At 37.8% G+C, this 72,089-nt stretch overlaps 1 pseudogene; it reads left to right on the forward strand.

Annotated features, from left to right (window-relative positions):
• Positions 1-757: 757 nt before the first annotated feature.
• On the forward strand, positions 758-38,560 carry LOC149205314 (tRNA(His) guanylyltransferase 1 pseudogene; annotated as a pseudogene).
• Positions 38,561-72,089: the final 33,529 nt, after the last annotated feature.

Consider the following 72,089-nt stretch of genomic DNA (forward strand, 5'->3'; position numbering starts at 1 on the left):
ACTCCCACACTACCCTCCCCCATTTTCTTTTAACATTATAAATCTTTAACTATAATGTCCATAATTGTCTCGTTGATTCTAGTGCATCTGCAAGTATTATGCATTTATCTATCGCCAAGAATATTAATGCCAAATGGGAAAATACCGATGTCCAAATAATACAACTGGATAGATCATTGGTCCAGGAAATTGGTGAGCTTAATAACGTTTCATCTATTTATCATCAGACAATATAGTCCACCAATGCTTTAATATTGTCCTTTGGACGTTCCTCAAGCCTATGGTATGCTTCTAAGTAGAGATTGGTCCAACAAACTACAAGGATACTTTTCCATAGACTGGACACATTTATGGCTTCCCTACAAAGGCATAAATAATTAGATTTGAGTAGAGAGAAAACCTTACATGAAACATATTGTGATAGCACTTGAGGGACACAATGATCCAATCATCTTTACACATGCCATTTTCATAAATTGTTTTCTAGAATTTGACCACGAATGTTATCAAGCGAAACCATTCCCTATACCATCCGATACACAATTCGGAGCTCCTTATTTGTATTCCAACTGGTGCTAATGAAACTTATAACATAGATGTACATACTACTAGTGTAGGAACTAACCTAGTAGTTGGTGACATTTGGACCTTATATTTTTATGGTTCTAAGACTTAGGATGGTTTCGGAGCTGGTTGTATCCTTATTATCCCTCAAAATAAAAGGTATATTTTATCATTCCAATTGGATTTCAAATGCATGAATAACAACTTTGAATATGAGGCACTCATTTTGGGGTTGAAGAAAGCCATAGACCTCAAGGTGGAAATACTTGAGGTAATTGGTGATTCAAATATTTTTACCCATTAGGTATGAAGTACCAATCATCTGTTTCACCTAATTTGAAAAAATACCAACAAGAGGTATGGTGTCTCATTTCATTCTTTAAAGAATTTCACATTAGGTCTATTCCTCAAATGCATAATGTTGTCACAGATACATTATCCAATGCAACTACTAGGATGTCACCATTAAAATATTGATTTTATATAAGAATTATTTATAAGCGTGCTCAAAAATGTAACTAACTTGCGTGTGTTAAATGATGAACAACAGATACTTCACTTCATGGATAATGTTGATGTTTTCAAAGATAAAACTATCAAAGAAGATGAACACGAAAAGGCCTTGCAGGAAGCAGTTAAGGGGAATACTATGCCTAAAGGTGTGGTATCTCTTGAGAAACTTTATGACCTACAAAACCATTTTAGAGGACCAATGAATAAAAAGACTCAAAGCTCAACACTATTGCACAAATAAGTCAATTTTAGAACAGAAGAAGATCCAAAATATGTGAACCTCGGTACAGGTTGTTCTCCATAAGAGTGGCAGGCTTATATCCATCTCTTCAAACTATATTGATACGTATTTTCATGGAATTCTGATGATTTAAAGACATATGATACACGCATGATCCAGTGTGTAATCCCTGTCAAAGATGGGGTGAAATCGTTTCAACATAAGCTAAGGAAATTTCATCCAATGCTTGAACCCTTGATTCAAACAGAATTGAGGAAATTGTTGGTTGTGTGAATCATCTTCAGAGTTTCATCATTCTACATGGGTTTCCAACCTAGTTCCTATCAGGAAAAAGTCTAGCAAGATACTCCTGTGTGTTTATTTTCGAAACCTTAACCAGGCCGCAAATAAAGATAATTACCCTATGCCATCTATGGAGTAGATATTCCAGACAATATCTGGGTTGGAAATGTTCTCACTACTGGATGGATTCTCCAGATATAATCAAGTGCTAGTAGTAGAACTAGATAGATTGAAGACCACCTTCAGGATGAAGTGGGGAACTTTTTCTTTCAAGCGCATTCCATTTGGACTCATTAACATTGGCACTACATTTCAATGGGCCATGGATATCTGGCTAGAGTGCGGTCATATACTTGGATGATGTAAAAATATTTTTCCAAGAAGAGATTTGATCATATTTGTCATCTAAAACAGATTTTTGAGCGATGTCACAAGTATGGAATTTCACTAAATCTGAAAAAGAGCATCTTTGGTGTGTCTGAAGGTAACCTCTTAGGACACATTATTGCTAAGAGTGGAATTAAGTTTGACATGGAAAGGGTCAAGACTATTGCTCAAATCCCTTTTCCTCGTGAACAAGAAAGCAATGCAATCCTTATTGGGAAAGATCAATTTTCTTCGAAAGTTCATCTTTGATTACACACATATTGTTAAACCATTACAAGAGATGATAAAGAAGGATGTTATATATAAATGGGATAAGAGGGAGAAAGATTCCTTTTCCTGAATCAAGCAAGCCATTGTCGATGCCCCATCCTTATAAAAATGATATTTTGGCAATATTTCTTGTTATACGCTTTTGCTTCCTACACATCTATTGTTGTTGTGTTAACACAAAACAAAAATCAAGGAAATGAGTGGCATGTATATTTCATGAGCATTGGTTTACAGGGATCAGAACTTAATTATCCCACCATTGATAAGAAAGCATACATAGTTTACAAGCTGGTTAAACATTTCAAGCCTTACCTCCTAAATGCTCACACTATTATCTGTGTGCCTCATCCATTAGTTAGAACGTTGTTTGTACAACAAGGATTGGGTGAGAGGTGGGAAAACTAGATAACGTGCTTGGAAGAATATGATCTTAAAGTCAAGCTAGTTCATACTATAAAAATTCATGGTCTCTGTTAGCTCATAGTAGAAGAAGTGAATTCACCATAAGAGGATTATTCTAGGTGGGAACAAGAGATCGAGATGTATAATATCAAGAAAGTTCCTCCTACAAGTACAACCAAGTCTTAGAATGCATACATACAGAATTAATCAGAGCACAACACCTTTCCTTCACATATATCAACTACACTGAAGAAGGAAATACACCTTAAAGCATTATCTTATGAGCATGGTGTGATTTTTTGGAAGCACCACAATGGTTTCCTACTTAGATGTTTAGATCCTTCAGAATTAGAAAGGGTGTTAAGAGATTTTCATGATGGACTAGAAAGTAGAAACTTTGCAGGAAATACCATAGCTCATAAGGTGATGAGTTTTGGTTATTATTGGACCACATTATTTAAGGATGCTTACGCCTACACCCGAAAATGCCTAGTTTTTCAAAGGTATGTTTGGCATGATTAGAGGTCAGTCCCCCATTACTACCCATAGCAGTTGAGGAATCATTTCAACAATGGGGATTGGATGTTATTGGTGAAATATTTCCTCATTCATCAAATCAACACTAATACATCTTAACTGCAATTGATTATTTCACCCGGTGGGTCGAAGAAGTTCTGCTAAGGAAAGTCAATGATCAGGAAGTCATCTAGTTTCTCAAACAAAACATCATAACCGGGTTCGACATTCCTACACCACTTGTCTTTGACAATTCAACATATTTTTCCTCATTAAAGTTTTATGAGTTTACATTAGAAAATGATATTGTTTTAAAGTATGCATCAAAATACTACCCTCAGGGGAATGGTTTGGTCGAGTCTACAAACAAGAATATGATTTGTATTATCAAGAAAATTGTTTTTTCTGAACAAAATAACTGGCATAACGCTTTGGTGAATGCATTATGGGCTTATGATGTCACTACCAAACCCTCTCTGAAGACCTCTCCCTAATTCCTTGTATATGGAAAATAAATTATCGTCCCTTCGAACATATATCTTCCGGCCTTGCAAATTTCTCAAGATCTCAAGGCAAAACATGTCTCCTTGTTCAAAGTAGGATGTATACTCTTCATAAGCTTGAGGAAGAAAGAACCAAATAAAAAGAAAAGTTTTCCATACACCAGAACAAAATCAAGCATTGGTTTGATAAGAAGTTCACAAGAAACAAAGATTTCAATGTGGGAGACCTATTATTAAAGTGGGACAATGCCCACGAAGAGAAAGGAAAGAACATAAAATTTCAATCTTTATGGATTGGAACTTACACCATCGTTGAAAATTTTTGCCACCATTCTTGTACATTGAAATCATTAGATGGGAGGATTGATCTTGTTCCTATCAATGGTTGAGATATTAAGCATTACTTCCAGTAGCAGGTCTGGGTTGCATTCCTACCTCTGTATAGTTTTATTTTATTGTCTTGTGGTGTTTTTCCCCATCGTGTCAGTGTACATAAAAAACTTGTGTGAGAGTGTTTTCATGGAACAAAAGAAAAATGTGGCAGAAATGAAAAGGGATTGTGATAACTACAATGCTTGGTTATTTGTTAAGTCTCCTTCTTTGTTCGGTATGGGTATTTTAAGTCAAGTAATCTCTGGATTGAAAATATGAGTCATGTAAAACAAAAAACCTTTAATGGACCTATGATTCCCATACCTTTGGTTCTGTATTCTTAACTTGGAATTTCACTTAATGTTGCGTTCATGTGTCAACTTGACTGAGTAGAGAAATGAAAGGATAAAATCTTAAAACGACCATATCAATTTCAGACATTATATGAATCCCTTTAAACAAGGGAAAACCTCTCTTGCAAGTAAATAAGATGGGATCCCTCTTGCACCTTCAAATAAATAAGTTCCTATGCACATTCTCTTAGTAACTCAATAAATAGGTGAAGAAGAGAAAGGCTTCATGCACAAAGAGGTGAAGCAAGCAACTTCGTCAGGATATTAAACATGGTTGCTGGAAGAAAAACAATGCTTGTGATTCCTTGAGGTGACTCTGTCGGGATATTGTATATCCTTGCTGGCAGTGGAGCAACACCGGGGAATTTTCTTAACATCTGATTATCAGAAGCTCGGTACACTATTATAATTTCCCAATCAAAATAGTTAAGTCTGACCAATCTATGAATGTGTTTAAGCCAAGAAAATAGGAGAATCTGTTTGGTAAACTAGGATAAGTGGTGTAGCTAGGTTTATCCTTATGATGATTCAATACTTCTTGAAAGGATATACTTTGTGCTAAAATCTATACCTCGAAAGAGAAGTTGATGTTTGTCTAGTATGTTGCCAAGTGTTGTTGTTGTTACAACGCCCTCCAAAAGTTTTATTTTATTTGAATTTTGGAGCATACCTTCCATCATGTGAAGTGTCACTTTTGGTCATCAAGTGTCATTTTATGTTTTTACACATGTTTCAAGTGACCATATCCCTTCCTAATTTTCTTTGGATCATTACAAGTAACTATAGCGCATTTTCTAGGCACAAAACGACACTTATGTATTGCAACTACTCATGCTTTGCTTGTTACACTTGGATAATATTTGTGAAAGATATTTTTGATGTATATTTCTTAGTATTGGGTCCTATTAGAGTTTTATTGATGAATTGAGATGAATAGCACTTGATCTTGCTCCTAACTCATTTTGTTTTTCATGTTTTACCCTTTCATACTTAGTCTTTGTTTTTACCTTGAAACCTACTCTTTGGGCTAGGAGAAGCACATTGCGCACTTACAAAGCCTAGTTTGATTGTGCACTTATAGAGCCTAGTTTGACACCCTTGTTAGTTGGGTTTGTTCCTTATGCCACCCTAAGTCTTCCCTCTCTCTCCTGCACATAACACAACTCTAGCCAGTAAGACCCCTCTCCTTACTGCTTACTCTTCCTCCCTGCACCAGCCCCGCCCCTTGTTGCCCAGTGTTATGCACTGCCCACTTCCAGTGGGAATTTATTCTCCTCCTTGTTCCTTATAAATACACCCTACACCCTCTTTGTGATCCTATAATTCCTCCCTAGTGCATGGCGTAGTCCTAGTGAATAGTCCCTACAACCTTGCCTCTTGGAACTGTGCCATGTGCTCACCTTGCATTCTCCTCTTCCAGAGTTGCACATGGTGTATTCTCAGTGAGAATTACCTACCTCATTGTCTCCTACAACTATGATATGCACCCATAAGGCCCCTCTCTCTATCCCTTGCACATTTTTTATCCACAATCAGTGCATTGCATAAATCATCATAGAGTAGGATATTTCCAGGCTAATGTTTTCTTGACAAGAGTTATCTATACTTGCATGTGTTCTAAGTAAAGCATTGAAATGATCTTTGAGGAGATGTTTCAAGAGAATTTTTCCAAGGAGACATTTTGAAAACAGAGGCACAAAGACACCATGTTGTGAAAATTGAAGTAATGGTGGATTTTGGCGGTCAAAGTGACTCATGAAGACTCCATAATCTCTCTAGGCCCTTTGCAGGGTAGAAGGAAACTACAATGCAATATTTGCTACAAGTATTAAAGACATAATGGAAGGATCATCACTTCTCAAAGAAATTCATGTTACAGGTCACTAGGTTCCACGTCATTAGTATCAATGACTTGTCTTTTTGTCATCACACGGTGATGTGGAAAAAGATGATGTAGTATTGTAAATGTAAATATGTGATGTAGTATTGTAAATGTAAATATGTGTAAGTCCAAGAGTCACACATGGACAAGAGAGTCATTAGTAAAAGTACAAAGGTATTGTGTAAGTCCAAAGATCATACCATAAGTCCAAGAGTCATGAGGGTAGTTCAAGGGCCATTTTTATGTGGAATTTAAAACTGCGGATAGAAGTATCTTCCCTAGACCTAGTGGACTAGTTTAGAACAACATAAAGAAAAGAATATAAAGTTCCCCTTAGATAAATTGGAGAATGGAAAGAAGCTTACCTAGAATCCATCACAAGCTCTTGTCTCCTGTCGGCTTGTAATCTCCAATTGTAGCTCTGAAATTGGAACATGCTGCATACAATCAACACAAGCCAAATTTCTATGACATCTATGTAGCATTATCCAATTACTTTCAATGGATAAAAAAAACATTGAAATATATGAATGTAAACATAAAATCACACATATAGGAAAACAATATATTCTTTGTACTAATATGAATAGGAGATAGTTCACAACCAATAATAGTAATTGATCTTGTAGAGATCTCCCCAAGTTGACTAGTCCTACCTTCTCATAAAGTACACCTTAATTTCAACTTAATGCATGAAAATTATAACTCTGTTAGGTCAAAAGAAACATCATGAGGGTATGATTAATCTCCAAAAGCCAACCCTGGCTTTGTAGATGGTTGTAAATTTATAGGAGAGTATGGTAGTTTAGGAATTCTTATCCATTTACCAATCTATGCTTGAGATCCACTCTTGATGCGAGGATGTGCTCAAGGGATAAGAGATGAAATATTCAAGGTAGGATTAGATAGGATTCAAAGTTCTTATCTAAGGTAAATGGTCGAAAAAACTCTTGGAAGCTTCTAGAAGAGGAAGCTTCATGATTCTTTTTAATTTTCCTGACTTTCTAAAATCAACATAGCCCCAACAAGGGACAACCCATTGTTGATCAAAGTTGGTGCAAAATTGAGAAACCTGCCACTAAACATAGGTCCCGAAAGGGCTAGGGTGCAATGGACCTTAAAAACACTGATTTGAGGTAGTCAGACCCATAAACTTAGGGCTTTGGGAGAGTCATTCTTAGGTCTTTATGTAGGGATGATGACAAGGCATTAATGGATGTTGATTGATCCAATTTGCAAGCCTATTGACCATATGCGACAAAATGGCCTATAAAATATTCCCCCTAAAGCACAAAGTCAGAAATAGTGGTTGATGACTAAAGTACTTTACCTTGTGACAAGTTCAAATCAATAACAACTGGTCGGATCATCATCTGTTACAATAGATATAATGACATATATTTTGAGGGAGGTATACACATGCTAAACACATAAGCTAACATTACATGTACAATGATCAAGAAGTTGTGTCCACTGATGATAAAGTGTGGATCCATGATTGGATCATTGTATGATCATATCCATCATGCTTTTTAATCTTGCATTAATCCTGAAATTGCAACCGTGATGGATGGAACTAAATCTGGGGTCTTTTATCTCATTCACTCAATCGTCCAATGTATGAGTCTAACCATGTGAATAAAGGAGTTGAAGTCAAATATGGTAGAAACCATATAATTAGCGGCCAATGATGTAAGTTTTTAATAGACATGTGAGAAACCACCGATCACGTTAATGGATCTCAAGGTAAAGTAGTACAATCCATATTGTATGAATGAATGAGTTGAATTCGAACACCAATCTTTCAATCGAAGGATAATGATGAAAACTTGTTTCCAAGAGTGAGGAAACTTGCCATTGATGTATACAAGTCCCAAGGTACTAAGGGAAGAGTTTCTAAGTCAACTTCTTGGATAATGAGATGATGTCGATAGGAAGTGACCCGTCACAGGAGGGTCGTAATGTATCCTCCATCAATGACATGAAATAGGTATCATGATTTGAGACAAAATGATGTTGATGTAAAACTAGTTCAGGAATGGAAGACATGGACTGAAGGCTTAAGAGTATTGTAGCAGATATCAATTGAATGGCTTCTCTTGAACACATCAGAGACGTTGAATGGAGTTGGAAACACTGACCCAAAACCAAAAATGGAGGCTTTGATATGGTGTGATGAAACGAAAGAAAGGCATATTTCCCCACCAAATAGCCATGGAGATGAAGTGGAAGAGTGTCGTGTTGAAGAGCAACTTGCTGCCATAATAGGTGGATTATCCCATTTTCCAAATTTCTCCAACCATTTCTAGTCTGTAACTCTTTATTTTTTAACAATCTTAAGGAGAATAACATATGCTTGATCTATAAGTTCATCCTTCATATGAATCCCTCTGAGCATCTTTAACGCACCCTCATGAGTGGTTCGATCCTGTCATGTCCAACGATTCCATCATTGTTTGGTGCTTTTACGAGTCCAGCAAAGGTGAAACTTGGCATCTTTTTCATGTTTAGAGAGTTTGAAAAAAAAGGCAAAAAAAAAACTCCAAAGGTTCCTTTTCATAATTAGTCTCTTGAGTCCGAAAAGGCAGAAAATGATACTCAAGATAACCTCTTAGCCATGTTCAACTAAGGTATTAATTTTTCGTAACTATTTTATCTCAGTCTAGAAAAGGGTTAAACTTATACTAAGTAGACGTTTTTTAATTTACTTTTGCAAGTTTGAAAAGACAAATTCTCAACAATTTTTTTATATTTTGGGAGTTTGAAAGGAGCTAAAAGAGGACTCCTGGAGGAATGAGTGGTATCAAAGGTAGCAACTGGTTCCAGTCATGAAGGAACTTCTTAAAACATGTAGAGGTCAAGAGGCTAGCTAATAATACCACTCATTGTTAATTTTTGCAACTAGGGTCAAATTCCACATTGGACAACTCAGATGATCAAGATTATATGTCCATTAAATTTCTCTTTTTGAGAGGACCAAAATCAACCTAAAGATCACCTAATTTGGTTAAACAGAGGTTACGATTTGGATTATTTTATTCATGCATACATTAATGGGCTGGCCCTAAGCACATGAGTAACAACTTGGGTCAATATTAACCTCAAGTTAACCATCGGGAAAACCTATAAAAGGAAGCGACCTCAAGTTCATTTGATCACATCATCATAATCTTTCTATTCTTCTATTTTGTTTTGTCTCACACAGGTTCATCGACAGAAGTTCACATTGGGTCTAACATTACAGGTAAAAGGCTTGCTCTGGGTTAGGGTTTTTTGGATCTCAGTCGCTGGCATAGATTTGAAGTTTTTTGTCCTCAGTCGTAGGTATAGAGTAGGCCAAAGAGTGACTTTGGCTCTTTGGTCGCTCGAAAATAGTTTAGGGAGAGAGACTCTAGGTTCAAAGCCAGATCGAAAGGATCTGGTCCCCAATCTCTTGCATTAGGTAGACTTGAGAGTGCCCTTGCCATCACAATCGCTCACACAGCTCATCAAGGGTGCGATTTTAGCTCTTTAGTCGCTCACGCAACTCGATAAGGGTGCAGCTTTGGGTCTTTGTTTTCCGGTGCTAGATCCACACGCGTAGAAACCTCCTGAGTGCGACTCTACAGTTATAGTCGCTCACACATTTTATTCGTGAGAGAGACCGAGAAGCTTCAGTCACTCGCAGATAGTGTAGATGAGAGCGACCTGGTTCAGATATAAGGTTTTTACATCTTGACATCAGCTGGCTTCAGTGATATGGTAGTTCTGGATTCCTATGCTATTATAATAGATCTGTAGATATGGTTCATTGTTATCCACTGCAAATCATATGTATTAAGCTCATTATACTCTTTGTTGAAATATTTTTATGATGATCTACTAAAGAAGAAGATTTGAAAGGGTTTCCCCCTAGTGGGGTTTTTCCCTAGTCTTGTACTAATATGTTGTCTCTTATGGTTGTGTTTTTTTCTTCTCTATCACTGCATATATTGTTCTTTTGTAATTGGATGCATTTTTAATGAAAAGATAAACTGGGGTAAAGTAATTGATACAACATTGAACAATCTGAATATTTAACATGGTATTAGAGCTAAGGTGAAAGTCAAGCCTAAAGGTATTTATGACAAGATTACCGACATGTATGAAGTTAACAACTTGAATGAAATAATCACTCTGAAATATCAACTCAAGGAAACTAAGATGAACAAAGGGGAAATGGTTCAATCCTGCATTATTTGGATCTTCTGCCTTAGAGATCAATTCCAGAGGGTTGGAGAAAATGTGTTGGATAGGGAGCTTGTGGTTGTGACTCTTAGAGGTATCCCTACCATTTGTGAAACCTTCATTACTACAATCAACAACAATAATTTCCTTCTGACATTTGACGAAATATTTGGGAATCTCACACAAGAAGAATCCAGGATGATAACAAGAGGAAGGATTCAAAAGCATGAAGAGGGAGAGCCCAATGCATATATCTCTCACGACAAGAAGAATAAGACAAAAGGAGGACCACCACATAATCCTCCTTATCAAAAATAAAAAATGATAAATGACAGATCATTATCTCAGGTTGAATGATTCTATTGCCATAAGAAAGGTCACTTTGCTCGTGACTTTCCCAAGAAGAACAAAAGATATCACTACAACACTAGAAGCAACTATAATGAAAAAATAATAAAATAATATCAAAGGGAGTATTATGATAGAAGATTCAGAAGAGACTCCTCAAGTGATCATGACGAACATCACCCTTCTCAAAAGAAGTCAAAGGCTCCTAGGTATGAAACTAATATAGTAAATAAATTTGAATAGATTCTTATTTCGGCTCTCACTAGTTCTTCTCCACCAGATTCATGGGACAGTTGGTTGGTTGATAGTGGGGCCACTCATCATTTCTCTGGTTATAAATAAGTCCTCTCTAATCTGGTAGAGAGGGAGACTAAGCTAAAGATCATTCTTGGAGACAACTCTACTCATCATGTGAAAGGTTTTGGGTCCATCAAATTTCAGCTAAATTCTGGGGAATCAGTTATGCTACATGATGTCATGTATGTACCAGGATTAATGAAGAATCTGGTATCTGTATCTACATTGGAAGACAAAGGTATGAGGGTTTCCTTCATCAAAGGTAAATTTCTAACTTGGCCTGTTGATTCACCTATGAGGGATGCCTTCACACTAGGATCAAGATTTGAAGGACTCTATAGGGTCACTAGAAGACCTCTCTTTGCATTGGTCCATAATACTAATCATTTGAGAAAATTATGGCACCACAAACTGGCTCATGTTCATTATAATGCACTTCTGAAACTAAATAAATTGGTCTCTGGTATTCCCGATGTTCAGGCTCATCATGATGGAGTTTTCCCAGGTTGTGAAAGTGGAAAGAAAACAAGAGGACCATTTCCCTCTAGTAAGAACAAAACTCATGACATCCTTCATCTCATTCATTCTGATATATGTGGTCTAATGCCTATACATTCTGTTGGTGGTCATCTCTACTACATTACCTTTATCGATGACTTCTCAAGAAAGACATGGATATACTATTGTAAGCACAAGGATGAAGCCTTTGAAACATTCAAGGAATTCAAAGCCTTGGTCGAAAATCATTCAGGAAAGAGAATCAAAGTCTTCAGGTCCGATAATGGAGGAGAATACATGTAAAAGGAATCCATAGCATTTTGCAAGAAAGAAGGAATCAAGAAGGAAACAATTGTTCCATATACTCTTGAATAGAATGGTCTAGCTTAAAGAAAGAACAGGTCCATATAAGGAGCTACCCATGCTATGCTACATGATCAAAAGGTTCCAAAGTTCCTTTGGGCTAAAGCGACATCTATTGTTGTATATGTTTAGAACAGGGTGCCTCATCAAGCATTAGAAAACAAGACTCCTGAAGAAATATCATAGGCAATAAGCCTAATATCAGCCATCTTCATGTATTTGGATGCCTAGAATATTTTCATGTGCTGAAAGAAAAAAGGAACAAACTGGAAGCTATTGGCAGAAAAGGTACGTTTGTAGGTTATTATGAAAATTCTAAAGCGTATAGAATTTATATTCTTGGTCAGAGGAAGGCTGAAATTAGTAGGGACGTAACATTTGATGAATATGCAGCTCTTGGTAAAGCAAACAATCTTACTCCACCTCCTCCTCCCAATGGAGAGAATGATGACTGAGATATTCTAGATGGTCTGTCTGCACCTGAGTCTGATATGGTTGTTGATCCCATAGGGCCTATGGATCCATTAGATCCTCCTCCAAGTGATCCTCCCTCTAAGAAGATACCACTTTGGCTTCGAGGTACTTTATAGGATATTGAAAGAAATTTCCCCATTCGCAGATCATACAGAGAAAAGAAACAACCATGCTAGTATCAGGGATATGTTGCTTCAATGAGTACTATGATTCATGCCGAACCTTCCACATTCAAATAATATGCAAAATAACAAGTTTGGAAGGATGTTATGGCTGAAGAATATGAATAAATTATAAAAAATGATGTATGGGACATTGTACCTAGACCGAAAGGGAAGTTTGTTGTGACTTCAAAATGGCTATTTAAAATCTAACATGGAATTGATGGCAACATTGAGAAATATAAAGCAAGGTTCATGGTTCGAGGCTTTTCTCAGAAAAAGGGAGAAGATTATGATGACATATTTTCTCCTATAGCTCGATATACAAAAATCCATAATTTCCCTTTCTACAAGTCAGAGATGGACTCCTTATCAGATTGATGTAAAGACTGCATTCCTTCATGGCATGTTATAGGAAGAGTTATATGTTGAACAACCACAAGGATTCGAAGTGGAAGATCGAAGAACACATGTTTGCAAGTTGAAGAAGGCATTGTATGGTTTGAAGCAAGCTCCTTGAGTTTGGTATGCATGTATTGATAGTTACTTAGTGAAGTTGGGATTCAAAAGAAGCAATGTCGATCCCAACCTCTACTTCAAGGTAGTCCAAGGTATGCCATTGATTTTGGTTTTATATGTTGACGATCTATTTTTGACAGGTAGTGAGCCTCTGATGATCAAATGTAAGAGGAAGCTAGCCTTTGAATTTGAGATGAAAGACCTGGGTCTCATGCACTACTTTTTGGGTCTTGAAGTGTGGCAAATGCCTGATAATATTTTCCTTTCACAGGTAAAATACATAGTAAAGTTGTTGGAAATATTTGGAATGACTGAATGTAAATCCATGGTCACTCCAATGGAAATGAACTTCAAGAAATTATGTGGAAATATTGCAGGAGAAGACTTAGAAAATTCATCTCAGTAAAAACAATTGATTGGGGCTCTAATTTCACTTGTGAATAGTCGTCCAAACTTATGCTATGCAGTAAAAACTTTTGAGTCAATTCATGACCAAGCCCCACCACTCACGTTAGATAGTTGCTAAACACATATTGAGATATTTTCATGGGTCGATTACACTTGGCTTGAGGTATTCTATAGGAAATGTTCATCTTCATGGATACATTGATGTTGATTGGGTCAGAAATTCTATCGACAGAAAAAATACATATGGATGTTGCTTCCTTAGATCTGCCATGATATCCTGGACGAGCAGGAAACGAAAGTCTGTAGTATTGAGCATAGTCGAAGGAGAATACATTGCTACTAGCATGGCTAGCTGCGAAGTAGTCTAGTTGAGAAATCTCTTTGGAGAGCTACTTGAGCAGGTCCTAGATACTACAGTGATATACTGTGACAACAAGAGGGGGATCTATTTGGAAAAAAATCTAGTGTTTCATGACAATTCCAAGCATATTGAGATTTGATATCACTTCATTCAAGACATGATACAAAGAGGAGATTTAAAGCTCCATCACATATCGATAGATGAATAGATTGAAAATATTCTCAAAAAAGGAATTACCCAAGAGAAATTTCTTGGTCTTTAGAGAGAAGCTTGGACTGATGGATATGTTCCTTCTGGATGAGGGGCAACATTGATCAAGAACACTGAGCTATATCTTCCTACCCTATTTGAGCTCTCAGGGTGAGGAATCAATATGGAGGGCTTCTGGGGTTGAGGGAACTCTGGACAGTAGGGTGTTATCCCTATCTGTTACCGATAGGGTTGGATTTGTAGCTCACCCTATCTTGGTCTTTGTAAAGTATACCTTAGTTGGTATCATACCCACAAGCCGAGCTTATTGGGAGTCTCTCTCCCCATATAGCCAATGATTGAGAGTGTAATTGGGGGTCTACAACCCAAGGTGATTATGATGCAAGTGTTCTACCACATGACTATTCTGGGTCAACGATGGGAGGATCAGTAGGAAATAGGATGGGCTAAGATGACATGTGGGTTGAGATAAACCGATATGATTCAAGGGTTGAGGATTTACTCCCATGTATGATGAGTTATATTATTGCTAGATAATTTTGTAATATATTGATCCCTGATTCTTATTCTAGATCCGAGAAAGTTTCAGCAGATAGAGTTGAGCAAACACTGACAGATATTGTAGGATTGAATTCTTCCTAGTTGAGAGGCAGTGCTAGTTTTTGCAACTAGGGTCAAATTCCACATTTGACAACTCAGATGATCAAGATAATATGTGCATTAAATTACTCTTTTCAAGAGGACCAAAATCAACCTAAAGATCACCTAATTTGGTTAAATATAAGTTAATATTTGAATTATTTTATTCATGCATACATTATGGAATGGGTTGGCCCTAACCACATGAGTAACTACTTGGGTCAATCTTATCCCCAAGTTAATCCTCAGGAAAACCTATAAAAGGAAGTGACCTCAAGTTCATTTGATCATGCCATCATCATCCTTCTATTATTCTATTTTGTTTTGGCTCGCACAGGTTCATCGACAGAAGTTCCCATTGGGTCAGAAATTAGAGGCGAAAGGATAGCTCTGGGTTAGGGTTTTATGTATATCGATCGCTGGCACAAATCTAAAGTTTTTTTTCCTCGGTCGCAGGCACAAAGTAGGTTAGAGAGTGACCTTGTCTCTTTAGTCACTCCTACATAGTTTAGTGAGAGCGACTATGGGTTCAAAGGAAAATAAGAAGGATCTGATCCCCAGTTGCTCCCATCAAGTAGACCTGAGAGTGACCCTGTCATCACAGTCACTCGCACAACTCAACAAGGGTGCAACTTTTTCTCTTTGTTTTCTCGCTAAGCTTGATAAGGGAGAGAATTTGGGTCTTTATTGTCTGGTGCCAGAGCCACATGCATAGAGACCTCCTGAGTGCGACTCTGCAGTTACAGTTGCTCGCACATTGTATTCGTGAGAGCGACCCAAAAGCTTCAGTCACTCGTAGATAGTGTAGATGAGAGCGACCCAGTTCAGATCTAAGGTTTTGACATCTTGACATCAACTAGCTTCAGTGATATGGTAGATCTGGGTTTCTCTGCTATTATAACAAATCTGTAGATCTATAGATATGGTTCATTGTTATCCGCTGCAAATCATATGTATTAAGCTCATTGTACTCTCTGTTGAAATATTTTTATGACGATCTACTAAAGAAGAAGATTTGAAAGGGTTTCCCCCTAGTGGGGTTTTTCCCTGGTCTTGGACCAATCTGTTGTCTCTTATGGTTGTGATGTTGTCTTCTCTATCACTGCATATATTGTTCTTTCTTTAGTTATGTTTATGATTGATTATACTGCTAACAAATTGGATGCATTGTTAATGAAAAGATAAATTTGGATAAAGTAACTGATACAACATTGAACAATTTGAAAATTTAACACTCATCACAGTTTTTCCTCAGGAAAGGGTAAAGCAACCAACTTAAAGTATATGATCGACTAAGAAGATGGTAACAATGGAATGAGAAAACCATGGCTCATATGGTAGAATCAGGCTGATAAAAATGGTAATCACAAGGGGAAGGATGAAAATGGTTTCATTTGTACACAATCTTGAAACATGTGAGAACTATTCTTGAGATAAGTTTCATGTCCCCAACATAATGACTCAATTTTGGGCATATGCCCCCAAAGCTTCATTTCATTCACCCAAGTAGGCTACCAATTACTGGGTGGATGGAATGAAGGTTATGAGAATAAGTGAAAGACTTGACTGGGAATTTATGAGACCTAATCAAAGACTCAAATTGGAAGGGTGTTTGTTTCATTTTTTAACGAGATTTACACAGGAAAATAACTATGCTCATGGGACCTTGTTTCATTTTTTATGAGCTTGACACAAGAAAAGGAACTGTGCTTTGGGACCTTGTTTCATTTTTTAATGAGCTTGCCACAAGAAAATGAATGGTGCTTTGGGTACCTTGATCATGACCTCCAAAATGCGATGGCTTCCAAAAGGTTCTCATCAGATGGGAGAAAAATTCTCTTGAAAGTCTCAAAGGATCCTTCTGTAGCTCCTAGACACAACCCTTAGGTTGTGGAAAGGGTCATTGCCTAGGACGTCTTAGAGGAGTGCTTTGAGGATTCATTGAGATTTTGTTACATTCTGTATTTCATATATTAGGAATTAGATGATTCATAAATTGGTTCAATAACCCTTCACCAAGGTAGAATTAAACACACATATATCAATATGTAGGAATATATCGCTCATCCCATGGATAAATGTCCCGATATGGTGGTCGACACACAACAAAATGCAGGTTAATATTTGTCATTGTAGTGAACATGGAGAGAGAGAAAATAAGGAAAGGAATTCAATGCAGAGGGTTGGATAACACAAAATCCTAAGCAACGAATCCTAGCAGAACTATGGAAGGTTAAGGGGATGAAAATGCAGAAATTGAGAAGGGCTCTAGCTCTATATTTTCATGGGTACATTCTATCACAAAATAACATTGGAAATTTTATGATCTCACTAGTATTTTTGGCTAGAATATAACACAAGTAAATCTGTAATTGCATAGGTACCTTTGCTACCATATAGCATAAGTAAATCCATAATTGGAGATTGAAAACAACATCTTATTTACACAATTTTAGAGGAAGATAAACATACATGAAATGAAAAATGGAGGGGAAAACATACTACACATTACTCTGATTGGAATCACCATATCTACTTCATTAATCTTTGAAAAGGGAGTCCATATCATAGGTCCAACATAGTTGGAATTTGTATAAGAATTAGAACCTCATGAACAAGCCACTGAACCATGATTTGGAACCTCTTTATGTATACAAAACTCAAAATACTTGCAAAGACAGGTTTTAGAACTAGGGGAGCATGAATTTTAGAACCTTTAAAATGAGTTTCTTCCCCCTATTTATAAGGAGAGGGGGAGCTTAGAATAACAATTACAAAATATCTTCTAAAGTTACAATTGTTTCATCAACTAGCTATCTCAGTGTGTGCATATTCAAATGATTACATAACAGATTGATTCCTTCTTTAAAATGCAACAAATTACAAAATACAAAATATGGGAAAACTTTATGATGGAAACAACAAAATATCTCCATGATAATTCCTATGATCGCCTTTGATTAGGTCACGTCTTTACCACAATGTCCCTCTACAACTACCAGTCAATATGCTTGTTTCTTTCTCCCCTTAACTTCTTGAATTCCCCTTTCTAGAACTGGAAGAAATCAACCGCGGTGGCATTATTGGTGCTCTGTAACATAGCTATCGACCCATCCATCTGCATACACTCTAGGCTATACTATCAGAACCTGATACATCTCATAACTCTTATAAAAGATCATTACGAAAACATAGAACTTTGATCATTCTTAGCTCCTCTTTCTTAAGCTCCTTTATCGCTTCTCAACCATGGGACCATTTCCTGTGACCAAAGGCTTAATGCATAGGCACTGCAATATCAGAGCTTTCTATCCTCATAACTTTATTTGAAATAACATTACCAAAACATAAATATCCAATGCCTTTAAGCTCCTCTTCCATTAGCCCTCTTCCTATTTATCCCATGGGACTAGGTGCCATGACCTCAGGCTCAACTGTTGGGTGCTAAAGCATTTGGGCTCCTATCGGGGGCCTATCTCCCTTTGTAATTTGAGCTTCACCCTTGGTTCTTTGGATGGTCATGACTGAGTGCCACCACATATTGGAGCCCCTCTTCATCATAATTTTTTCAGAAACGAATTAACATTTGGGTTACGAAAAATCCCACTTTTGATGAGCTCATAGCTCAACCCTAGATCTGTTCCCTTGCTTCTTTTGAGTCTTCGTGACCAACTACCACATGATTTTGGAGCTCCTTCCATTAGAGGTCCTCCCAATAAGAATTAAACTAAAGTTCCAATGGCCTTTCCCTTTGAATTTCTTTCTGACGCTTGGGTGCTTGGCCTTGGTCTGAGCTCTTAGTTCTTTTAGGTATTTGTGACCAAGTGTCAACATATATCGAAGCCCCTTTCATCGGAAGTTTTTTAAATGTTTATTAAAAAAGAGTTACGATGGCCTCTTCCTCTAAAATGTAGACTTCTGAAGTGACGTCAAGGTAACATCCTCATCTCCACATGGCACCTCCTAGGTAGTGACACGTGTCACCCATATTTTCCCCTTTAAGCCCTTAAAAATGACAAAACCCACTGCCATGTGTCCCCCATGCTACCATGTCATGCCGAATTCATCAACCATGTCTTCTTTTTGGGATCAATCACCAGCTTCCAGGTGTCTTCTTCGAAGGAGAGAGAAAAGGTCCCTGGGGTCTTTGGATTTTCAAAGGTCTCCTTTGTATTTCCCTTTCCTCCAAGATTTTGGTGCTTTCCAAAAAGGTGTATACATTAACGAGTTCTAAAACTTCGATGTTCCAATGGCATATGCTCCAAGGTCAATCCTTGTTTTGTTCCCCATGGTTCTTTGGAACACTTGGCGATTGTTGGCTTGAGGGGGCTTGGACCCAAGTTCAAAATTAGTTGTGCTAATAAAAGAACCTACACTACGAGCCCTTTTGGCAACAGTCCGCTTATCACAGACTGCAGTCTCACCCGAGGCAGTATTGGGGGACACTAGAACTAGGTTTCTACATCCATAAGGCTATGTGATGTAGCAGCGAGGTGTTTCCTTAATTTAGGGCCCGATCCGGCCTTCGCGAACTCTTATCTTCAGAATCACAGACTTAAATTGATTTCTACTTAATTAGATCTAAAAGCTTCGTCTAGTTGTTCTAACATGCATAAGTTTATGATATAAAAGTAGATTTGAACCTTCGCGATGAAATTAAAACAATATGATAGAGAACTGAATCATAACTGAGCATAAACACAGAAACATATAATTATACAGAGAATGCACAAAATTGCTTCAAAGATGCTTTATTACTTCAGATATTCAATACATACACTTCTTCTGACCTTGCGCACACAGCTGCAAGGGCCCACACACTCAGCTGTGGACTTACCAAGGTCTCCGCACACTCAGCTGCAGGAGCCTTCCCCTTCACCAGAATACAGAATTACAGACTCAAAATCTTATTCATGCACTTCATAAAAATTACTAATGACTCCTAGATGACTCCCTTTTATATCTTTTACATTACATTACCATGGTCCACGAACCATGGGTGGAGCTCATTGTTTACTCAAAACAACCCATCCATTTACAAAATAAGGGGCTTTGAACTTCCTAAAATCCCCTTTGACTCTTAACATTCTGTGCGCTCCGCTCCTCAAAATGTGGATACTTTACAATCTTACATCAAAATTGACTCAAAACTTAGACAAAAATTAGACCTGGGGGTCCCCATCCCAACAACAATCGAGTGCCAGCCTAAATTAGAGCCCCTCTTAATTGTAATTTTTTCAAAAACGAGTTAAATAGCATTCTGATGCTTTCAATCCTCCGAAGAAATGACCTCTGATATGCCTTCCTTCTAGCCTTCCCAATATCGAACTCCGATGTGATTGGGTCTCGAATTTCGGCACTCCTCTTTAGATTTCAACTTTCTCCTTTTGGATTTGAGACTTTGGTTTTTGATTTTGGCCTCCTCGTGATTGCGACCTCTGATATTTTCTCTCCTCTTTGATCTATTTTCACTTAGGCTCTCCCTTTTTGGCCACCATTTGACATCATTTGATACAATTGCAAAAAAGGTGTAATAGGTTACAACACTCGCTCCAACTAGGTATAGTGCCTTATTGGTAAGGTGCTGAGAACATGCATACTAGTATCCTTCTATCCATTGGGAATGGAGTCATTTTATTCAATTATATGAAAATAAAAAAAATAGAAACATCAAAAACTTAAAGCATTATCGGTATATACAATGGGTGAAAATGGACCTCTTTAGTGATGGAAGTAAAGCTAGAGAAACTGCCCATTCACAAGCAATTCAAGCACTTCACCATCCAAGTTTTCCAACAATATATTATTGTTGTCCTTTGCCTCAACAATCTTGAAAGGTCCAAATCACAAGGGATCGAATTCTCCATGTTTTCCTTTATCTTCTCGTCTGACATCCCACCTGATCACCAAATCCCCTAGCTGTAAGTATTTGTCTTTTGTCTTTCTGTCAAACAAGCCTTCATCATTTCCTGATATTGAATCAGATTCTGAGTCACCTCCTCCTTAGTTTCTTGAAGTTTTACCAGTTGATTGATCCTTATGGTTAGATAATTTGGCTCTTCATCAACATCCTGTAGAATTTTGGCCACCAGAATTACTAATTGTATAGGGAAAATTGTAGCTTTCCCATACACTAATTCAAAAGGAGATTTCCCAGATGATCTCTTAGTAGTAACTCTATTGGTCCATAAAGAAAACTTCAGTTGTGAGTCCCAGGTTTTTTTATTTTCTAATATTATATTCTTAATAATCCTTGCCAGGATTTTATTTGATGATTCATCCAATCATTTCCCTGTGGATAGTAGCTAGTGGAGTGACACACAATGATGTTATACTTCTGGAAGAGTCTCAGAAACTTGGAATATTAAAAAAATTGAGCATTATCAGTGATAATATTCCTTGGGAAACCAAACCTAGCAAGGATATTCTCCTCGATGAATTTTATAACCACGACATCGATTTCATTTATAGCTGGGACTGCTTCCACCCACTTAGTGAAGTAATCAGTGGCCATAATAATCCATCTGTGTTGACCACTAGAGGATGGGTGTATTTTCCCAATGAAGTTTAACCCCCACAATCTAAAAGTTTCTTCAGTAAAAACAAGGATTAAAGGAAAAGGTGCTAATTTCTATTTTCAGCAAACATTTGGCACTTCTCACAGGCTTGAACATATGCATGTACCTTACCAAACAGGTTGGGCTAATAGAAACCTTCTTTGAGAATTTTATGGGTTGTATCTCTCCAACTATAATCCCCCCCACACACATAATTATGGAATTGATCCATTACTTTATGGATCTCTTCTTCAACTAAGCATAAAAGAAAAATCCCCACTAGGTCTTTCCAATACAATTGGCCATTTCAAATGACAAACTTATGGGCTTGTAACCTCAAAGCCCTGTAATTAACTTTATCAAAATTGACTCGAAAACCTACAAAAAATAAATAGTGGATTATATGTTTATACCAATGAGACACGAGGTACTTCATTTGGATTTTCTACGTTGCGCTCTTGACCTTATTTTTATCCTCTTCTCCTTAGCTTTATTTTCCTCTATCAGCAAATTCATACACAAGGCTTGCCATTTTGATTTGGAAAATATTTTAGCTAATCCCTACCCCTTGATCAACTTCGTGGGTTTGATCTCCAATTTGTATTCTTTGATTTTAGAAATCCATTTACCTCTTTTTCCCTCACTATCCCCTTGTACCATAATGTCTTTCAAAGTTGTTGTAGGAACATAAACTATTATGCTTTATTGTAGGACATATATTTTGAAGGTATTCAAAGCCTTGACCAAGGCATATGCTTTCTTCTCTAGAATTTTATAATTTAGCTCATAATCTCATAGCACCTAGCTAAAAAACGTTATTGGTTGCTCATGTCCTTCATTGTTTTTATGCAATAAGACAACAACCATTGTATGAAGAGAAGCAAAAGAGAAAATGAAAAATGATTTTAGATAGTTAGGGATGTCTAATACAAGAGATTATACAAAGGTGCTTTTGATACTGGAGAATGAATCCTAAGCTTCTTCAGTCCATTTTACCTCCCTATCCTTCTTCAACATCCCTGTAATTTCTTTAATTATCTCAGCATAATTGGGTATGAACCTCCTCAAAAAGTTGATTTTGCCCAAGAAAGTCTAGATTTATTTCTTATTTCTTGGTAATGGGATGTTGTTGATGTCTTCCACCCTCTTGGGATCTATCTTCACCCCCTCTTTTTCCACAATGTGTTCTAGCAGCTTTCCCTCACTTAGAGAAAACTGAGACTTCTTAGGATTTAAAGACAGACCATATATTCTACATTTCTTAAAAGTGAGTCATAGATGTTTAATATGATCCTCATTTGTTTTAAAAAAAATAATGATGTCATCTAGGTATATTACCATAAATTTATCTTGTTCTCCCATGAATGCTATATCCATTTCTCTTTGAAAAGTGGCTCTTGCATTAATGAGGCCGAAGGGAATTCTGGAATACATAAACCTTCCCCAAGGCATGGTGAACATAGTTTTATTTTGATCCTCGGGATGCATAGCTACTTGATTGTACTATCCCTAAAAACCATCCATCATAGACACATGGTTAGAGTCCACCACCTTTTGCAAAATGTAGTCCATTTTAGGTAGAGGGTAATTATCCTTTAGTGAGGCCTTGTTCAGATTCCTAAAGTCAATACACAACCTTATTTCCCCATTCTTCTTCCTGACAAGAACTAGATTTTCCACCCAATCTGAATACCTCAAAGGTACGATAATTTTAGCTTGGAGCAACTTCCTCACCTCTTTCTCAATTGATGGAAGTAACAAAGGGTTAATCTTCCTAAGCTTCTATTTGTATGGTTTCGCCCCATTCTTCAAAGGAATTTTATGTTGGATGATATTAGTATCAAATGTTTTTAAATCATCATAAGACCAAGCAAACACATCCATATACTGCTTAAAAATATCTAGGTACCTTTGTTTGTATTCCTTAGGAACTCCTTTGGCCAACTTAATTATCTGGGGATCTTGATCTGAACCAATATTGCAGTCTTCTACCTGTTCTTCAAATTCTTGCTCAATTGGCTTGGCATCCATATCATTTGAGTTGAACAATATTTCCAAGGGAACCAAACCTATGGGGATAGGATTACCTTTCAATTTTAAAATCTTGTGCCCTGCAATGGTTTCTTCCCACTTGTCTTGTTGTTCATCTATCACTTTCTATTCATCTTGATCAATCTCTGAGCTTGAGAATTCTCCAATGACCTCAATGAAGCATTTGATTTGTTCCTCGTCTTCAAACACCTGGAAATACTTAACATTTTCTGGTATTGAAGGCATGTATATGAATTAAATTTCGTATCTGAGAAAGGGGTTTTGAGGAGCCTTGAAGTTACTAGCAGCTATGGTTAAGGATTCAACCATCTGATTTCCATCTCTAGGAAAAAACTATATGTTAAAAGGTAAAAACAAAATCTCAATCAGATCCCATACATCATTTTGGTATGACTTTAGTATTGGATGTTTGGTTTGGCATTGATTTAGGATTTGTTTCGCCACCATATTTGAATCCCCAAACACTGCCAAGCACCCAATGTTGAGATTTCTAGCAGCTTGTAGACCTAGCAACAAAGCTTCATATTCACTAATTTGTTTATTTCATGCAACCCAACTTTTGTATGAAATAATTCTCCATCTCCTCCTAGGTTGTGATTGAAGCATTTGGTATGGTTTCAAACCATTTCCTGGCTTCCCCATCCAAAGACTAGACAAAAAGTCTTAACACCACATCTAGGAATTATACATTGAGATTTTATGCAAATACAAAGAAAGTTTCTACATGCCTCTCCGTTGAAATGCCATCTTCCCCTATGAATCTTGGAAATAGCTTGAGATAGTCTTGTGGCATACCATTCAAGGGTTGTGGCAAGTCCAGTGGGGCATATTTGTTCAGAAGAAAGGCTAGGACATCCATATTGAGCAAGGGAGGTGGTAGAATATTTATTATAGGTCCTCGTTTAGGGTGTATCTGAGTCATAGATGAATGGATTTGGGTTGGGAGGATATTCACACTCTGCATAGGATTTTTTATAAGGATGTCTTTAACTTCTTCAGCTTTAGGGGAGGGATGAAATGAGAAAGAAGGTGAAGTGGCAAAAGATTATTTGTTTTTTACACTAGAAGGAAATGAGCTAAACAATGCACTATGTTCTTTAGGATATTCCAAGACTTTGGAGGTAGGCTCTAGGTAGTTTATCACAAATTTTTGAGATCTACTTGATGATATTTCTGGAAACGATCTTGTGGAATCTGGGGTAATAGGGGTCCTCTCTTTCCAAATCCTCTGGGATATGATTTTCTCAGGGTTGAATCGAGAGGATTTTTCTGTTGGCTTTCATCAGAGTGAGTATGAGGTCTTTGAAAATCCAGGGTGCTCAAAATACGATTCATACAGTGGAGTCACCAAGGTGAGAGATCTTCAACCCACACTTCCCTTGCGCACCTAATAGAGGGAATGTAAAAATTGTCGTACCTAGGGAAAAATATTCTGATTCGTTCCATGGAAATGACATCAGAAGATGTTGTGTCTCCTGGAGATAACCCCAGGTTGAGGAAAGTGTTAGTGCCTAGGATATCTTAGAGGAGTGCTTTGAGGATTCATTGAGATTTGTGCCGCACTCTGTATTTATATAATTTGAATTATATGATTCAGAAATTGGTTCAATAACCCTTCACCAAGGTAGACCTAAACATACACATATCAATATATATGCTTATATCACTCATGCCACAGATAAATGTCCTGATATGATGGCCGACACCACAACAAAATGCATATTAATATTTGCCTTTGTAGTGAAAATGGAGAGAGAGAAAACAAGGAAAGGAATTCAATGCAGAATGTTGGATAACACAAAATCCTAAATAATGAATCCCAACAGAACTATGGAAGGTTAAGGGGATAAAAATGCAAAAATTGTGGATTGCATTTAAGGTTTCTAGCTCTATATTTTCATGGGTTCATTCCATCGCAAAATAACATTGGAAAATATGTGATCTCACAAGTATTGCTAGCAAGAATATAGCACTAGTAAATCTGTAATTAAATAGGTACCTTTGCTACCTTATAATATAATTAAATCCATAATTTAAGAGTGAAACCAAAAACTTATTTACACAATTTCAGAGGAAGATAAGAATACATGAAATCACAAATAGAGGGGAACACATACTACACATTAATTCACTTGGAATCACCATATTTGCTTCATTAATCTTTGAAAATAGAAGAATTATCATAGGTCCAACATAGTTGACATTTTTATAACAATTAGCACCTCATGAAAAAGCCATTAAACCAATATTTGGAACCTCTTTCTATATATAGAACTCATAATACCTGCAAAGACAGGTTTCAGACCTTTGGGAATAGGAATTTGGAACCTTTAAAATGAATTTTTCCAGCTATTTATAAGGAGAGGGGGAGCTTGGAAAAACAGTTACAAAATATCTTTTAAAGTTACAATTGTCTTAGTTGTCTCGGAATGCACATATTCAAATGATTACATAACATATTGTTTCCTTTTTTAAAATGCAAAAAATTACAAAATAACAAACATGGGAAAACTGAATGATGGCCACAACAAAATATCTCCATGCCAATTATTGTCATCACCTCTAATCCATCCACGTCTCTGCCACAGTGCTCCTCTATAGTTACTGACTGATATGCCTATTGATTTCTCCCCTTAACTTCTTGAATTCCCCTTTCTGGAACTGGAAGCGATCAACTGTGGTGGAATTAGTGGTGCCCTATAACATAGCTTCTCACCCATCCATCTGCATACACTCAAGGCTATACTATTGGAACCCAATACATCTTGTAACTCTTATAAAAGATTGTGACAAAAAAACAGAACTTCCATCATTCTAAGCTCCTCTTGCTTAAGTTGCTTTATCGCCTTTCAACCATGGGACCACTTTCTGTGACCAAAGGCTTAATGCATAGGTGCTGCAATATCGGAGCCTTCTATCCTCATAACTTTATTTGAAATAGCATTCTGAAAACATAAATTTTGGATGCCTTCGAGCTCCTCTTCCATTGGCTCTCTTCCTTTTTATCACATGGCATCGGGTCTCGTGACCTCAGGCTTAGCACTTGGGTGATAAATCCTTTGGGCTCATGTTGGGAGCCTATCTCCCTTTTTAATTCGAGTTTCACCCTCAGTTCTTTGGATGGTCATGACCAAGCACCACCACATGTCTGATCCCCTCTTCATCGTAATTTTTTCAAAAAGGAATTAACATTTGGGTTACAAAAACTTCCACTTCCGATGAGCTCATAGCTCTTGGTGCTCGACATCGGCTCTATGCCCTTGGTTCTTTTAAGTCTCTGTGACCAACTACCATATTATTCGGAGATCCTTCCATCATAATTACTCCCAATAAGAATTAAACTAAATATTTGATGGGTTTTCCCTTAAAATTCTTTCTAACACTTGGGCATTTGGCCTTGATCCAATATTTTGGTTATTTTAGGTCTTTGTGACAAGTGTCTCCATATTGTTATGTGGACTAATCACAAGTTCGAACACAAGCAATCTCTCTAGGTTTCCAACCTAATTTCTCCAACATAAATTTACTCTCAAAAACCTCTCTCAACTCCCCCGCCTATGGCTTGATTAATAGGCCAAAAGGAAGTAGCTTGAGATCCTTAGTCCAAGGATGAGATCCACTAAAAGAGAGATGAGGGATCTTTGAAGAATGGGGATTAGCTCCATAAAAAATGAGGTTAATATTGAATAAATGTGAGTTTGAGGCTTTCTGTTAGGAATGATTCGGCCAATAATGCTTCTAGATCTCACTTTTTATTAAGTCATGTGTGCACTTTTTAGTGGTAGATAAAGTGCAAATCTATGCAGGGATCAATGTCAACAAATGTGTATGCGCATAAACTTTCTAGGAAACTACGCAGGAGACCAAAAATTGTTTTATGGACCATGTTTCCCATAATTTACACTTTATCCAAGGTATATAAGTTTTTGACTTGAAAGGGAGCACTTCATGACACTTGGATGGATGGCGAAAGATCCAATTTGATGATCATTTGTCATGGTGAAAAAATGAAGTGTAACAAATTTCCCCCTAAAGTGAAAATTCAGAAAATTTTAAGCACTGAGGTACTTTATCATATCAAGGATTGGATCAAATATCATGGTTGGAAACCTATAACAATCGATCAAGGATTACAATGCAATATAATGATCATCGCTGAGGTAGGAATTCCCATACTGAGAGTAAAGATAACTCGATGAATTAGTAGGGAAATACATCATGTCAAATTAGATATAGGATGGACGTAGCCATCAAACATAAAGCTTTTTGTATAATCATGAATACAAAAATCCTCACATCCTAGATGGATGAAACTAGATCCAGGGTCTTGATCTACATCTCTCGATCCGTAGTACGAATCTAACCATGTGAGTAGATGTCTTGAAGTTGAACATGCCAGAAACTACTTGATTACAGATCAATGATGTGAACCATTAACAAGTGCAAGAGAAACCACCATTAATGACAATGGATTGCAAGTTACTTCTAGTATAATCTATGAAGTGCAAATAGATGATCTAAAGTCAAACACTCATAGAATCGTTCGATCGAAGGCCAATGATGAGAACCTATCATCGAAGGCGAGAAACCTACCATTAAGGCATGCAGGCTCCAAGGTACTAAAAAGGGCTTCTAGATAAACTTCCTAGATAATGAATTGAAGTTGATAGGAAGTGACCCTTCGCAGGAGGGCCTACAACATGAAACTCAATGTCAAGTTTTGAAGAATAGTTTGCAAGGACTGACTCAAGGATGATCGATGCGATTGAAGGCTACAAATTGCAAGGTAATTTGAATTGAGGTTTAGACTTCTCTTGAACATATTGGTGACACGAAAAAATGACTTGGAAAAATTTGACTCAACGATAATACCCAAAACCAACTAAATATTTTCAATGAGGTTCGATTAACTATGAGACAAATGGATTCCCCAACTCGAACGGATATGTGAGAAAGTGTCATGTTCAAGAGCAACATACTGCGTTAAATACAAGAAACAAACTTTTCTTCTCAATTTTCCCCACCGTTAATTGCAAGTACCTCTTTCTTGTTTAAAATCTTGAGGAGGATAATAGATTCTTGTTCTGTAAGCTCATCCTTTTGATGAATTCCTCATAGTATTTTTAACGAACCCTTAGGAAAGAGTGGTTCAATCTCGTCAATAGATGAGTCTTGTACGGTTTAAATTTTATGAGTCTAGTAAAGGGGTAACTTGATTTCATTTTCATGTTTAAAGAATTTGAAAAGACACAAAAAGAAATCTCATTTAGTTCTTTCAACATAAATTTTAACAAGCCCGAGGAAAGTAAATATTGGTGTTTTTCAGTTTTAGGAGCCAAGAGAAAAACATAAGTAAACTCTACAATGTTCTTTTTCGTAAATTTAGTCCCTCAAGCTTGAAAAAGGATAAAATAATGTACGAGAGAACTCTATTGACCATGATTAGTCAACGTATACCTTTTTCATAAATAGTCTAGTTCAGTCCGTAAAGAAAACTTCAATTGTGAGTCCCAGGTTTTTTTATTTTCTAATATTATATTCTTAATAATCCTTGCCAGGATTTTATTTGATGATTCATCCAATCATTTCCCTGTGGATAGTAGCTAGTGGAGTGACACACAATGATGTTATACTTCTGGAAGAGGCTCAGAAACTTGGAATATTAAAAAAATTGAGCATTATCAGTGATAATATTCCTTGGGAAACCAAACCTAGCAAGGATATTCTCCTCGATGAATTTTATAACCACGACATCGATTTCATTTATAGCTGGGACTGCTTCCACCCACTTAGTGAAGTAATCAGTGGCCATAATAATCCATCTGTGTTGACCACTAGAGGATGGGTGTATTTTCCCAATGAAGTTTAACCCCCACAATCTAAAAGTTTCTTCAGTAAAAACAAGGATTAAAGGAAAAGGTGCTAATTTCTATTTTCAGCAAACATTTGGCACTTCTCACAGGCTTGAACATATGCATGTACCTTACCAAACAGGTTGGGCTAATAGAAACCTGCTTTGAGAATTTTATGGGTTGTATCTCTCCAACTATAATCCCCCACACACACATAATTATGGAATTGATCCATCACTTTATGGATCTCTTCTTCAACTAAGCATAAAAGAAAAATCCCCACTAGGTCTTTCCAATACAATTGGCCATTTCAAATGAAAAACTTATGGGCTTGTAACCTCAAAGCCCTGTAATTAACTTTATCAAAATTGACTCGAAAACCTACAAAAAATAAATAGTGGATTATATGTTTATACCAATGAGACACGAGGTACTTCATTTGGATTTTCTACGTTGCGCTCTTGACCTTATTTTTATCCTCTTCTCCTTAGCTTTATTTTCCTCTATCAGCAAATTCATACCCAAGGCTTGCCAGTTTGATTTGGAAAATATTTTAGCTAATCCCTACCCCTTGATCAACTTCGTGGGTTTGATCTCCAATTTGTATTCTTTGATTTTAGAAATCCATTTACCTCTTTTTCCCTCACTATCCCCTTGTACCAGAATGTCTTTCAAAGTTGTTGTAGGAACATAAACTATTATGCTTTATTGTAGGACATATATTTTGAAGGTATTCAAAGCCTTGACCAAGGCATATGCTTTCTTCTCTAGAATTTTATAATTTAGCTCAGAATCTCATAGCACCTAGCTAAAAAACGTTATTGGTTGCTCATGTCCTTCATTGTTTTTCTGCAATAAGACAACAACCATTGTATGAAGAGAAGCAAAAGAGAAAATGAAAAATGACTTTAGATAGTTAGGGATGACTAATACAAGAGATTATACAAAGGTGTTTTTGATACTGGAGAATGAATCCTAAGCTTCTTCAGTCCATTTTACCTCCCTATCCTTCTTCAACATCCATGTAATTTCTTTAATTATCTCAGCATAATTGGGTATGAACCTTCTCAAAAAGTTGATTTTTCCCAAGAAAGTCTAGATTTATTTCTTATTTCTTGGAAATAGGATGTTGTTGATGTGTTCCACCCTCTTGGGATCTATCTTCACCCCCTCTTTTTCCACAATGTGTTCGAGCAACTTTCCCTCACTTAGAGAAAACTGAGACTTAGGATTTAAAGACAGACCATATATTCTACATTTCTTAAAAGTGAGTCATAGATGTTTAATATGATCCTCATTTGTTTTAAAAAAAATAATGATGTCATCTAGGTATATTACCATAAATTTATCTTGTTCTCCCATGAATGCTATATCCATTTCTCTTTGAAAAGTGGCTCTTGCATTAATGAGGCCGAAGGGAATTCTGGAATACATAAACCTTCCCCAAGGCATGGTGAACATAGTTTTATTTTGATCCTCGAGATGCATAGCTACTTGATTGTACTATCCCTAAAAACCATCCATCATAGACACATGGTTAGAGCCCACCACCTTTTGCAAAATGTAGTCCATTTTAGGTAGAGGGTAATTATCCTTTAGTGAGGCCTTGTTCAGATTCCTAAAGTCAATACACAACCTTATTTCCCCATTCTTCTTCCTGACAGGAACTAGATTTTCCACCCAATCTGAATACCTCAAACCTACGATAATTTTAGCTTGGAGCAACTTCCTCACCTCTTTCTCAATTGATGGAAGTAACAAAGGGTTAATCTTCCTAGGTTTCTATTTGTATGGTTTCGCCCCATTCTTCAAAAGAATTTTATGTTGGATGATATTAGTATCAAAAGATTTTAAATCATCATAAGACCAAGCAAACACATCCATATACGGATTAAAAATATATTGGTACCTTTGTTTGTATTCCTTAGGAACTCCTTTGGCCAACTTAATTATCTGTGGATCTTGATCTGAACCAATATTGCAGTCTTCTACATGTTCTTCAAATTCTTGCTCAATTGGCTTGGCATGCATATCATTTGAGTTGAACAATATTTCCAAGGGAACCAAACCTATGGGGATAGGATTACCTTTCAATTTTAAAACCATGTGCCCTGTAATGGTTTCTTCCCACTTGTCTTGTTGTTCATCTATCACTTTCTATTCATCTTGATCAATCTCTGAGCTTGAGAATTCTCCAATGACCTCAATGAAGCATTTGATTTGTTCCTCGTCTTCAAAGACCTAGAAATACTTAACATTTTCTGGTATTGAAGGCATGTATATGAATTAAATTTCGTATCTGAGAAAGGGGTTTTGAGGAGCCTTGAAGTTACTAGCATCTATGGTTAAGGATTCAACCATCTGATTTCCATCTCTAGGAAAAAACTAGATGTTAAAAGGTAAAAACAAAATCTCAATCAGATCCCATACATCATTTTGGTATGACTTTAGTATTGGATGTTTGGTTTGGCATTGATTTAGGATTTGTTTCACCACCATATTTGAATCCCCAAACACTACCAAGCACCCAATGTTGAGATTTCTAGCAGCTTGCAGACCTAGCAACAAAGCTTCATATTCACTAATTTGTTTATTTCATGCAACCCCACTTTTGTATGAAATAATTCTCCATCTCCTCCTAGGTTGTGATTGAAGCATTTGGTATGGTTTCAAACCATTTCCTGGCTTCCCCATCCAAAGACTAGACAAAAAGTCTTAACACCACATCTAGGAATTATACATTGAGATTTTATGCAAATACAAAGAAAGTTTCTACATGCCTCTCCGCTGAAATGCCATCTTCCCCTATGAATCTTGGAAATAGCTTGAGATAGTCTTGTGGCATACCATTCAAGGGTTGTGGCAAGTCCAGTGGGGCATATTTGTTCAGAAGAAAGGCTAGGACATCCATATTGAGCAAGGGAGGTGGTAGAATATTTATTATAGGTCCTCGTTTAGGGTGTATCTGAGTCATAGATGAATGGATTTGGGTTGGGAGGATATTCACACTATGCATAGGATTTTTTATAAGGATGTCTTTAACTTCTTCAGCTTTAGGGGAGGGATGAAATGAGAAAGAAGGTGAAGTGGCAAAAGATTATTTGTTTTTTACACTAGAAGGAAATGAGCTAAACAATGCACTATGTTCTTTAGGATATTCCAAGACTTTGGAGGTAGGCTCTAGGTAGTTTATCACAACTTTTTGAGATCTACTTGATGATATTTCTGGAAACGATCTTGTGGAATCTGGGGTAATAGGGGTCCTCTCTTTCCAAATCCTCTGGGATATGATTTTCTCAGGGTTGAATCGAGAGGATTTTTCTGCTGGCTTTCATCAGAGTGAGTATGAGATCTTTGAAAATCCAGGGTGCTCAAAATAAGATTCATACAGTGGAGTCGCCAAGGTGAGAGATCTTCAACCTACACTTCCCTTGCGCACCTAATAGAGGGAATGTAAAAATTGTCGTACCTAGGGAAAAATATTCTGATTCGTTCCATGGAAATGACGTCAGAAGATGTTGTGTCTCCTGGAGATAACCCCCAGGTTGAGGAAAGTGTCAGTGCCTAGGATATCTTAGAGGAGTGCTTTGAGGATTCATTGAGATTTGTGCCGCACTCTGTATTTATATAATTTGAATTATATGATTCAGAAATTGGTTCAATAACCCTTCACCAAGGTAGACCTAAACATACACATATCAATATATATGCTTATATCACTCATGCCACAGATAAATGTCCTGATATGATGGCCGACACCACAACAAAATGCATATTAATATTTGCCTTTGTAGTGAAAATGGAGAGAGAGAACACAAGGAAAGGAATTCAATGCAGAATGTTGGATAACACAAAATCCTAAATAATGAATCCCAACAGAACTATGGAAGGTTAAGGGGATAAAAATGCAAAAATTGTGGATTGCATTTAAGGTTTCTAGCTCTATATTTTCATGGGTTCATTCCATCGCAAAATAACATTGGAAAATATGTGATCTCACAAGTATTGCTAGCAAGAATATAGCACTAGTAAATCTGTAATTAAATAGGTACTTTTAGTACCTTATAATATAATTAAATCCATAATTTAAGAGTGAAACCAAAAACTTATTTACACAATTTCAGAGGAAGATAAGAATACATGAAATCACAAATAGAGGGGAACACATACTACACATTAATTCACTTGGAATCACCATATTTGCTTCATTAATCTTTGAAAATAGAAGAATTATCATAGGTCCAACATAGTTGACATTTTTATAAGAATTAGCACCTCATGAAAAAGCCATTAAACCAATATTTGGAACCTCTTTCTATATATAGAACTCAGAATACCTGCAAAGACAGGTTTCAGACCTTTGGGAATAGGAATTTGGAACCTTTAAAATGAATTTTTCCAGCTATTTATAAGGAGAGGGGGAGCTTGGAAAAACAGTTACAAAATATCTTTTAAAGTTATAATTGTCTTAGTTGTCTCGGAATGCACATATTCAAATGATTACATAACATATTGTTTCCTTCTTTAAAATGCAAAAAATTACAAAATAACAAACATGGGAAAACTGAATGATGGCCACAACAAAATATCTCCATGCCAATTACTGTCATCACCTCTAATCCATCCACATCTCTGCCACAGTGTTCCTCTATAGTTACTGACTGATATGCCTATTGATTTCTCCCCTTAACTTCTTGAATTCCCCTTTCTGGAACTGGAAGCGATCAACTGTGGTGGAATTAGTGGTGCCCTATAACATAGCTTCTCACCCATCCATCTGCATACACTCAAGGGTATACTATCGGAACCCAATACATCTTGTAACTCTTATAAAAGATTGTTACAAAAAAACAGAACTTCCATAATTCTAAGCTCCTCTTGCTTAAGTTGCTTTATCGCCTCTCAACCATGGGACCACTTTTTGTGACCAAAGGCTTAATGCATAGGTGCTGCAATATCGGAGCCTTCTATCCTCATAACTTTATTTGAAATAGCATTCTGAAAACATAAATTTTGGATGCCTTCGAGCTCCTCTTCCATTGGCTCTCTTCCTTTTTATCACATGGCATCGGATCTCGTGACCTCAGGCTTAGCACTTGGGTGATAAATCCTTTGGGCTCCTGTTGGGAGCCTATCTCCCTTTTTAATTCGAGCTTCACCCTCAGTTCTTTGGATGATCATGACCAAGCACCACCACATGTCTGATCCCCTCTTCATCGTAATTTTTTCAAAAAGGAATTAACATTTGGGTTACAAAAACTCCCACTTCCGATGAGCTCATATCTCTTGGTGCTCGACATCGGCTCTATGCCCTTGGTTCTTTTAAGTCTCTGTGACCAACTACCATATTATTCGGAGATCCTTCCATCATAATTACTCCCAATAAGAATTAAACTAAATATTTGATGGGTTTTCCCTTAAAATTCTTTCTAACACTTGGGCGTTTGGCCTTGATCCAATATTTTGGTTATTTTAGGTCTTTGTGACAAGTGTCTCCATATTGTTATGTGGACTAATCACAAGTTCGAACACAAGCAATCTCTCTAGGTTTCCAACCTAATTTCTCCAACATAAATTTACTCTCAACAACCTCTCTCAACTCCCCCGCCTATGGCTTGATTAATAGGCCAAAAGGAAGTAGCTTGAGATCCTTAGTCCAAGGATGAGATCCACTAAAAGAGAGATGAGGGATCTTTGAAGAATGGGGATTAGCTCCATAAAAAATGAGGTTAATCTTGAATAAATGTGAGTTTGAGGCTTTCTGTTAGGAATGATTCGGCCAATAATGCTTCTAGATCTCACTTTTTATTGAGTCATGTGTGCACTTTTTAGTGGTAGATAAAGTGCAAATCTATGCATGGATCAATGTCAATAAATGTGTATGCGCATAAACTTTCTAGGAAACTACGCAGGAGACCAAAAATTGTTTTATGGACCATGTTTCCCATAATTTACACTTTATCCAAGGTATATAAGTTTTTGACTTGAAAGGGATCACTTCATGACACTTGGATGGATGGCGAAAGATCCAATTTGATGATCATTTGTCATGGTGAAAAAATGAAGTGTAACAAATTTCCCCCTAAAGTGAAAATTCAGAAAATTTTAAGCACTGAGGTACTTTATCATATCAAGGATTGGATCAAATATCATGGTTGGAAACCTATAACAATCGATCAAGGATTACAATGCAATATAATGATCATCGCTGAGGTAGGAATTCCCATACTGAGAGTAAAGATAACTCGATGAATTAGTAGGGAAATACATCATGTCAAATTAGATATAGGATGGACGTAGCCATCAAACATAAAGCTTTTTGTATAATCATGAATACAAAAATCCTCACATCCTAGATGGATGAAACTAGATCCAGGGTCTTGATCTACATCTCTCGATCCGTAGTACAAATTTAACCATGTGAGTAGATGTCTTGAAGTTGAACATGCCAGAAACTACTTGATTACAGATCAATGATGTGAACCATTAACAAGTGCAAGAGAAACCACCATTAATGACAATGGATTGCAAGTTACTTCTAGTATAATCTATGAAGTGCAAATAGATGATCTAAAGTCAAACACTCATAGAATCGTTCGATCGAAGGCCAATGATGAGAACCTATCATCGAAGGCGAGAAACCTACCATTAAGGCATGCAGGGTCCAAGGTACTAAAAAGGGCTTCTAGATAAACTTCCTAGATAATGAATTGAAGTTGATAGGAAGTGACCCTTCGCAGGAGGGCCTACAACATGAAACTCAAATTCAAGTTTTGAAGAATAGTTTGCAAGGACTGACTCAAGGATGATCGATGCGATTGAAGGCTACAAATTGCAAGGTAATTTGAATTGAGGTTTAGACTTCTCTTGAACATATTGGTGACACGAAAAAATGACTTGGAAAAATTTGACTCAACGATAATACCCAAAACCAACTAAATACTTTCAATGAGGTTCGATTAACTATGAGACAAATGGATTCCCCAACTCGAACAGATATGTGAGAAAGTGTCATGTTCAAGAGCAACATACTGCGTTAAATACAAGAAACAAACTTTTCTTCTCAATTTTCCCCACCGTTAATTGCAAGTACCTCTTTCTTGTTTAAAATCTTGAGGAGGATAATAGATTCTTGTTCTGTAAGCTCATCCTTTTGATGAATTCCTCATAGTATTTTTAACGAACCCTTAGGAAGGAGTGGTTCAATCTCGTCAATAGATGAGTCTTGTACGGTTTAAATTTTATGAGTCTAGTAAAGGGGTAACTCGATTTCATTTTCATGTTTAAAGAATTTGAAAAGACACAAAAAGAAATCTCATTTAGTTCTTTCAACATATATTTTAACAAGCCCGAGGAAAGTAAATCTTGGTGTTTTTCAGTTTTAGGAGCCAAGAGAAAAACATAAGTAAACTCTACAATGTTCTTTTTCGTAAATTTAGTCCCTCAAGCTTGAAAAAGGATAAAATAATGTACGAGAGAACTCTATTGACCATGATTAGTCAACGTATACCTTTTTCATAAATAGTCTAGTTCAGTCCGTAAAAGGGGTAAACTTATACTGAATAGACAGTTGTTCATTTACTTTTACAAGTTGGACACCTAATCCTAAATGGGTTAGTGTGGAAGTTGAATGGACAAAAGCAGTCCAAGAGACCTTGGGATCTGAAACCCAAGAATCACGTATTGTACTATAAATGTATATCTCATGTTAATAAAAAGGGATTACATGTTTTATCTTTCATATTGTCTTTGCTGTCCATGTGTGTTTAACATGGTATCAGAGCGGGCGATCTCCTGCCCTGCTCAAATATGAGCCACTTGTTTTCCGTGGCCTTTCTTACATGCCAGTCCTGTACATTCATATAATTGTCAGTACTGCTATATTAGGAGGTGCCTGACAGTCCCTGCGATTCTTGACCTACCACTCTTCTGTTTACCAAATATGCATCTGTTAGCGTGCATGCAATTCTGAAATTAGTCAAAAATTTGTGGCGACCATAACGCATCTGTCATAATGCTCTCTGGCGCACCAGCGCTGTCATCTTCCATAACCGCTCCTGCATGAAATCATTTGTTGTCGTTCTGTCCACTGTTCTGCTCCGTCTCTGGGCTCTGTCCACTAACGCATCTACCTGGCCTGAACGTTTGTCTGGCCTGACACGGCTTCTTCTTCCTAAACGTCTTTAATGCCCTCTGCGTGACAACGCTTGTCTCTGACCTGCATAGACCTGAAAATTCACCTCATTATTCTCACCTGCATTACTGAATGTGTTTGAATAGCCATTAAACTTGAACGCCTCTGTCCCGCGTCTCTGCCACGCCTGTGCTGCCCTAACGCTCTCTCACCTAACATTCTCTCACCTAATGCTCTCACCGGTCTGAGAGACTCCATACGCAGTTGGATTGTTGAACGCTGCCTGACAAAGAATTGTGGAGGACGCAGCTGGTATCATCGTTCTGAATGTGCAGTGCGTTTGAAAGGCTGCGGAGGGCTTTCTATCAGCTGCCAGCTTTTTACTCGAACAATGCTCCACTTTGAAGGTTGTAGCGAGATCAGTAATCTTTAACAACACAGTACTTCCTCTCGTCACAACACTGGCCAGGGCACGGTTTTACTGGCGAATTGGGTGCGTTCTCTTCTTCGGTTCTCACAAGTTCATAATTTTGAGAAACCCAATGATGAGCATGCTTTACATCTATTGAATGAATGTGCGATAGATATGCTTGAAGAATTTCCATATATAGTATTTGCATATGGCATGAGTGATGAGTACAGTTTTGTGATAAAGAAGTCAAGCATTGTTCATCAAAGGCGTGCCAGTAAGATAGTGTCACTTATGGTTTCATTCTTTTCCTCCACATATGTTATGAAATGGCACAAGTTTTTCCCACATACGGAGCTGCAGTATCCACCTTCTTTTGATGGACGGGTCGTGTGCTATCCTTCGACTTCCATTCTTCAAGATTACCTTGCTTGGCGTTAAGTAGATTATGAGTTACCCAAGCCACATAAATAATCAATATAATACCTGCTTTTGGATGTTGGTAAAGTCAGGGAAGAGTGCCACGGAGGCTCAAAATGTTTTGAAGGGTACTCAAACACAGGAAAAGAATGAACTCCTTTTCCAGCAATTTGGTATCAACTATAACACACTTCCTGCTATTTTTCGTAAGGGATCCAGTATATTTAAGAAAGAGGTTGATGAAGTTGTTAAGTGCACTGAAGCTGGAGATCCTGTTATAAGACGGAGAAGGAAAATAGTAGCGCAGCACTGTGATATTATTGAGAAGAATCTCTGGGATGAACATCCTTATCTACTGTCGGATTAATAATTTTGAATGAATTCGGCCCTTGAAACAAGCTTTTATATGCATCGCTCAGAAATTCGTGTGAAGGGGATTTCAGGGGGGTCGGTTGCTTCGCCGTTGAATTAATGTGGTATTCTCCGTGCTCTATTTTCTGTGCGATTATCTACGTTGATTAGCTGCTTGAATTTGGAGTTTTGTTGGGAGACGGGGCGACGGAGGAGGTTTTCTGCGAAAACACACTGAATCCTCGTGTTACGTATGGTGGGAAACACATATTTATTGTAAGTGGTTCCATGGTATTTTCATGTCTGATACTCCATTTGAAAAGCCTCTACAAACTTTCCAAGCCAACGTACGCTTAAGGTCTGCTAGTATTCACCAGGGTCATGTGGATGCGCACCGTAGTGGTGCTGATGTTGTTCTCTGTTAATGTTGTCATCCAATAAGATTGAACCATACACCAAAACTGCAACACGAAATCTTGTTTTTAATTCGAATTTTTCGCTCCATTTTGTCTGGAGATGCGTATGTTTGTAGTGATAAGCGTGCAGTCTGGCTATATAAGTTGAGCAGCTGGGTAATCTTACCACCACCTCCGACAGAAGAAATTTTCTTTAGTTGTTTTGAATTCGAATTGAGAATTGGGGATTATAAATTCTGTCTAGCAGAATTGCAGTTGATTTGAATTCGAATTGAGAATTGAACAATCTGTTCGGACATCCTGCTCATGTAAATTCTGTGTAGCAGAATTCTCACTCTGAGTGCTTTACACCCATCACCAAAATATCATAATATTTTCTTTTCTGTGTCTGGAAAAGGTAAATAATTGCTTCTTATAGTCAACTTGTTCAGAAAGCAAAGAGTAAATGGTTTGTGTAAAGATGAAACGAAAGACAGTTTGGTGAAATACTCGAGTCATTGTTCAAAGCTCAGATGTATATAAGACTACAATGGTTTAATTGCTTGTGCCAAAAATGTATTGAGGCCTTCTAAATCGAATCACTCTGAATATATACTCTTGGTTGTTTCCTTCAAGATATTGCTGTGTACTTACAATTGTTCAGAAGACTCTGTGCTGATTGGTCTGTTGGCATTTTGGGTCAGTTTCTACCATACCAGAATAAGTTTGTCACAATTTGAATGCCATTTAGAGGCTGTTTGTGTGGCTGTATATTCTTCTCACTAGATGATACTGAAGTGTTGATATATGTTGAAGAGTGAACGAGTATTTGAAGGATCCAAGTAAGTTTGCAGTTGCTGCTGCTCCAGTGTAGCATTGTATTTAAAACTCATTATAGTGCATTAATTCCTTGATTCCACTGCTGCATAAAGATTTTGGTGAGCTGATTGTAATCTTTTATATTGCACACTGATCATTTGCTGACATTTATAAAGGATATTGCTGTGTACGGTTACTTTTCTGCACTAAGTAATAATTGTGATCAGTTTTTAAGGTGTAAACCTGACATTGAAGAAAAATGGCCAGAATCAGTGAAGTATTAGAGTTCATGAAAACTCTTATACAATCTACTGTTGATGACACATTACAAATCAGCATAGGATCTCTTTCAGAAATTCGGACATGTCTACAAAATGCACAGGAAAAGATCGATTTTTTGCAGCTTGAATCACAGCTACAACAAGAAGAGCTACATCAAAATAGACACCATTCTGAACCTGTTTTTGTTCAGAACATTGAGACAACCACCCATCAACAGCATGTTAATAATGTTACGATTCATTCAAATAAAGCAGCAGTTGTATATGCAGATGCAGAAACTCAGTCTGCACTTCCCAAGCCCATCATCAGACCTTGGGAACAGCTTGTCCACAACAAGCACAGAACTGGTCTTGGATATGACAAGGACTTGTCCTTTCATATTCCAGACTATGCCAAGCCCATTCAGTTTCAGAGTGCTGGATTCATTCATGACTGTTCACCTCTAGCTGTTCCAGATTCTGCCCCTCTTCCACAGCAACAACAACAACAACAACAACAGATCGTGAAATGCCAACACTGTGACCGAGTTGGCCATCTGAAAGATCACTGTTTTGATCTTCATCCATGTAAGCACTGTCATAAAACCAGCCATTCTTCACACAGATGCTTCAAAAACAAACGTCCTGCAAGAACAAAGATTCATCTTGGATGGATCGCTTCTTGGCAATGGGCATCAACAGCCAAGAAGATATTCCAAACACATATCAGAACTTGTTCCAGAGTATTGAACAGTCTTTCAGTTGAGTTTTCTCCATCTTCTCACCTTGTATCTGACAGGGGGGGAAATGATGGTCATCTAAAAGCTTCAAAGCCACATCAAGCGAGCCTGAGCCACAACCTGCCACACTAGTTTCAGAGTTGTAGCCAGAGACAAAGATGCCTAAACATGCCTTCAGTTGGCAATCTGGGACACTTCCTCTAGCAGAAGACTTCAGCTTCTTGCCAGTTTTGGAAGAGTTCTAGGAACACAATTGAGAACACTTCCTCTAGCAGAAGACACCAACTTCTTGCCAGTTTTGGAAGAGTTCCAGGAATTGCATTAAGCATTCCAGAGTTGTTGGTCATCCTTAAACCATCACAGGTTGAGACTTCCCTTTTCAGGTTGAAGTTTTACCTTTTATGCGGGGTGAGACCTCCCTTTTATGGTTGAAGGTTTCCCTCTTTAAAACAATAGGATCACTTCCTCTAGCAGAAAACTTCAGTTTCTTGCCAGTTTTGGAAGAGTTCCAGGAACTGCACTAAGCGTTCCAGTGTTGGTGGTCATCCTTAAACCACCGCCCTTTATACCAACATTTCATAGAGCACATTCAGCCTAGTGCTGCCATGCATTTTTTGCACATTTTGAAATACAGCTCTCTTCTTGGACTCATACATAACCCTTCGGATTAAGGGGGGGAATGTTGGACACCTAATCCTAAATGGGTTAGTGTGGAAGTTGAATGGACAAAAGCAGTCCAAGAGACCTTGGGATCTGAAACCCAAGAGTCACGTATTGTACTATAAATGTATATCTCATGTTAATAAAAAGGGATTGCATGTTTTATCTTTCATATTGTCTTTGTTGTCCATGTGTGTTTAACAAGTTAAAACAATCAAGTACTTGTCGATCTTTTCGTTTTTAAGGATTCTGAAAAGGGCATAAAGAGAACTCCAGGGTTTTGATTTTTCGTATGTTTTAATGAGTTCAAACAAGTTATAAAAACCTTCTCATTATTTCACTGACTTTCAATTTAATTAATGAGCAGGAAAAGATGGAAAGAACTCAGCATTTTTATGTCCTTTTTATGAGCATGAAAAATAAAAATAAAAGAAGCTTAGGATTTTCATGATTTTAACGAGTCTTGAAAATAATAACCGAAATAGACTTGAAATAGGTTTTATATTTACACAAGCTTGAAACAAAGCAAAATTGTGCTTGAGAGTGGTTTCATTTTTACACAAGCTTGAAACATAGAAAATTTTTCTTGAAAGTGTTTTCATTTTTACACAAGCTTGGAACAGAGAAAATCGTGCTTAAAAGTGGTTTCATTTTTACACTAGCTTGAAACAGATAAAACTGTGCTTGAAAGTGTTCATGCCCCCAGCATAATGAATTCAATGGCACATGCCCCCAAAAATTCATTTCATTCACCTAAGTAGACTATAGGTTACTAATAGGTGGATGTAATGAAGGCTTGTTTATGAGATTAGATAAAAGACTCGAATTAACATTTATGAGATATAGTTAAAGAATCAACGCAGATAGGGGAGGATTTGTTTCATTTTTTAATGAGCTTGACACAGGAAAAGAATAATGCTCACAATGACTTGTTTCATTTTTTAAATGCAGTTGACATGGTAGAAGAACTATCCTCTTGGAATCCTATTTCATTTTTTTAATGAGGTTGACACAGTAAAAGAGCCATCCTCATAATTATTTATTCATGGCTTCCACTTGGAAGAAACACATGAAAAGGGATGTTTCTCGACCATGGCTTCCAAGAGATCTTCATGAGAAGGAAGAATATATCTTTGGAAGGAATACATGTGAAGAGAATCAAAAGGGGTAAGAAAATCCATTTCAAGCTCCCCCATAAGGTTCCCTATGTCAATTATAAGATCTAATTCATAGGAAGTCGAGAAAACAGTGAGAGGCTCACTTGCATCGGTAACTGAAGACATGGGAATGGTTTCCACATAATTAATCCGTGGTGGGGTAGATACCACTTGTAGATAAGGAACATTCATGGATTTCATATGGTTGGTAGTTGAATCAAGATCAACGAATGAATTTGGTCAATAGTCGTAATGTTTCCATTGTTAGGAAAAGGCATCAAACAAAATAGTGTTGATATGACAACTTCCATGGCATAGACATAGTCTTGTCCAAGGAAAAAATTGAAATCTCAGGGACCTTGGACTACCATAAGATCAATACAAACAATTTTATCTTACAAGGTAATAGGTAACTTAGGATGGATCCCTAAAGGTTCGTCAATGGTTCTATTAAAAGCTAACAGATTTTGTGTAACATGCACAAGTTGAGGGGAACCCAAAGCTTTCCAAGAATATGAGGATAAAATATTGATAGAAGCATCTTCTTATACATTTATGTGTCATACATTCTTACTATAAGCCTTCACAATGATTTGGAAAGGGGTGGAAGAAGGAAGACAAGGTTTTTCCAGTCTACTCCAATCAAAAGATATAGCCTCATTACTTGGATGGGGTTCAAAAGCAACAAATGAAATTCCCCCGTGTGTAGAAGAATATGAGGTAACATGAAGAACCTGAGTGGTATGAATTTCACTCTCTAAAGGGAGAGTGGGATCGATCGAAGATGGAATTGATTCAACCACTTAATCAATAATTGGTCCATCAACCTAACTAATACAAGTTTCACTCTCCAATGGAAGAGTGGGATTGACTGTACTTCAATTTAGATTAATCACTTCGTCAAATTATGGTAGGTGGGGAGAAGGTTTACAGTAATTAGTTGGAAGTTGTTCCTGTGAAATAGTAAGTTTTTCCAACAATTTTGAGGCTTCATCCATGTGAGGGCAAAGGTGACTATGATCAGTCCCTTTGCATAACCTACAAGGAAATCTAAATTTAACCTTTTTCCCTAGAAGATGATAATCACTAGTTGAAGGATCAACAATAAGTTGATGAGAATTATTTGACCACACTTCCAAGACTTTAGGAATACCAAAACAATTGATAAGGAAGTGGTCACCCTTACAAATCTTGCAAGGGTATTTGGGCTTACGATTCATTTTAGAAGTTTTCTCAATATTACCAATACTTATAGCCATGGTTGGTTGCTTGACTACTTTCTCATCTTGCTTGTTCCTTTTCTTCCCTTTCTTCTTATTCTTAGTCACCTAGTTACTAGCATCAAGGCTTTTACCAAGTGAAGAGGAAGAAAGGGAGGAGGACATGTTGGATGAAGAAGGTAAAGTTTCAATAGTAGGTCGGTGATGTTGAGATAGTGAACTCGGTTGAGCTGGTACAATTTGAGTATTTGGAATTAAAGAAGTTGACAACAACCATATAGGTAAACCTAATGTTAATCTAGGAAGTGACAATGTGGCTATATAAGGAGGACCGACATTTCCAAGATTGGGAAAAGGACTAGGACTCTCATTAATGGGGATTCCTTGGTTAGTAACTTTTGGATTGGTAGCCATTAGATTCAATCAAATAATATTTTATTATTAAAATTAAATAATCTTCAGAATCCACACCTAAGGTCTTGTAAACAAAAATAAAAACAAACATATAACACAAACTAGTAAATCTAAAGAGTCAAACCATGCAAACAAACTTTTCACAGCGAGATCACTAGTTGGTAATGAAATCCAACATCATAGAGATCAAAGTGAAGAGTGAATAATGATAGAGAGGATGGAACCAGTTACACTGATAACCTACTTAATCAAATAATCTGGTGCTAGTAACTTCACTTATGTCATCTTGAGTGAATATTACACTCCAAAAATTCCAAGTGAGTGCAGTCAACATTTGTTCCATGTACAGCAAGACCTTCCCTCTTTTTTCACCTCAAGTAATTTTTGTTGGGAAATGTGTCCACTCAGAACGCCCCTATCCCACTAAGGTGTGATAGTGCCTTAGCAACAAACAAGGAAAAACTATTTTCGTATTCTTCTTTATGAAATGTAAACGAAGAGGAATATGATGTACTAACCCGTATCTTGCGCTAGTCTGTTGATCAAATCGCTCTCCTCTTTGACGATTTCTAGCTACCTGCTCCCTTACTTGTCCAGCTTCACTAAGTTCCTGCAAGATCACAGAAGAGGAAAACTACCCAAAGACATAGATTTACATTCATAAATAGCTTAGGATCAGATTTAAGCTAAACATGCAAATATAACAAAACATCATTGATACACAAGCATGTAGGAGAAACTCAAATAGTTTTATTGAGATAGCAAGAAGATTCAAGAGGAGATACAACCAAGTGAGTCCCGATCCAGCATCTACCTCCCAGCAAAGGAATCCCTTCTTCACCTCCAACAAATCATAAATCATCCAATGCACTAATCTCAATCTCAAAACCAACAGCAATTCTCTGCAAAGTACAAAATTCCAGCCTTTGGATCTCTGGGATGAGGGATCCATATATAGATGTATGCAAAGAGGATGAGTCAGCTTTTCATCTGACTAATGTCCTTTCTCTCTGTCAGTTCTTGCTTCCACTTGGAGGCTGAGAGCCTCTTACTCATCCTTGGTCGAACTCAGTGAGGCAAGTGTCATGGAGGAAGATTCTGGAAGCTTCCATTGTCTTTCCACCTTGCGGAATGGCACTGCCATTTGTCATTTCCCGCTCAGCGCACCCTGGTAGTGCATTTAGGTGCGTTGCAACGCACCTAGCTAGTGTACTGGGGTGCTATGCAACGCAGGTAGCTAGTGGAGCCACTGAAATGATCCTGATTTGACTGATTCTGAGTAGTTTCTGGTGGAGAACTTCTGGGAGAAGCTGTAGTTTGCTGACCTTGTTCCTTTAGGGGTAGGAACAACACTTTTAGGGACTTTGGATCCCTTGGTTTATGGACATTTCATGCTTAGATCTGTAAGGCACAAAAATGTCTATAACAGTTGCCCCCTAAAGTATGAGGCCGTTTATCGGGTGAAATGCTTTATTAGGAGGATCTGAAGTTCTTTCAATGCTGGGAGGAGACCTGTAATAAGATACAATACAATACATTATTTTCATACTGTTTTCATGATCTAGCTGAGGCAGGCATTCCCATGCTCAGCTTTATAAATTCATTTTTATGTACATAGGACAGACAATCGTCTGATGGTAGACTGATGACTCTGATAGAGCCATCATCCTTTCTGGTAGGGTGATTATCTGTGCTGTAATGCTGTACATTTCAATGTCTTTATTTTCCTGAATATATATCGCAGCCTGGATGGATGAAACTAGATCCGGGGTCTTCAATCTCGTTCGATCTTCACTCGAAGTACAAGTCGATCCATGTGAGAAATGTGTTGAAGTCGAACATGGAAAGACATCGCTTGATTACCAGTCAGTGATGTAAACTATTAACAAGCGCGAGAGGAATCACCGATAAGGATGATGACCCTCAAGGTACTGTAGTACAATTCACGTGGTGTGAATAAAGGACTTGGCGTCGAACACCACGCAAAATCTTTCGGTCGAAGGTCATTGATGTATACCTGTCGCCGGAAGTGAGAAACTTGCCATTGAGGCATGCAAGCTTCAAAGTACTGAAGGGGGTGTTCCTAGATCGACTTCTTGGATAATGAGCTGATGTCGACAAGAAGCGATCCATCAAAGGAGGGCCTTAATGAATCCCACATCAATGACACAGAACAGAGCAAATGATTTTGATGGAGGTGAAAACGATCTGATGATACATAGTTCAGGATGGCGGTCATGAAAGAATGAAGTATAATGTATGGTGGTGGATGGGACACAGGTGACTTCTCTGAATGACTTCTCTTGAACATGTCGGCGACACTTATGTGATGGATTGGTAGCATTTACCCCAAATTTGGATGGTATGGCGTGACCATGGTGATGTGACCGGTGAATGAAACAACCCAACCCGACTCAGGCACGGAGTGGAAGTGTCATGTTCAAGAGCGACTTGCTACCAATAAAGGTTCTTTGAGTTTTTCCCAATTTTTCCCCAGTCATTACTGACCAGTACATTTTTATTTTTGTCAAGCTTGAGGAGGATAACATATGCTTGTTCTATAATTTGCCCTTCGGGCAAACCCATCGCTATGTTTTAACGAGCCTAGCGATAGTGGAACTCGTTCTCGTCTAAAGACAAGTTTGTCGCTATTAAGCGTTTTAACGAGTCTAACGACAAAGATAACTCGGTCCTTTTCATTTTTAGAGAGTCTGAAAAGGTACGTAAAGTTAACTCCGGAATTCCTTTTTCGTCATCTAATCCCTTAAGTCCGAAAAAGTATAAAACAATACAGAAGGGATGAATTTTCGATAGTTTTAACGAGTCGAACAATACAAGCGCTCGATCTTTTTGTGCAATAATCCCTCAGGTCCAAAAAAGATTAAAATCTAGAGGAGTGATAGCACTTCCGATCGCTTTAACGAGCTGGAAGGCCAAAACTCGGCAATCTTTTCATATTTTACGAGTCAGTTGAAAAGAGCTTAAAGAAGACTCGTCTTTTGAGGAACGAGTGATAAAATGGGTAGCAGCTGATTCCAGGTAAGGTTTGGAATTTTCCAATCACGGCAGTGTCACAAGGATGGCTAATGAAATCACTCTTCGCAGCTATTCCTCAAAATGGGTAAACAATCAAATGGAGGTGAATGATCTGCCAATGGAAAAGTGGAGGTGATGGTGCAAAACACGACCAAGGCTTTAATGGCTGATAATGCTACATTCACGGTGGTTATTTACCGGAGGATAGTTCATTTTTTAATGAGCTTAAACGCGGGTTGAAACACTTGCTCATGTCTTATGTTTATTTTTTAACGAGCTTGAACTATGTGCTAAAACTGCTCGATTAATCCAGTCATTTGATAAGAATGTCTCATATTAAAATGGCAACTTTTAGATTTTTTCCCCACATCCTTTCTTTATGCAAGTTAGATGACGACTAATCCTACGAGTTTAAAGGGTTAGCCTACGGGTTTAAAGGGAGGACCTAAAAATTTAAAAAATAAATAGTCGCCCTTTGCTTGCACTCCAAAAGGTTTGCATGCCCCCAGGTATAAAACAAAGTTTCAAGGTTACCTCTACTTCACTTCCGCCAAAACATTTGTTTTACCGAGAGAGGCCTACCTCTTACATGTTACCAAAGATTGTCTCATTCGCGTTACAAATGAAACATTTCCTCGGCGATGTTTACCGAGATAAACAAAGGTGAGTGACAACGAGCGCCACACACATAACTTTGACAAGAGAATCTTATTCTAGAATAACCCCTCTTCCAATCACGGACGGGGTACAGACTAGTCATATTCTCCCGCGGAAACCTATCCTATACCCGAAGTTTTCCTGCCAAAGCAGACCAGGACGCATGCCCCCTGGGTTTCAGTCATATCCCTCCGAATTACTCGCGCTCATCGGGAGGACGGACTGGGGGTTGAGACATTTCTTGCGTGAAGAGACCATTTAAGGATGGTATATGACTATTTGCTATGCGCGATCCGGGAAATGAAAGTTGGTCCACGAGCTTGACCACTCTTCCTTCGTGCGGAAAACACATTACTCTAAAGAGTGAGGAGACGATGGCTCCCATGCAATAAATATAGTCTCGTCCAAGGAGTAGGTTATAATCCAAGGGTCCTTGAACTACCATTACGTTCATTTGAACTGTCTTCCCTCTCAATGTTATGGGCACATTGGGAAGGATCCCTAAAGGTCGACTGGTTCCTTTATCAAAGCCTGTCAGATTTCTCATCTCAGGCGAAAGCGGTGGCGAACCAAGCGCTTTCCAAGCAATTGAGGAAAGGATACTCATAGAAGCCCCCTCATCTATGATGGTACCAGCCATGACCATTCTATATATTTGAACGATAATTCGGAATGGTACACTTGCTGGTAGGCGGGGTCTGCCTAGTTGATTCCAGTCGAAGGAGACAACTAGGTTGCTTGGAGGTGGGACCGAGTAGACGGCTAGGTATGGCTCTGACGAACTTCCTTCCTGCGGTAAAGGAATGGGTAAATTGCCCCCATGTTTGTCGGAGTCTGTGTTTATGAAGAGAATTTGGACGGTGTCATCCTTGTTCTCCTCAGTGACTGTATCATTCAAAGATAAAACCTCTGAAGGCAAGACCGGGTCAACTGCCGCCTCGACCTTTTGACTTTCGTTTGGTATGGATTCAGTTGGTTTATCTTCAATGATAGATGCTTCGGCTGACCACCTGAGCGGGCCAGCCGAGTTTTCAACTGGTGATGGACTTGGCAGGAGTTTTTGACATCCAGGAGGAAGTTGCAACGGTGAAACCGAGCGATCTTCCAAAACTCTTTTAGCCTCGTCTAAGAAGGGACAACGGTGGACGGCATGATCGCCTTCGCACAGTTTACATGGAAATCTAGCTTTCCCTTTTTGTCCTGTGGCTTCACTTTCACTAGTTGACGGTGTGCTGTCAACATGGCCATCAGAGGTTGACGACACCGGATTGTGCAAATGGGGAGACCAGTCCCTTAGTATCCGAGGGATGCAAGGATAATCTCTGTGAAAGTGGTCTCCCTTGCAAATGACACATGGCGATTTATGCCTGGTCAGTGCAGTGTGTGGATTTTCGTTAGACGACACTCGTTTGCCCCCATTCACTTTTGGCTCCTTCTTCTTCTTCTCTTTCTTCTTCTTTTCCTTCTTCTCCTTAGGAACTTGAATTTTGGCTTTGCCAGCCCCATCAAGCGAAGAGGAAGGAGGAGAGGAAGAATTAGAGGAAGTAGAAGGTTAGTGGGTAACTCTGGACTGGTCTAATTGTTGATTCGATTGTTCAGGAATAGTGGTGTTATGAACGACATTGGTTGAGAAGAGCCAGACCGGCAAGCCAATTGTCAGTCCTGGAAGCGACAATGTGGCCATATGAGGTGCACCAACATCTCCCCAAGAGGAGAAGGGACTAGGATTTCCACCAAGGGGAATTCCTTGGTTGGTAGACTCCATTTTCTCAACCTAAGATCAACGTAGGAAAAGGGTATGAATATTCCGTTTAAAATAAATTTTAAGACGCTTGGACACAACTTGTTTTTTCAATTTTAAAGAGTCGAGAAAAAACAAAATATGACTCTAGTCTCCTTCGATTTTTAATGAGCCTGAAGTGACAAGTGCTCAGATGGACCTTTTCCGTTAAGGAGTCTGAAAAGGAACGAAAGGGACTGCTCTGGAGATCTAGGTAGAGGGTGTGCCAAACCAATCACAAAACTGCAGAATACGTTTTACGGTACGGCAGTCAATCTTCCCGAATGCTGTGTTCGGTGCATTGCGATCAATAGGGCGGCCGACACGGCTTCCTATGGATAAAAGGTTTTAAGCCTATAGGGGTCTCCCAATATATACTCAACGGTACATGGGAGCACAATCCGTACTGGCACTTATCGTCTCACAGTGGAGGAATCACCCAACCATCAGTGAGGACAACAGTTACCAGGCTTTACGACGCCGGAACACGTCTCTAGCCTAGACCTCTATGTTGTGCGTTAAGTTCCAAAGCGTTGTTAGATTCATTCAATTTATTTTAAGTTGATCTTTCTTAGAAGTTTGCCTTTTTGGATCACCACGAGATGTAGATATAATTCCTAAATGCAATCTAAAGATGATAAGCAAGCTTTTATCTCTTTTCAACAATGAAAATCCTAGCCACAAGGGGAAAAGAAAGACACAATCTTTTCTCAAAGAGTAGAGAGCACACTGTAAATGCACTTTTCCTAAATCAAGCCATACAAACTATCAATATGCAAATGCACATATGCATGTATTTGTTTTCACTTTCTTAATATTGATGCCTAAAAAGAAAGTTGATGTACAAATCTGAATTTTCTTTCAAGTGAAAAACACAAACAAGCTTCTTTTCGAAATCAAAAGGTAGAGAAGATTACGAGACTTTATGATTTGAAATAAAAACTCGTTTCGACACTAGAAAGAGACAAATTCAAACCAAAGGCAAAAGTAAAAACTATAATCAACTGTCAACAGCAAACAAACTTTCTCCTAAGATCAAAATCGACACTTACGACAGATCTAAATCTAAGGACGACAGTATGACTATTCTACTTTTCAAAGGAAAACTGTAAATGATGTAACAAATACACAAAGAACATCTAAAGTCTTTTTGTACAAATGAGGCGGAATTAAGGCAAAGAAAAGGAGTTTTTAGATAGGTACACACACTGATTACAGACTGCAAAAATAAGAGACAAAACTGGAAAAAATGAGCAAAGAACCTCAGCTGCATAAGGGTCAGCCGATCAGCGCACCTGTTGTACAGAGAAACTGAATTGCAGCGCAGGTAGCCCTCTTGGGAACTGCGTTGAAATGCAGAGTCTCTTCACAGTGCCTGCGCTGGGGCAGAAACGAGACTTCTATCTGGGTTCTGGGTCACGGTTTGCAGTTTAATCTATGGTTTTTGGCCGAGTAAAAGCAATCAATAAGGTACAATCAGAGGGATGATTTATAGGAGGACTAAGAGCTATCACAAAGGGTCATCAGATCATTTGTGAATCCACTGTTCAAATCATAAACAAATCCAGTGAAAGGATTGAAGTAGCAGCTGTTTACTTTGCATTTGATAATGGCAAATGCAGTTCGATTGTTGCTTCTGTGTTTATGAAACAAACAATAAGAGAAACAGAAATAAACTAACTAGACACGATCCCCAGCGGAGTCGCCATTTTGTTGTTGGGAAAAGTGTCCACTCAGAACGCCCCTATCCCACTAAGGTGTGATAGTGCCTTAGCAACAAACAAGGAAAAACTATTTTCGTATTCTTCTTTATGAAATGTAAACGAAGAGGAATATGATGTACTAACCCGTATCTTGCGCTAGTCCGTTGATCAAATCGCTCTCCTCTTTGACGGTTTCCAGCTACCTGCTCCCTTACTTTTCCAGCTTCACTAAGTTCCTGCAAGATCACAGAAGAGGAAAACTACCCAAAGACATAGATTTACATTCATAAATAGCTTAGGATCAGATTTAAGCTAAACATGCAAATATAACAAAACATCATTGATACACAAGCATGTAGGAGAAACTCAAATAGTTTTATTGAGATAACAAGAAGATTCAAGAGGAGATACAACCAAGTGAGTCCCGATCCAGCATCTACCTCCCAGCAAAGGAATCCCTTCTTCACCTCCAACAAAGCATAAATCATCCAATGCACTAATCTCAATCTCAAAACCAACAGCAATTCTCTGCAAAGTATAAAATTCCAGCCTCTGGATCTCTGGGATGATGGATCCATATATAGATGTATGCAAAGAGGATGAGTCAGCTTGTCATCTAACTAATGTCCTTTCTCTCTATCAGTTCTTGCTTCCACTTGGAGGCTGAGAGCCTCTTACTCATTCTTGGTCGAACTCAGTGAGGCAAGTGTCATGGAGGAAGATTCTAGAAGCTTCCATTGTCTTTCCACCTTGCGGAATGGCACTGCCATTTGTCATTTCCCGCTCAGTGCTCCCTGGTAGTGCATTTAGGTGCGTTGCAACGCACCTAGCTAGTGTACTGGGGTGCTATGCAACGCAGGTAGCTAGTGGAGCCACTGAAATGATCCTGATTTGACTGATTCTGAGTGGTTTTTGGTGGAGAACTTCTGGGAGAAGCTGTAGTTTGCTTACCTTGTTCCTTTAGGGGTAGGAACAACACTTTTAGGGACTTTGGATCCCTTGGTTTATGGACATTTCATGCTTAGAGCTGTAAGGCACAAAAATGTCTATAACAGTAATATCCCTAATATTATGGTCTCTACGGTCACCAACTACAACAATTCAATCTAGGGGGACAATCACATATCGGACATACACGCAAGGGAAGAGTAATGAAGCTCAATCCCCTTGAAATCTCCTTAACATGGTTAATTGGAGGTTTACTCAAGTGACCTCAAGTACATTTTGGCACCATTGTAATATATGTAAATCATTGTACCATAGCCAATGAAGTGGATACGATCACTTCACTAGGTTTGATATGATCTCGTGCTTGAATCCTTTTGTAAGAGAATCTTCCCAGAGAAAATTTGTAATAACTACATTTATCTCCCTATCGCAAGATTCTAGTGTTTTCCTATAGATTTGGAAAGTTTACTCACTTCCCTATTCCAAATCCCTACAACCTAATCTACCGTAGGTGGAAAATAGCGCTAAGAATAAAAACTTTCAAAATTGATTTTATTAATTATGTGTTATTAAGTTGTTATTTACTCAAAGGGTAAATGGACGTGAAATTGATGGTGTTATGACTTGACTCAAAACTCTAATGCATCAAATATGAAATTTTTAATCTCTTCATTTCAATGAATTCTACATAGAGTAAGTAAAGAGGTTCTTCTTTAAAATATTAACTCCAGAATGTACCACATCTAATTTTTCAATGCAATTCAAATCTTTAAGTTGTAAACCACGCAATGTAATATATGCACAATTTATTTTCATGAAATGAGAATTTTAACCATGAAAATGTAATCTATGCAAGATAATTCTTCAAAACAAACACAAGTTGATTCCAAATCAGGGAAAGAACAACAAGGCTATTTCCCTTCACTAATACAAGTAAAGAACCAATCAACTGTAAGTAAATGAAATTCTGTGAAAATTCCAAAGATAAAAAATAATGTCACTCAAAGGTGATTAACACGTAGACACAATTCAACCCCCCCTGGCGACTAAGGGGGGGAATTTATCACAAAAATGAAAGAAAAAACATGAAAAAATTGTTAACAAACTGAGACAAACCTTTGAGAAATGACCGAAGGAAATCAAATTCAAAACACCCAAAGAAAACCTTATGTAACACCCTCCGAGGTAAATGTGCATATAAACAACATAATAGGAACAGAAATACAATAAACATATCAACCATCAAAATCGATATATATATATATATATATATATATATATATATATATATATATATATATATATTAGTACATTTTCACATGAAAATCAAGGGAATGAATTTTTCATTAATAAATGCAATGAACCAACTGGTGATGGGACTACCACGTTCCACCCGACCATAGATTAGCTAAGCCAAGTCTCTCTTCAGCCAATCACCCCCATGCCATATTCCAAGCATGAATGTGGGACTCATAGAACACATAAAAAAAACACCAATCAATGTGGATGCCACCGGAGTTCTCTGCCTACACCATGAGGAATTTGAGTGCCTCCTAGTCTCTCAGGCTTTACCGTGCATCCGCAGTCTAATCCAGGGATCACTAGGCCCTACACCGAGACATACTCTCCAGGCTTTACCGTGCATTCCATCCCATAATCACTAGGCCTAACGAAGAGAAACTCCACCTCTTGGCTTTACTGTATATCCCACCATTCACTGGCAAGGATTCCTAGGCCCACCGAGGCACACAATCTGGCTTTACCACAACCCACAGTCCGGTTCAGGGGTTACTAGGCCAGTGGCTTCGTGCATCCTCAATCTGGTTCAAGGACCACTACCACCATGTGTTTGTCAATTCAGAGATCCACCCCACTCAACTTCGAATCCAATTCGGCCATCCCCCACAAAACACATGAGAGAACCCTTCTCATCAAAGCTATCAGGAAATGGCAAGGCTAGGCTGAAAATATTATCACACCTGGCAAAACCCATGCCATGGTAGAAAAATAAACATATGCAATCCCATGCATGCCAAATCTAGCAAGGAAAATACACATGCAAGTTGATACCTATAATGAAGCCTGTTGTAGTTGCTTGATCCTACCTTTCCCTACTCGATCTTTGCTTCCTCTTGCCCTCTTTGCCTTTACTGCTCCAATGCTAAAGTTCTCCAAGAAAACTCTAAGTAACCAAGAGTATGAGAGAGAAAGAATAATGAGAGAGCTCCAAATCTAAACTGACCAAGTCTTTCCCACTGATCCTCATAAGCCTTTTTATTAATGAGGTCTCTATTTTCTTCATTTTCCATTATTTTCCTTCAATTTCCTCCTCACATGCAACATGTGACCTTTCACCTTCCTTTTCTCCTAATTTCCATTATTTTCATAAATAAATGTGGAAAAATACCTTTTCGCCTCTTTAATGCCTTAGCCATTGCCTTTGCGAATTTCCTTAGCCATAAACAACCAAATGAACACCCCCTAGGATGTCTTTCCCACCATTCAGCTTGGAATACGTGTCCCATCATCCGTGGTATTTATATATTTTTACATGGAATTTTCACCAGGGTTGTTACAAAACCCTCCCCTTGGGAGAACACCATCCTCGGTGTTCTGTGACACCTATTGTTATCACAAAACCAGTACTAGGGACTGCAACCAAGCAAGGTCTCATGTAACTGTTTCAGACCATACTTTAGATTAGGAATTAGCCTTCCTAATCAGAGAGGGCTCTCTCACGACTCTTGACAAAATCCTTCAAACACTAGAGGGCTAACTCTTCACACATTTATAAAAATATAGCCGGTTGGACATACATCAAATTAGTCTTCATTGGGCTATGGAGTCTCTCACAGTTAATAAACCAAATCACAGTCACCTCATAGAAGCCAAGGCTCTTTGCATTATCAAAGGTTCAAACATAATTTACCTAAAGCAAAGCCTGCTGAACATACAGGAAGTCAGAGCATTAAAAAATGAATTCTGAGTGATGTTCAAACATGCTTCACCAAAACCCACAGCTTGTCAAGCACACAGGAAGTCAGAGCATATAATATGAATTCTGAGGGATTGTGCCATAACAAGGCTGTAAAAAGAACATTAAGAAACTAAACCACCATCACATTTGAACAAAAAGATGCATTGAGAATCTTGGGAAGAAAAAACCTTGTTTGCCATTACTGTAACAGTCTTTTCATAAGCTCTAGAAAACTCTGTTTTTGTATATACAGTCCAACCCTTTCTACATCTAACCTTGGCCCATATATAGGCAAGCAAACTCAAACACCTCGAGCATCCTCCTCCAGCATGAGGGGAGCCTCGAAGGTGGCTATTAATTATTCCTACATGCTACTCACTAATGCATTAATTACAAATATGCTGAACTATAATTACACACTATCCTAATCAAAATAAAATACTAATTTCATTCTCCTCGTATGCTTGATGCTTTCTTGAATGCTTTAACAGCTGTCCTCCTTCAATTAATCTGATATAGCTGAGCTACAGGTGCAATGGATGGTGATTTAGGATGTTTAAGAGCGCTGATAGCTCATTAAATGACCGGAAGGTGTGCTCCTATTATAATGGTTTCTGTCTCCCAACATTCCCCTAACATATAGCAGTCTGCTCCCAAATCCTTTAATAACCCCAAGTATGGTGTGATGCCAGGTTTCTGATGTGCTGTAGGTGGTCTTTGATAGACATCTGTTCCTTTTCCTCAAACCCCCGCTCACCGTGTCACACTAGCTGCTCTGCGCTTTTAAAATCATCACCTACAGCAGTTTCGTAGCGCGCTACGAAACTGCTGTGTGATTAAAAGAAAACACAATCTCCATCAATAAATTTAGCTGTCTCTGATTAACCAGGAAGAAAAGATGTATACCAATTATTGGTAATGAAGACAAAATCTTTCCCATAAGATTCACTAAAGTTTTTACTGTTTGAAAGATTCAGAATGCTTGAAGCTTCAATGGCTGTCTCCATTCAATGCCATCATTCTTCTGTTCACATTTCTGGTCTTCACTCTGCCCCAACTAGATGTGCTTGTCACTGCAGCATTATAACTAGAGCTATCTGTTTTCCTGAAAGTATTTGTGACCCAAGAAAAACAAAAAACTTGCTAATTAAATGGCTCAAACAACCTTGATGAATGCCTCCAAACTTAATTTCTGAAATCTTTTCACAATATCAATAATACGCATTCCTCAAATATAAAACCTTGGAAAAGTATGTATAGCAGCTCCACATGATCATTCCTAATTCTCACCATGCTTCTCTCACAATGAGGTTTCTTGTAATTATTTTGCTCTTCTCTCACAGCTTGGTTATTCTTATAGAAATCCAAATCTTTTCCAGCACCTTCACAAAAACTATCCTTCTGAGCGGATGGTTTTTTCAATTGAACTTCCATATTACCATATTTAGAAGTGTCCTCCTGAGAAAGACTCTTTCTCTTCAAAGGACTAACCCGTTGATTATTGATGCTTGTTTGCATTCCATCCCCAAGATCATAAGGCTTTATTGCCTCTTTATGCAATAGTCGAGCTTTCCTATTTTCCTCATGAGATACCCTCAGAACCTGCTCCAATGTAAAATTTAGATCCTGGGCAATCTTGACACAGTCCTTAAATCGCATATACTTTTTGGAGATCATCATTTGCAACACATTTGAGTAACTCTGAATATCTACCTCACCAGTAAATGTTAGTTGAGACACACAAGGAAATCCTTTGAGTTTTTTGAAAAGCCATAAACCAAAACTGAACAGAGCATTTGAATTATGCAAGTATTCTAAATGAGGCCGCGCGCATTTCTTTCAGAAGTAATAGGAATAAAGATAGATCCCTAAGAACCGAACAAAAGAACATAATTCTCCCACAGGATTTTGAAGAGAAGTGCCACTGAGAGTCCACCAGGCTCTTTCTTAACTTGATGTGTTCCTTGAGACCATGTGGACTGCTTTGCAGACATCTTTCTGCTTCGAACCCTTCTATCCTTCAAAACGCTGTCTCATTCAGCAAAATTTTCATCTTCCACACAAAACAAGTCTTCTAGCTCTGCCATGGTATAACGATACAGGAAACACTGCTAATCTGGATTGCATTCACAAAGTCATTTTTGCATGTTGTAGACAGTCAGAAGCACAACACCCTTTCTCCAAAATTGTTCTCTATAATTGCGCTCAGTATTGATTACACGAACCACAGCATATAACAACTCGTCATGCAACCAAAACTACAGACTTGTGATACAAAACATAAAACAGAGGGTTATTAGTTATGGTTATTAGCAGACGCTGCGAAAGTTCATGAGCATGCTTTATGAACTAATAACCCTCCCGGCAGACGCACCACAACCATTACAATTCCACTGCAAACTCACTAAATCTGAAACTCCCACATGCAGAAAACCGGGTGTGAGATAACCCCAACCTATCCATAACAATCTCTGCTACTCCCGGTGCGAAATCTCTGGATTATTATAAGCTTCTGTATAAGCAAGATTTTCTTGAACTGTGGCTTTTAAATGAGCACCAGAAATTATAATAACAATCCTCCATTTGCGCATGAACGGAATGATCTATAACACCCGGCAATTTCACAAACATAATCCACAATCCGGCGCGCTGTTGTAGAGGCCATGTGTCATATAATTAACACGTATATTATTACTTGTCTGGTAAGACCTTTATTTGCTCATTGCTATCTCTAACCAAGGCTTCATGTTTCCATTATAGTGACAGACAGCTGAATTCTCAATATCTGAAAACTCGACACTTGGGTTGTATCCTAGGCGCAATACGTGCCAGGAACTACTCAAAGGGAAGGTCAAGTTGTAAAATGTAATCAAACCCGGTGGCGGTGTTCCAAGCTTCCACAATACCCTGTCCTCATTCATGCTTTGCTACTTGTGGTAAATGTCAGTTATATCACGTTTCTTCCATTCTTTCAAGTTGTAAACATTCATTCCATATGCCCAACCACAAGTATTCGGATCAATTCCTGGGCTATGTGAGGATTAGAAAAGTTCAGATATTTGTCAAAGCAATGAAAACTTCTCGCTACATGTTTCAACTGCACCATTTACTTTTCCTTGGAGGTTGACAGACCAGAGTGCAGTCAAATCTTTCTGTACCACGATATCATCATTCAAAAAGAGGATCATGTCCAGTTTATATTTCGGAATGATTCATCAAACCTGTATATTAAAACCTTGGATACTTGTGCATCATATAAAGCCAGGAATCGGGTACATTCATCATATTAACCATTGTTTGCCCGAAAGACAGATTTGATCTGCAGTCTTTGTGCCGAAGAAGATTCTTTGGAGACATGACAATCAAAGGATGCTCTGGCCATCATATCCATGAGGAAGCAAAACAACAAGTCCAGATTGGCGAAGCCATTTCGATTTCCCACTGCTTATGAGTTGATCAAAAATGACTTGGGCGCCATTTGCAAAATTACCAAATTAAACTTCCCACAGGATCAATAAATTGGGATTCTCTATTGAATAACCCAATTCAAAACCCAGAACACCAAATTCTGATAAAGAACTGTGGCTCACAGTAGACATCTCCTCAGGTTGAATCATGATAACATGGTAAATAACTTGAAGTATTTCATTAAAATAATACCGTGAACCAAAAGAACTTGTAAAAGAATTTGATGCCTAATGCATGCACTATGAACCATCTGAAGAATTTGCCACACCATGAATCTCTGTAAATCTCAAACTCACCAGGACTCCACCGGTATACAAGGACTCCACCGGCATACAAGGTTTAGGTGGATTGTAGCCATTTAAACACACATTAAATATCCCCTGCTTCTGCACATAATCTTGCAACATGTTCTCATTCTTCACCAATATAACACCCCTGGAAACTTGCAACATCTCTCTCAAACATAAGCCAGTCACTGATAATGGATTTTGATGAATATGACAGCTGTGTAAGATTGGCTGTGGATTCAGACAAATTCCCCTTTTCGTAGCACGCTACGAAACCACTCAAACAGGTAGCGCTGCGAAACTGCTGAAAAGAATTCAGGCACTGCGAAAACACCCACTCTTTAAGCCAGGCTAAAAATTTTTAACTACAGCAATTTCAGTGATAACAGTGGCTCCACTTGGGATAGTGTGCCCTTGTGGTGCACTAAGAACATGCAGCTCCAGTGCCTTATCTATTTTGACAAACTGAAATTTTCTTGACAAGCATGACTGTAGGAGAATAAGAGCTATATCTACTGAAAAGAAATGCTCAGTTAACCTTGAGCTTATTTGCATTTACCTCTACCTACCTACCCTAACCATTTCAACTTCTTCAGCTCAATCAATATGAAACTTCCAATGCAGCCAATCATTAGCCTCATCTGATATTTGATTTCTTTGACTGTCCTGGAGTTCAGGGCCAATGTGATAGTGTGATGACCGCTGCCACTGAAACTGTTTCTGACTGTATCGGATTTCAAATTCAATGTGATAGTGTAAAGACCACTGCCACTGAAATAGTCTCTGATCTTCATATGAGAACTGAAACACTGGAGAGTAAAACTCTTCCATGTAATCAGCTATAGGATCCCAGAACACATGATCAGCTTGTCCTTCCTTGAAACTTTCCAGCTGTGCAAACTGATCTTCAACCACGGTGTTCAGTTCCTCAATCATGAAAGAGAGAGGAACCAGCATAGTCTCCTTGCGCTCTGTCACAGGAAACTTTTGAGAATAATAATCATGATCATGAAAATTGTATGCCTGAATTTGTCCTTCTAAACCTTCAATTTCTTTCTCAATATCTTTGGCAATTTCATCAAAAAATTTCATCTTATCCTCTGACTTGCAGTCAAAGGATTTCAGATATGAAGACAAGGATAAGGAAAAAGATTCATTTGTTTCTTCTTGATTGTGATCATTATTCCATTGTTTAAAACCTTCAACTGAAGGAGAGTTTACTTCCACCTCTGACCTATCTATCCATTCCTCCAAGAACATAAGCCAAAAGTCTGGCAATGACTTAATGGACTTGGCAGGCAAGCATTCAACCCACTGTTTGCATTTCCCTTGGAATGAATCATAAAATAACCTTATGCAAACATCCTCATGTTTAATTCTAAGAAGCTGTGCAAATTCACAAAAATCTGATATATGATCCAAAGTTAAACTCAGATTCTCTCCGTTAAATTTTGGACCATTCCTTAGAAAGTATGCATCCTTGGGAAAATGATTTGGGAAACCATGAATTCCTGAGAAATCTATGCATGCATACCTTGAACAAAGAAGAGCAGCTTCTGGGTCTTTCATAACTCCAGTGGAATCACCATGAATATATAAACCTTGAATTCTTCAACAATGGAGTCGCCAAGGTAGTTTTGCAGCCTTGAAAATCATTTGAAATCCTGCTACCTTCAGAAATCCAATCTTAAGCTCCCGGCAGACGCACCAAAATGTTATCACAAAACCAGTACTAGGGACTGCAACCAAGCAAGGTCTCATGTAACTGTTTCAGACCATACTTTAGATTAGGAATTAGCCTTCCTAATCAGAGAGGGCTCTCTCACGACTCTTGACAAAATCCTTCAAACACTAGAGGGCTAACTCTTCACACATTTATAAAAATATAGCCGGTTGGACATACATCAAATTAGTCTTCATTGGGCTATGGAGTCTCTCACAGTTAATAAACCAAATCACAGTCACCTCATAGAAGCCAAGGCTCTTTGCATTATCAAAGGTTCAAACATAATTTACCTAAATCAAAGCCTGCTGAACATACAGGAAGTCAGAGCATTAAAAAATGAATTCTGTGTGATGTTCAAACATGCTTCACCAAAACCCACAGCTTGTCAAGCACACAGGAAGTCAGAGCATATAATATGAATTCTGAGGGATTGTGCCATAACAAGGCTGTAAAAAGAACATTAAGAAACTAAACCACCATCACATTTGAACAAAAAGATGCATTGAGAATCTTGGGAAGAAAAAACCCTGTTTGCCATTACTGTAACAGTCTTTTCATAAGCTCTAGAAAACTCTGTTTTTGTATATACAGTCCAACCCTTTCTACATCTAACCTTGGCCCATATATAGGCAAGCAAACTCAAACACCTCGAGCATCCTCCTCCAGCATGAGGGGAGCCTCGAAGGTGGCTATTAATTATTCCTACATGCTACTCACTAATGCATTAATTACAAATATGCTGAACTATAATTACACACTATCCTAATCAAAATAAAATACTAATTTCATTCTCCTCGTATGCTTGATGCTTTCTTGAATGCTTTAACAGCTGTCCTCCTTCAATTAATCTGATATAGCTGAGCTACAGGTGCAATGGATGGTGATTTAGGATGTTTAAGAGCGTTGATAGCTCATTAAATGACCGGAAGGTGTGCTCCTATTATAATGGTTTCTGTCTCCCAACATTCCCCTAACATATAGCAGTCTGCTCCCAAATCCTTTAATAACCCCAAGTATGGTGTGATGCCAGGTTTCTGATGTGCTGTAGGTGGTCTTTGATAGACATCTGTTCCTTTTCCTCAAACCCCCGCTCACCGTGTCACACTAGCTGCTCTGCGCTTTTAAAATCATCACCTACAGCAGTTTCGTAGCGCGCTACGAAACTGCTGTGTGATTAAAAGAAAACACAATCTCCATCAATAAATTTAGCTGTCTCTGATTAACCAGGAAGAAAAGATGTATACCAATTATTGGTAATGAAGACAAAATCTTTCCCATAAGATTCACTAAAGTGTTTACTGTTTGAAAGATTCAGAATGCTTGAAGCTTCAATGGCTGTCTCCATTCAATGCCATCATTCTTCTGTTCACATTTCTGGTCTTCACTCTGCCCCAACTAGATGTGCTTGTCACTGCAGCATTATAACTAGAGCTATCTGTTTTCCTGAAAGTATTTGTGACCCAAGAAAAACAAAAAACTTGCTAATTAAATGGCTCAAACAACCTTGATGAATGCCTCCAAACTTAATTTCTGAAATCTTTTCACAATATCAATAATACGCATTCCTCAAATATAAAACCTTGGAAAAGTCTGTATAGCAGCTCCACATGATCATTCCTAATTCTCACCATGCTTCTCTCACAATGAGGTTTCTTGTAATTATTTTGCTCTTCTCTCACAGCTTGGTTATTCTTATAGAAATCCAAATCTTTTCCAGCACCTTCACAAAAACTATCCTTCTGAGCGGATGGTTTTTTCAATTGAACTTCCATATTACCATATTTAGAAGTGTCCTCCTGAGAAAGACTCTTTCTCTTCAAAGGACTAACCCGTTGATTATTGATGCTTGTTTGCATTCCATCCCCAAGATCATAAGGCTTTATTGCCTCTTTATGCAATAGTCGAGCTTTCCTATTTTCCTCATGAGATACCCTCAGAACCTGCTCCAATGTAAAATTTAGATCCTGGGCAATCTTGACACAGTCCTTAAATCGCATATACTTTTTGGAGATCATCATTTGCAACACATTTGAGTAACTCTGAATATCTGCCTCACCAGTAAATGTTAGTTGAGACATACAAGGAAATCCTTTGAGTTTTTTGAAAAGCCATAAACCAAAACTGAACAGAGCATTTGAATTATGCAAGTATTCTAAATGAGGCCGCGCGCATTTCTTTCAGAAGTAATAGGAATAAAGATAGATCCCTAAGAACCGAACAAAAGAACATAATTCTCCCACAGGATTTTGAAGAGAAGTGCCACTGAGAGTCCACCAGGCTCTTTCTTAACTTGATGTGTTCCTTGAGACCATGTGGACTGCTTTGCAGACATCTTTCTGCTTCGAACCCTTCTATCCTTCAAAACGCTGTCTCATTCAGCAAAATTTTCATCTTCCACACAAAACAAGTCTTCTAGCTCTGCCATGGTATAACGATACAGGAAACACTGCTAATCTGGATTGCATTCACAAAGTCATTTTTGCATGTTGTAGACAATCAGAAGCACAACACCCTTTCTCCAAAATTGTTCTCTATAATTGCGCTCAGTATTGATTACAAGAACCACAGCATATAACAACTCGTCATGCAACCAAAACTACATACTTGTGATACAAAACATAAAACAGAGGGTTATTAGTTATGGTTATTAGCAGACGCTGCGAAAGTTCATGAGCGTGCTTTATGAACTAATAACCCTCCCGGCAGACGCACCACAACCATTACAATTCCACTGCAAACTCACTAAATCTGAAACTCCCACATGCAGAAAACCGGGTGTGAGATAACCCCAACCTATCCATAACAATCTCTGCTACTCCCGGTGCGAAATCTCTGGATTATTATAAGCTTCTGTATAAGCAAGATTTTCTTGAACTGTGGCTTTTAAATGAGCACCAGAAATTATAATAACAATCCTCCATTTGCGCATGAACGGAATGATCTATAACACCCGGCAATTTCACAAACATAATCCACAATCCGGCGCGCTGTTGTAGAGGCCATGTGTCATATAATTAACACGTATATTATTACTTGTCCGGTAAGACCTTTATTTGCTCATTGCTATCTCTAACCAAGGCTTCATGTTTCCATTATAGTGACAGACAGCTGAATTCTCAATATCTGAAAACTCGACACTTGGGTTGTATCCTAGGCGCAATACGTGCCAGGAACTACTCAAAGGGAAGGTCAAGTTGTAAATTGTAATCAAACCCGGTGGCGGTGTTCCAAGCTTCCACAATACCCTGTCCTCATTCATGCTTTGCTACTTGTGGTAAATGTCAGTTATATCACGTTTCTTCCATTCTTTCAAGTTGTAAACATTCATTCCATATGCCCAACCACAAGTATTCGGATCAATTCCTGGGCTATGTGAGGATTAGAAAAGTTCAGATATTTGTCAAAGCAATGAAAACTTCTCGCTACATGTTTCAACTGCACCATTTACTTTTCCTTGGAGGTTGACAGACCAGAGTGCAGTCAAATCTTTCTGTACCACGATATCATCATTCAAAAAGAGGATCATGTCCAGTTTATATTTCGGAATGATTCATCAAACCTGTATATTAAAACCTTGGATACTTGTGCATCATATAAAGCCAGGAATCGGGTACATTCATCATATTAACCATTGTTTGCCCGAAAGACAGATTTGATCTGCAGTCTTTGTGCCGAAGAAGATTCTTTGGAGACATGACAATCAAAGGATGCTCTGGCCATCATATCCATGAGGAAGCAAAACAACAAGTCCAGATTGGCGAAGCCATTTCGATTTCCCACTGCTTATGAGTTGATCAAAAATGACTTGGGCGCCATTTGCAAAATTACCAAATTAAACTTCCCACAGGATCAATAAATTGGGATTCTCTATTGAATAACCCAATTCAAAACCCAGAACACCAAATTCTGATAAAGAACTGTGGCTCACAGTAGACATCTCCTCAGGTTGAATCATGATAACATGGTAAATAACTTGAAGTATTTCATTAAAATAATACCGTGAACCAAAAGAACTTGTAAAAGAATTTGATGCCTAATGCATGCACTATGAACCATCTGAAGAATTTGCCACACCATGAATCTCTGTAAATCTCAAACTCACCAGGACTCCACCGGTATACAAGGACTCCACCGGCATACAAGGTTTAGGTGGATTGTAGCCATTTAAACACACATTAAATATCCCCTGCTTCTGCACATAATCTTGCAACATGTTCTCATTCTTCACCAATATAACACCCCTGGAAACTTGCAACATCTCTCTCAAACATAAGCCAGTCACTGATAATGGATTTTGATGAATATGACAGCTGTGTAAGATTGGCTGTGGATTCAGACAAATTCCCCTTTTCGTAGCACGCTACGAAACCACTCAAACAGGTAGCGCTGCGAAACTGCTGAAAAGAATTCAGGCGCTGCGAAAACACCCACTCTTTAAGCCAGGCTAAAAATTTTTAACTACAGCAATTTCAGTGATAACACCTATAACCAACATGAATGCTGAAAAAAAAACATACTGCCCATGGAGATTTATAACACAGCTTGTTGTAGTATTTACAATGAAATATCTACTCAAAATCAAAACATCATGGAAACATGACAAGATACCGCATAGTGGAGCTTTATAACACAACTCATTACAATATTTACAATGATCATTCTGCTTAAGAAAACTCATATGACAACATAACATCGTGATAACATAACCACATGATAACATAATAGCATTACACCCATACCGCATAGTGGAGCTTTATAACATAGCTCGTTACGGTATTTACATCCATACATAGGTGTACATATAACAACATCATCAAAATATATATACCAAAACATATTCCAAATCATATACCAAACATATATCAATCATACACTAATCATCATATAGCATATATCAAAACATCATAAGGCATATATCAAAACATCATATAGCATGTATCAACCAACATAAAGCACATATCAAATCATCATAAAGCATATATCAACCATAATAAAGCATATATCAATCACCATAAAGAATATACTAAACCAACATAAATAAAATACTAAACCATCATAAAGCAACTACCAAACCACCATAAGCAACCACCAAACCACCATATCAAGCTGCTAATTCTTGTAGTTGATTTCAACTACCCAACCAGGCATGTTCATGATCCCTATACCACGCACATAACTTCCATTAGATTTGAAATACTTTGAAATAAATTCACATCATACCTCATTGGTAGCTTGTCAATAAGGTACATTTGCAATCTTGTTCACTTCCTGTCACAACAAGTCAAACTAGCATATTTGACCAAATCAACATATATAAAGATATCACATCAGGTTAGCTCAAACACAACCATCATAGATCAAAATCATAAATCAACCAAAATCATAGATCAGATATAATCATCATATACCATAGTCATAAATCACATGCATAATAAAACTAAAATAAAATGTTGATACTTATCCTTTCATCAATCCTTAGCTTCTACCTTCGTCTTTATTCCATATGCACTCCGGCTCGGTTTCTACACCCGACAAACACCCAGTGCCTTCTCCTCAACCATGTGCATAGACACATAGTGTGCATCACACACATATAGCCACACCTGACACACAACACCATGCAATACATGCACCTACACCTGACGTACAACTCATACACCTACAACCAGTGTACAACACAGTGCATCCATCTATACCCAATGTGAAATACCATCCACTAAATTTAACTACACAGAGTACAACACAATGAGTATGCATGCCACAATACCATGACTACATGATGCACATAGATAATACCGCATGCCCATAACACAACATGGATGACATGCAAACAATACCACACGTACACTAGTACCATATGTACAGCATGTACACAGTACCATCGATACACCGCACCACCTGCACAACGTGTGCACAACATCACATGTACATGGCACCACCTACACAATGTGTACACGATGCCACATATACACTACACCACTATACAATGCATACACAATACCACTTATACACAGTACCACACGCACAACATGTATGCGACACCACATGTACACAGCGCAACATGCACGACATGCAAATAACACCACATGCACACATCGCCACTTGTACAATATGTACACAACACTACACGCACATGACACCACTTGTACAATCATGCACACCACACCATATGTACATAGTACCAATGTACCACATGCACGCAACACCATTTGTGCATAGCACTGCATATCCAGCACGTATATAGCATCATCTATACACAACCCTACATATCCAACATGCACATAGTACAATATGTACACAATACCGCATATCCAACATGTACATAGAACCATATGCACACACATCACATATACATAATGAAGACAGTACAATATGTATACAACACCCCATATGGAATATTCGCACAACCCTATTTGTACCATCATGTACGTAACATTGCATAAATAACATGTACACATGCTATGTATACACAACACCACAAGTTTACACATCATAGATGCAACATGTACAACATATACAACATATGCATAACAATAGTACCACACATCCAAAACCATTTTGTCCTTACCAAGAAACCTTGCTTCTATTACATCATCCATGCTTATCCTAGCATGTCACAGACCACACTGCTTTCACTTTGCTGAAGTATCCTTCAACATTACCTGTCATAACATAAACATAGGCATAATACAAGTATACAATACCAAATCATATCCACATGATACTAACCTCGTATATTTTTCTTGAGTACTCTTCCCACTTGATTCCTCATGAACTAGGAACCTCTTCATGTCGTTCAATTGCGTAAGCAATTATCCCTTCACAAGAATGATCCTTGACAATCCCTATCAGACAGTGAAATAGATACATAGGTACATACATATATAATCGTTAGCATAAAACAATCATCACCTTGTCAGACAACGACATACATACATTCATGTATACATATAGAAACATCAACATAATCATGATCATAACAAAATTTCCAAATAACATAAGGTCAAGCTAAGAGAACTTCCTTTATTCATGCACGACATGCATGATATTTAGAACAACAGTTCCCAACATAGCCAAGGAATATGATGCCTCAGATCCATTTACTCTACCTTTTCTAGTTACATTTCTTGTATCTGCACTTCTACTATCCATTTACCATAATGGACCCAACCAGTCCAACCAACTATCATAGTCTTACCTTCCGCTGCACTTACTCATGCACAGAGATTCATCTAGGTCTTATATCATCAGTTGGGTACCACACATCTATCCCCATTTCCATCAACTTTCCTCTTTCCCAACCAATTCCCAAGACTCAAAACATAAAAGGAAAGACAAGAAACAAACAAGAAGAATACCATAAAAACCAATAACAACATGACTCCATAAACAAAGTGGTATGGCCATACACTAGACATAAACAAAGCCGCAAATCAAGCTCAAAAATTCATAAAAGACCAAAAACACAAGACTAACAATAAACACTATGACTCAATCCCCATGGTTCCCAGGGAAAGCTCAACCCGAGCCTTCTTCAAGATTTCATGGAAACCTCTCTTGCCATGCAACTCCCTGCATCATGTTCACACATGTCAACCACATGTTCCAAATATCAATACAATCATATTTATCAATTTGAAATCAACTTTTATAGACAATCATGTCATAATCCATAGTCATTAGACATAATGCTACAACTATCAACTACATTCAAGTACATATCAACTGTCTCAACACATACATGTTAGTACAATCATCTAAAAACAAAATTGTTTGAACACATACTCATATTAAGCAATTCATCAATCATTCAACCACTTGTAAACATACCATTTTAAATAAATTAACTAGGCACCAAACACTCAAACACCAAATAGACGTCATAATCAAACAACCAAGCACCAAATATACAACATAAGAAAACTCATACCTTAATGTATATCAGGGGAGGCTATCGTGTTTGCATAATTAATCTAGTTAGCAAGATGTAACTTTACAACATGTCAACATAAATCATGATATCCATAATAGTAACTAACTAACGTGTTCACATTACAAGCTCATAAGCATCTGTCGTTCATGCATAATAATCACATATGTATGATCAATCTAAATTAGTACGACACCACATCACAAATATGTCATCTCATACCTAAGTATCGCAACCATAACCATTTGCATAGGTCAAACCAGGTTAACACAATACACATAACATCAAGATCTTCAATGAAATGAACATAACCATCACACATATGACCAATCCAAATTATAACATCAATGTCTAAATGAAATGACCCTAATCATCAAGTTAATAGCATATAACAACAATAAGCTATATATCATACTCATCCACAACATACAACATAATCATCAGGTCCTCTAATATAAAACAACAATAGCAATGCATACAACTACAGGTTACTATCATTCTTGACTATTTGACACATGTGCATATAACCACACTAATCATCTAACATCTATCATGAATGCGACCGTAACATCAAATACATGTTCATAAACCTAATGTATATAAACCTGATGCATATAAAAATCCTTAACTTACATACCTGCATGCCAAACATACAATACCTGTATGACGATCTTCTCTTATCCCAAAGTCAAATTTTGCAACCTCATTATGATGATCTGCATCTCCTGCTCTATCTCAACTAGATCATTAGCATCATAACAACCAATAGCATCATGATGACCTAAATTACATACAATGAATTCACATGGCATGTTTGACCTACTATACATGCATAATCATAGCCACGACCGTACATGCATAACAACAACCATTACTCCATTGTACACATTGCCACATGCAACCAATAGTATGCATAAGCAATGCCAAATAAAATACACCTACGCATAAACACATGTAGTCAAACATAAGCGATCAATCCTTGTAATAAATCTACAAGACTAATGCATGTAATCAAAATATTCAAAAATGTAACCTAACATACAAGGATGTAAGTAGGTATCATGAAATCAACATGTAAGTGACATATAATTCATACACAGTCAGTCACATGTTCCAAAAATCAATACATCGTGTCTATTAATTTGAAATCAGCATTCACTAATACTAACAACCTATAAGCATACCCCCTTACTATCCATGGTCCACACTAAGGCAGAAGGAGGAAGCTACTATAATGGTCTAATCTCCAATGTCCAATTATGGAAATGGGATCTCCAAATCTCTATTAAATTTAACCATACTTGAAAAGAAATTGATTTTTATTTCTCATACATTTGTATGAGACTAAGTCAAAAATATTGCACTTATTCCACTTGTAACATCATAACTAAAAACATGCCACTTTTGCATTTCCCTACATGCAACTTTTCAAATTCCTTGCATGCAACCTTTCAAATTCCTAACATGCAACTCTTCAAATTATTTTCATGCAAATAGGCATAGATCAGATACATCCATATTATCATATTACAATACCATTGCATTTAAAAAATAACATTTTCTTCAAACAATTACCATACTTTTACATTTTTCTTCAAACAACTACTATACTATTACATTTGCATGTAAGCATTTCTTCAAACACTTTACATGCAAATTAATATAGTAAACTATTTGCATAAAAGTAAGAATATATCGCTACAGAAATACTATTACACATCAATGCTATCCCCAACCACAAACAACATACTCATTGGGGCATTTTATCAAACAATTTGTATGCAATTAATCATTGAACCATTTAAGCATTTCATCAAACACTTTGCATGCAAACTAATATAGCAAATGATCAATGGTATTTTCCCTCAATATGGTTCAATTTTCAACTTCTGATATTTAATAGATGAAAAGTTATAACAAAATACCAACACAATCCTATTTGGTGCACAATTCTAGGAGTATCCAGAAAGCTCGACTTCCACTGGTCATATCTCCTAACATATAGCGAATAAATGTCTGAAATTTTTATCACAATATCAGTGGGATTTCCACTCATTGTGGAAAAAATTTCAGCTCCTAAACGTGCCCAGAATAAAAGTTATAACAAAAATGTCAGTGTGACCCATTTGAGACCTGATTTTAGGAGCATTTAGAAGGCTCGACTCCCTCTGCTCATATCTTTTAAAATATTGCGACCCAATATCTGAAATTTCTACCACATAATCATTTATAGTTTCCCTCAATGTGGATGATTTTTCAGCTTCTAAAACCCTATAGACGAAACTTTATTGCAGAAATTCCAACGTGACCTGTTTAAAGGTGCATTTAGGAAGGTCATCTTCCTTAGATCATAATTCCTAAAGTATTGTGAACCAATATCTGAAATTTTTAACACATTACCAATGGGATTTACATTCAGCATGGACAAATTTTCGAATTCTAATATTCGACAGAAGAAATTTTATAATAGATATGACAGAAAGGTCTAAAAAATAACCTTTGTTCTTCATTTTACCTATGATAGAGCCCATCCAGTCCAAGTGTTTGAACCATGATCTAATACCACTTGTAACACCCTCCGAGGTAAATGTGCATATAAACAACATAATAGGAACAAAGATATAATAAACATATCAGCCATCAAAATCCATATATATATATATCAGTACATTTTAACATGAAAATCAAGGGAATGAATTTTTCATTGATAAATGCAATGAACCAACCAGCGATGGGACTACGATGTTCCACCCGACCATAGATTGGCTGAGCCAAGTCTCTATTTAGCAAATTAACCCCGTGCCATATCCCAATCATGAATGTGGGACTCATATGACACATAAAAAAAACACCAATCAATGTGGATGCCACCAGAGTTCTTCGCCTACATAGTGAGGAATTTGAGTGCCTCCTAGTCTCTCAGGCTTTACCGTGCATCCAAAGTATGATCTAGGGATCACTAGGCCCTACGTCGAGACATACTCTCTAAGATTTACCATGCATTCCATCCCAGAATCACTAGTCCCAACAGAGAGAAAATCCACCTCTTGGCTTTACCGAATATCCCACCATTCACCGGCAAGGATTCCTAGGCCCACCGAGGCACACAATCTAGCTTTACCGCAACCCATAGTCCAGTTCATGGGTTACTAGGCTAGTGGCTTCATGCATCCTTAGTCTGGTTCAAGGACCACTACCACCATGTGTTTGTCAATTCAGAGATCCACCCCACTTAGCTTCGAATCCAATCCGGCCATCCCACACAAAACACATGAGAGAACCCATCTCATCAAAGCTATCAGGAAATGGTAAGGCTAGGCTAAAAATATTGTCACACCTGTCAAAACCTATGCCATGGTAGAAAAATA

This window comes from Pinus tabuliformis, chromosome 1_2 (genome assembly GCF_031772625.1).
Source record: "Pinus tabuliformis cultivar Carrire ecotype Pingquan chromosome 1_2, CPIR1, whole genome shotgun sequence".
Lineage (NCBI taxonomy): Eukaryota > Viridiplantae > Streptophyta > Pinopsida > Pinales > Pinaceae > Pinus > Pinus tabuliformis.